The sequence below is a fragment of the Leptonychotes weddellii genome, chromosome 6 (genome assembly GCF_054177405.1).
Source record: "Leptonychotes weddellii isolate Sample4059 chromosome 6, ASM5417740v2, whole genome shotgun sequence".
NCBI lineage: Eukaryota > Metazoa > Chordata > Mammalia > Carnivora > Phocidae > Leptonychotes > Leptonychotes weddellii.
In genome coordinates, this window is record NC_138374.1 from 133,201,278 (window position 1) to 133,255,254 (window position 53,977).

General features: G+C 53.1%; 1 protein-coding gene across 4 annotated transcripts; it reads left to right on the forward strand.

Annotated features, from left to right (window-relative positions):
• The first annotated feature begins 16,608 nt into the window (after window positions 1-16,608).
• OLFML2B (olfactomedin like 2B) lies at window positions 16,609-53,106 on the forward strand. 4 transcript variants are annotated; one of them, XM_081825264.1, is made up of 8 exons: window positions 16,609-17,066; window positions 19,679-19,942; window positions 21,944-22,051; window positions 33,884-34,060; window positions 39,547-39,778; window positions 41,403-41,912; window positions 51,374-51,550; window positions 52,049-53,106. In XM_081825264.1, the coding sequence occupies exons 1-8, from the start codon at window positions 16,890-16,892 to the stop codon at window positions 52,648-52,650; spliced, it is 2,247 nt and encodes a 748-aa protein (XP_081681390.1). In that variant the 5' UTR covers window positions 16,609-16,889; the 3' UTR covers window positions 52,651-53,106. The 4 variants fall into 4 exon arrangements, with proteins under 4 accessions (XP_081681390.1, XP_081681388.1, XP_081681389.1 ...); XM_081825262.1 differs by having other exon boundaries at window positions 16,611-17,066; window positions 41,400-41,912; XM_081825263.1 differs by having other exon boundaries at window positions 16,611-17,066; window positions 39,550-39,778; window positions 41,400-41,912.
• The last annotated feature ends 871 nt before the right edge of the window (window positions 53,107-53,977 follow it).

The following is a 53,977-nucleotide window of genomic DNA, read 5'->3' on the forward strand; positions in this document are numbered from 1 at the left end:
ATGCGGGACTCGATCCCGGGACTCCAGGATCATGACCTGAGCCGAAGGCAGTCGCTTAACCAACTGAGCCACCCAGGCGCCCTCATTTTTCTTCTTATATTCGTATTTTACATTAAACTTTTTTTTTTAAGATTTTACTTTTAAATAATCTCTATACCCAACATGGGACTCTAATTCACAACCCCGAGATCAAGAGTCACATGCTTTAAGACTGAGCCAGCCAGGTGCTCCCATATTAAACCTTCTTAAGGCTTGCTTCATTTGTTTGTTTGTTGTTTGGGATAATCTATGTATTTTTCCATTAAATCTTAAACATATACATATATATATGTATTTTTAAAAAGATTTTATTTATTTATTTGACAGAGAGAGAGAAGACGAGCAGGGGGAACTGCAGAGCGACAAGGAGAAGCAGCCTCCCTGCTGAGCAGGGAGCCCAATGTGGGGCTCGATCCCAGGACCCTGGGATCATGACCTGAGCCGAAGGCAGACACTTAACCAACTGAGCCACCCAGGTGCCCCTGAACATACATTTTTTTTAAAGATTTATTTTTAAGCAATCTCTTCACCCAATGTGGGCTTGAAACTCATGATCCCGAGATCAAGAGTGGCACGCTCTACCACCTGAGCCAGCCAGGTGACCCATGCCTTTTTTTTTTTAAGAAAGTTTAATTTTATGTTCAGGTGCAGTTATTTTCAGACCACCTTGAATCTTTTGAGAACTATTTTTAAGCTTTTTTAGGGTAGACTTTGAATAGGTTTTACTCGGGTATTGAGAGGTTTTTTTCCTCTGACACCAACCAATTCTGTGGTCAACTTGACGTCCGACAATGCTATTCAATTCTGTCACTAACTAGCTGGAGATGGTGTCAGACTCCACAGGTTTCAAGGCTCAGTCCCACCAGAATGTCCTTGCTCCTGATGCCAGCAGTAAGGATTGGGTCCTGAGGGTACCCACCCTTCTGTTCAACTTGGCTCCAAAGTCAGAGGTTCCCACACCTCCCCCCTTCAGATTCCATAATTTGCTAGAATAGACACAAAACTCTGGAAAGCACCTTACTCACCATTACTGGTTTATTATAAAGATATAAGTCAGGAACAGCCAGATGGTAGAGATGTAGAGGGAGAGGTACAGGGCCCAGTGGGGGAGGGAGGCGCACCACCCTCCCAGCACACTGATATGTTCACCAACCCCGAAGCTCTTGAAACCCCATTGTTTAGGGGTTTTTATGGAAGTTTCATTATGTAGGCACAGCTGATTAAATCACTGGTCATTGGTGACTTACTTAATAATCTCCAGTCCATTTCCCTTCCCCAGAGGTTGGGCAGTAGGACTAAAAGTCCTAAGCTTCCAATCAAGGCTTGATCTTTCTGGCAACCAGCCCTCATCCTGAAGCTGTCTAGGGGCCTGTCAATAGGCACCTCATTAGAACAAAAGGCGCTCTATTACCCTTATCACTCAGGAAATTCCAATGGTTTTAGGAGCTCTGGGCTAGGAACCAGGGACAAAGACCAAGTATTTTTCTATGATACCACAAGTATGCTGGTAACTGTTTACCAATGCTCTAAGGGAAAATAAAAGCCTGATTTGTAGTGTATGTCATGTACGCTGATTTCCTTGGTGTAAATATTCCATAATGGCGGATGTCCAGCCACCCATACAATGTCCCTGAAGGTGTAGCGGGGAAGAGATGTGCACAATTGGCTCTCAAAAACGATGTGAGCCCGCTGCAACATGCCACTGCCTTTACTCTGGTCCCATGTAGCCCTAAAACAAAAGCATAACAATCTTGGGATCTCTACTGAACGCATGGGTGTTGGAAGAGGTCCTCCACTCTGAATGGTGAGAAATTGAACATCTGCCCATCCTATGGGAGCTCTGAGAATTGCTCATCATATCTCTCCAGTCACTGCTCCTTCTCTCAGAATTTTATTTGCATAGGCTCCATGGAGTTTTATTCTATACACGTACAGCTCAGTGTTCAGCCGCGGTTTCCAGAGGAAATCTTAAGATTTCTGAATCATTCTCTTTTTATCTCCCTTCTCTCTGGTACTCTGTTTTGCATATCCGTACCACCTTCACCTGCTTGAACTCTGTCTCCTCAGCTCGGTGAGACTGCGGGGATCTTCTTGGGTTTCCCACCTCTGCACCACGTTCTAGAAAGTGCCTCCAGGCAGGGAACTGTGTTAATAATTGTAGGACTCACCTTGCTTGCTTCCTTTCTCTCAGGGATCACAGTTCCATGCTGCCTGGTGCGCCATGACCTCAGCAGTTGCTTCTTAAACTTCGTCCAATTTTTGGGGTTCTCTACATTGGGAATGCAAGTCTGCTGTCCGTTACCCCGTTCCTGCCAGGAGAGGGAATCATCCTCCTGTTGCCACTTAAGTAGGGCAGGTTCCTACATTTTGGATTTCATGTTTTCCTTTTAGAGAAAAGGAGCTTCCCTTAGTTCTGCTTTGATGGAAACCATCAGCCTCCCACTCTTGCTTTACCAACTGGATTGCCCGCCCACCCCGAAACGAGAGTCTTGTGAAGCCAGTATTCTGGAAGAGGCACTGTTCCTCCAGGCTGTCCAACCAGAGCACAACCACCTCAGCGACAGACCTAAATTGGATCCTCAGGTACCACCGGGACCAGCATTATCCATAACAATATTGGGAGGAGGGCTTTACCTCAGGAGATTACGAAACCAGCACGAGGACTAATTCCAAGTAACTGAACTCAGTTCAGCAAATGAGGGTGAAGGACGACTTGTTACAATTAGTTAGGTATAAAATAACAATCGCTTAACATTTGCCTTTTTATGTATTAACTTCAACATTTTCTTTATAAAGAAAGTGGAAAAATCGTTAGCCAAGCATGCCTAAGAGGCTTGGGTCTATTCCGGAACAATCTCAATTTCCTTTATTTATTTATTTGTTTTAATTAATTAATTAATTTATTTATTTTTGAGAGAGAGAGAGCGCGAGAGAGCGAGCACAAGCAGGGGGAGGGGCAGAGAGAGAGGGAGAGGGAGAGAATCTTCAGCGGGCTAAGTTCAGCGCAGAGCCTAACGGGGGGCTTGATCTCAGAATCCTGAGATCATGACCTGAGCTGAAATCAGGAGCCAGACACTTAACCGACTGAGTCACCCGGGCGCCCCTCGATTTCCCTTTTTTAGCAGCACTGTCTAGCCTGGCTGATCCTCTTCTGGGTGTCCCATGCTGTTCTTGCTCTACATGAGTCTGGGCAGGACACCTCTTTATCAGCGCCTTTCCTGCCAGAGGCACAACTATCATTTAGCCTCTGTCTAAAGTTGCTCATTTCTACTTTGAATGTCAGGGTCGTTAACAACCAGAACAGTAATGATACATTTCTTTCTTCCAACGGGCTCTGCCAAATGCCCCCCTGTGGTTACCTGTCATCATGGAATGGCCTGTCTTCTTACTGGTGTGGTGTATTACTTTCCTGTGGCTTCTGTAACAAATCACCCCAAACTTGGTGGCTTAGCACAACAGGAATTTAGCCTCTCACAGCTCTGGAGACCAGATGTCCGAAATCAGTTTCGCTGGACCCACATCAAGGTGTTGAGAAGGCTGCACCCCCTCCAGAGGCTCGAGGGGAGAATCTGTTCCCTGTCTCTTTCAACTTTTAGTGGATGCTGGTATTCCTTGCCTTGCTCCGATTTTCAAAGTCGGCAACTTTAAATCTCTCTCTGCTCCTCCTCTCTTTCTCCTCTGTGTGTATCAATTCTTCCTCTGCGTCTCTCCCACAAGGACATTTGAGATGGTGTTTGGGGCCCACTTGGATAATCCAGGATAATCTCCTCATCCCAAGATCCTTGAAAACATCTCAAAAGCTCTTTTTCCAAATAAGGTAACACTTACAGTTTCCAGGGATGAAGATGTAAAGGGGGAGGGACATCTTCATCTACCACCTGGGGAGTTCATGTCTTTGTATAGTCCTTTGTTACTGCTGAATTTTGTGAGCCTAGTCTTCTGGCTGTGGCACTTTGGGGACAACATCTAGATAAAGAGAATCCTAGAAAAAAATGAACTGAGGAGGAATATGGCTGCTATGGGCCCCTGTGTAACATTATTAAATTAAATACCCTTTCTGTCTGTAGTAATTAAAGATCTTTCTTTCATCCACTTTGGACGCACTCTAGTCAAGGTTACCCTATGTCTATAAGAAGTCCAGTGACATAGCCCAGAGAGTGTTTAGGGGACACTACTATCTCCATTTGTTACATGATCTTCATATATTCTAGAATAGCACAGTCTCTTAGCCTCAAGAGAGCCTAGACCTGAAACGCAATACTCACAGCCACACTTAGTTACCTGAGAGTTTAAGTGGGGAGGAAAAAATAGAAAATGCAAAAAGAAACATTCTGGGTCACAGCCAGATCGAAAGAGAGGAAAAAATAATAAAGAAGTGAAAATAAAGGGGGGAAATAGCCTCATTTTGAGAGAAAAAGTCAACCAACAAATTAGCAAGCATTTAATGAGCAACCAAAATACACAGAATGTACTAGACCCCTGTTGAGGGAAAAAAAACAAGTATAACATCATCCGTGCCATCAGAGGGTCTCCCATCTAAGAAAACAGAGATGAACTTATGAGCCCCAAAGAGGCAGTGACAAGAAGGGGCAAGATACATAAAATCAGCCCAAGTCAAACCGATAGACCTTGGCGACAGATGGGTTATGGGAGCAGAGAGAGAAGAAAGCATTGTCGAGGACCCATGACCTTGTCAGTGACCAATGGCCATGATGTTTGCAGCCTGGTCCCAGGGGAGCCGGGGGAGGAGGAGCAGCTGGTTTGGGGATGGAGACTGGAAATTGCTGGGTTTGAAGAGGGACACCAGACAGCAGGTGTCACTCTACTCCCAGGCTGAACATCACAAAGCTGCCACTGAGCTACTAGAGGACCATAAAAAGCTGTGACCTTCTGTGGCCACCCCCTGGCCTGGGTTCCTGTCCCGACTTGGTCTCCTGCAGGGCTGGTACAGAACCCAGCAAGCATCAGAGACTCACTGTGCCACAGACATCCAAGCTGCTGGTGGCTCCTGGGGGCTCTACGCCCTGAAACCCACCCCTGAGGATTTTGATCTTGGGGAAGGTAAGGCCTTAAACCTGAGGTCACAGGCTCATATGCCTTGGAGTTACCAAGGATGATATCAGGTGGAGAAGTGAGGTCTGTGCAAACTAGATTGTGTGCCCTCCCTAAAGACATTCAAATTCAGAAATTAACAAGCAATCACTGTGCGGGCCTAACTAAATACATCTTTGGCCAATCACCTTGCAACCTATGACTTAGGCCCTTCTCTCAAGGGGTATGTTGACGGATACCTGACAGCAAAGTCTTGGATGCGCAGGAGATAAGGCTTCTGTATAAACAATTTGTTTCTTTTCCCCATTCAAAGGGCTCCAAATGCCCAAGAGTTGGAGACACAGTGCCAGATGCTCAGGAAGGCCATGGTCCCGCTCTGTCTGCATGGAACCAGTGAACATGGGAGCATATTATCTGATTCAGGGCTCTCAGACATTCGTGAAGGTCCCCACCTTCATGGTTTTTGTCATATCACCTAGACTGACTTAACCCTTTTCTTTAAATAGATCTTAAATTAATTCACTTTTTTATTTAGACTCTTCCTTTCAACTTGCCTACGAAAGCCTGAATGCAGTTTGGTGTTTCAGAGTCCTGGCTTTGAATCAATAAGCCCCGAGTTCCAATCTAGACTCTGTGACCTTGCTCTAGTCACTTCCACTGTCTGAGTTTCTGTGTTCTCATCTCTACAATAGAGAGAACCACACCAGCCTCCCAGCAATGCCTTGAGAATTCGTGACAGTACATCTAAATCACCCGAGAAGTGGTGTTGCTGTGAACACTGCCCTCCCTGCTTGGCTTGTCCCCATCCCAGAGTGAGATGGTGGGAGATCTAGGGCCAGGACCTGCTGCCCGGGGCCAGGATGCATGCTCACAGTGAGTGACCCACTGCCGCCCAGACCAGCCAGCAAGCCCTGGGGCGGCCCTGAGGCTCATCACCCGTCTCCCACCTACCTTCAAGGTGCATGTGATGGTTATGCAACCACCATGTTATAATTTGAGGAAACCCTGGATGCACAGGTGTTGAGGACTGTGCCATGCAATGCACCGAATGTCTACCCTGCTCACCTCCTAAATATTGAACACTTTCTAGAGTGACGCACGGCCTTGCAGAGACACACAAAATGACTATTTTCTCTGGGCGGTGACATTCAAGCCAGCTGCATTTCAGAACACACTAGAGAAGGATCAATAAATCAAGCTGCTTGGACTGAGGAATCCAGAATGTTTGGGCTGCAAGAGACCAACCTGGAAACCACTCAGTCCAACCACTTCTCCTGGCAGATGGGCAAACTGAGGCCCAGGATTCTCTCGAGAGGTCATTGACTTCCAGCGTTCACACCCACCATAGGAGCGCTGGGACTGGGTGCCACGTCTCCTGATGGGACTTCTCACAGCCACAGCCAGTTGCTTTCCCATAGATGTGCCACTTGGCCGGCACGTGGTCGGGAAGCCTTGCATACGGAATTCCAGAAGGAGAGGTTGCGTGTGGGTGAGAAGCTGAAGTTGAGTTTTAAAGGTTAAATGTTGGAGCATGTGTGTTGGTTATGACGAACAGCATGAGCTTGGAGACAGACAGACATGAGATCAAAGCTACCTTGCTGCTAACTAGTCGTGCACTTTTGTCCTTGGGCAGGTCAGGGAATCTCCCTATCTCCAATTCCTCACCTGCAGCCCGGGATTAACACCACGTACAGCACAGGATGGTTGTGAGGACAACATGAGATTTTTGCACCAGGCCATAGTCGGTGCTCAAACCATCCTGAACCTCAGGGGCACACACATTTACACAGTATGGTCCCCCTGGAGTTATGCAAAGGCAGCCTGTCGCTGGACACACAATTCTAGGTCAGAAGGAAGTGAAGCTCAGACACTGAAAAATCTCCTGTGAAGGAATGAAAAACATGAACAGCGCACTTGTTCAGGAGCCACACTTACCACCGAGATAACAGCTCTGAGTGGCTTTCTCCTTGCAAGAATGGGAGGTGAGGCGCCTGGGTGGCTCAGTCGGTTAAGCGCCTGCCTTTGGCTCAGGTCATGATCCCGGATTCGCGGGATCAAGTCCCTCATCGGGCTCCCTGCTCAGCAGGGGGTCTACTTCTTCTTCCACTCCCCTGCTTGTGCTCTCTCTCTCTCTCTCTGACAAATAAATAAATAAATCTTAAAAAAAAAAATAGAGGAAGAAGAAGAATGGGAGGAAAGCTGCGTGCTATCAATGGGATGAAGGATGGTCAGGAATGATGGATGGATGGAGGAGGGGGTGGGGGAGCTCCCAGGTTAATTGGAACAAGCTTGAATTGGGTTTTCTTTCTTCCTTCTTCCTCTTCTTCTTCTTCTTCTTTCCTCTTCTTCTTCTTCTTCTTCTTCTTCTTCTTCTTCTTCTTCTTTCTTCCTCCTCTTCTTCTTCTTCTTCTTCTTCCTTCTTCTTCCTCTTCTTTTTTTAAGAGATGGGGGAGGGTGGCGGGGGCAGAGGGATAAGGAGAAAGAATTTCAAGCAGGCTCCACACTCAGCATGGAGCCTAACGCGGGGCTCGACCCCACGACCCTGAGATTATGACCTGAGCTGAAACCAAGAGTCAGATGCTTAACCGACTAAGGCACCCAGGTGCCCCGAATTGGGTTTTCAAACGGACGAAAGTAATTATTTAGAGGAAGCGGGAGAAAGTCATGGGAGTTGGAACTCTGCGGCAATGCTGCTCTGTCCCAATCGCGTTGCTACTACTTCAGGTGTCTCTCTCCTTGGATGGGACGGTTGGCTCTCAGAGCACAGAGCTGGGTTTCCTCCTGTCTGGAGGGAGGGGTCTCTTGGGTTTTCCCGGGGACTCCGCATCAGGCCAGGGATGCCTGTGGCAACCTCGCTCTGCTCACTGCCTAGCTCCGGGCTCTGCTGTCGGTCCTTCGCGAGAAGCCCTCCCTGACCCATCTGCACCCTCACCCCCAGCCCTATTCAAGGGTAGCTGCAGCCTCCAGCTGAGCCTGGGCTGGCCTGCCAACAACAGCAAGGGGCCCGACAGCCGCCTCCAGAGCCCCGTGTCTGAGGACACACCGCAGGAGCTGCTCAAGCTTTAGAAAGTTACCTGTTCAGACGTCAGTCCCTGGAGCAAAGCAAACCCCCCAAAAAGGGAAAAATTGCTTACCTAAATCACTATCGCCGGGTAGAAGGAACAGAGATTAAAAAATGATAGTTTTCTTTCTCAGGTAAGGAAATTGAGGCACAGAGTTTCTACTAAATTCCCATGGTGAATCAGAATCGGGAATAATAATATCCCAACATTCAATCCATGATGACCATGTTATCAGTCATTCAACATTTAATTTGCTCCTATTTGTGAGCATGGCAAGCAATGGGTCAGGCCTTTTTTTTTTTTTTTAATTTTATTTATTTGACAGAGACAGAGACAGCAAGAGAGGGAACACAAGCAGGGGGAGTGCGAGAAGGAGAAGCAGGCTTCCCGCAGAGCAAGGAGCCTGATGCAGGGCTCGAACCCAGGACCCTGGGATCATGACCCGAGCCGAAGGCAGACGCTTAATGCCTGAGCCACCCTGGCGCCCCTTTTTATGTATCTCTGATCTCCACAACAACCTAGTGATATTAGAAAAGTAAGGTTTCGGGGCGCCTGGGTGGCTCAGTTGGTTAAGCGACTGCCTTCGGCTCAGGTCATGATCCTGGAGTCCCTGGATCGAGTCCCGCATCGGGCTCCCTGCTCGGCAGGGAGCCTGCTTCTCCCTCTGACCCTCCCCCCTCTCATGTGCTCTCTCTCTCTCTCATTCTGTCTCAGATAAATAAATAAAATCTTTAAAAAAAGAAAAAAGAAAAGTAAGGTTTCGAAGAGAAAAACTTGCCCCGGATCACCCACCAGATAGGTAGCAGAATTAGTATTAACCCAGGTCAGTGCTTCTGAAGGCCCCTACAAAGCTCAGGCTAGAATCACCTTTCCTGCTCCCAAGTAAACCTTCACCTTTGGATCCGTGTCTGGGTTTCCTCTTGATGCTAAAACGAAGACCTTTAATAAGCCACCTGTGATCTTTATATTCCTCATTATTTTTAGCTTTGGAATTGGGGGTGCGTTCATTCCTGTAAGGGTAAGGAAAGGAACATTGCTGAGCACATAGTAAGCAAAGGATGGTATTTATATGATCCCCATGTTAGAATGAAGAGACCAAGGCTCACAGATGGGAAGTGACTTGCCCTAGGTCACTCGTAAGTATGAAAAGGCCAGATTTCATAGCCCATCTGTCTGACCCCAAAGCCCAGGCTCCCCATGGCTCCAGGCTGCCTGATGAGGCTAGAATTAAATGCTGTTCATGTGCCCCAGTGAAGGGAAAAAAGCATCCTAAAGAGAGCATGTATGGATTGAACATTTTCAGTGGCTATCCGACCACGTGAAGTATCTACAACGAGCTCAGAGCTACAGGCTACCATTTAACCTGTTGCCCCGGATGGTGAGAAGTCACATCTGGACTAGTTTCATGCCAAGCTGGAAAAGATATCTATCTCCTAGGGATGTGGACACACAGAAGAGTTGCCTATGATATTCCTAGATACTAATTTGGATTCTCTCTCTCTCTCTCTTTTATGCAGGATAATTTGGATTGTCTCTTATAAGGAGATATTTTTGCTTTTCTATAAGATGATGAATTTATGTTAAGTAAGTTTCTACAAAGTGACCTACCCCCCTCCACACTCACCTTCTGTGACTAGTTCAGGATTGGGCACCTGATCTATGTTGGATGGGATCCCCTTCCCTGGGCGTTTGGAGTTGACCCGAGAAGGAGAAAGCCTTACTTTCTTCAAGTACCTGGGGCCTGGGCACCTTCTGTCTATTGTATGGACCCCAGTGACACCAAAGCCTTGGGTTCTGTGAGATACCCCTAGATCCTTATAATCAGTCTCCTTCCCCACCCCTTTCCTTTGCTTTGTTACTTACAACTAAAGATTCTTACTAATATCCCCTCCTTCTGTCACCCCCATATCCAGAGAGTCTCCAAGCCCCATTGTTCTCGCACCCGCCCCTTCTCTCTGCTTCACTACCTGGATCAGAGCCTTCCCATCTCATACTGTATTTCCACATCAGCCTCCCAATGGTTCTCCCTGCTTCAGTCGGACCCTCCAGTCCATTCTCAACACTGCGGCGGCTGTGATCATCTACTGGAACTCGAGGGTAATTATTCCACTCCCTTGCTTTCGACAGTCCTGGTGTCTCCCTGTCTCCCCACAGCCTTCGACTTCAAATCCAGACTCCCAGCATAGTGTAGAGGCCTCTTGTGGTCTGACCTCTAGTCCCCCCTCTCATACTTCTCCTCCTCTTCCTTCCCTGTAACCCCCGTGCTCCTTGCTCTGCTTGCATTCCCCAAGTTGGCATACTCCTCTCCGGGTCTCTATTGAACCAGCTTCTATTCATTCCTAATGATCAGGAACAAATTTGAGTCCTTAGACCTCATTTCTTTTTTTTTTTAAATTTATTTAAATTCAATTAATTAACATCTAGTGTATTACTAGTTTCAGAGGTAGAGTTCAGTAATTCATCAGTTTTATACAACACCCAGTGCTCATTACATCACGTGCTCCCCTTAATGCCCATCCCCACTTACCCCAGCCCTCCACCCACCTCCAGCAACCCTCAATTTGTTTCTTTTTTTTTTTTAAAGATTTTTATTTATTTATTCGACAGATAGATAGAGAGAGAGCACAAGTAGGCAGAGTGGCAGGCAGAAGGAGAGGGAGAAGCAGGCTCTTTGCTGAGCAGGGAGCCGGACGTGGGGCTCGATCCCAGGACCCCAGGATCATGACCTGAGTTGAAGGCAGCTGCTTAACAGACTGAGCAACCCAGGCGCCCCCCTCAGTTTGTTTCTTATGATTAAGAGTCTCTTATGGTTTGTCTCCCTCTCTGATTTCATCTTGCCTTAGACCTCATTTCTAGTATAACAGGTGGTAAAGCATGGACCAGGCCTTCCCTTTCTCCATGTCCCCCTCTCCAGGGTTGTCCCATAACAAGTCTTTTTAACTTCCCAGTGTCTTCCCTGTTACTTCCCTAGCAAAATCTGTTACCAGTTATTTATTTCCTATTATAGACTGAAAGCAATGAGTTACTCTATGGGGAATATTTGCCTGTAAAAGCTCCCCACTGAAGCTGAATTATTATTATTATTATTGTTATTGTTATTATTTTAAGTAGGCTCCATACCCAGTGTGGAGACCAACGCAGGGCTTGAACTCACAACTCTGAGATCAAGACCTGAGCTGAGATCATGAGTCAGACAGTTAACTGCCTGAGCCCCCAGGCGCCCCGAAGCAGAACTACTACAGTGACATCAGGTATCTGTGAGAGGCAGGGGAGGCGTGTGAATGCTCGGAGAAGGCACCCTGCACCACAGCACATAATCTGTGTCAGAACCGCTCTATTTGTGAGCCTGGAGGACTCAAAACTAGGGAGGAGAGGGAGGGAGGAGGAGAGAGGGGGAGGACGGGGGAGTGAGAGAAGGCAGGGGAGATCATGGTGGGTAGGAAGCCGGGGGCTGTCTGTCTGCAGTGTTTCTGACTTGTCCTGGTTGGGGGGGGTGCCTGCATGATTCTCGGGGGTGGGGGTCCATTCACAGGGACTCTGATGGGAGTGGTATCCCCTGGAGTTGGGCCATGGAGCAGCGCTGGGAAATCCCGTGGGGAGGCAAAAGGCCCGTGTCACCCATCCCTCTCCCTGGGTCACCACAAGTCACACAAGGCAGGGGTGCTCCCCTCTGAGTCAGAACAGTGACCCATCCAGCACAGGACGTGGGGTCAGGCAGGGCCACCCTGGGAGACCAGGTGGTCTGCAAACGGAGACCAGTGCCTACTGCCGTCCTCTCTGCCTTCTACTCTTCACATCTCATCTCCACAGCTGACTACGGCATCTCATCTCATCTACGGCTGTTCATCTCATCTCCACAGCTGACTACGGCACTCTCCTCCTGGCCCGAACCCTCTCGTGGCTCCTCACTGCCTACAAGACACGCTCCCATCTTTCCCGCAGTGAAGAAAACCATTTTTCTTTACTAAAATGTCTTGAGGGGGAAAAAAGCTCCCTTGTGTGCTTCCTCAGGATCGCACATTTATAATCTTTAGAATAGGAGCCCCCAAAGGCAGAGGTCTTGTCTTCTTGGTCTTCGTGTGTCCCTCGGGACACAGAGCACCTGACTCCTAACACATGTGCCATAATGAGTTAAACGGAATTAAAGAAGAGAGAAACCATCGAAGATCAAAGACAAAATCAGAAGCCAAGAAAGCAGCAAAGCAGGGTGAACGGGGGGAAAAGACTTCATTTTCAGCCGGGCTTTCCATCATCTCTTTCCAGCATTTTATGGCAGCTCCCTGGCAGGGCTCCCACACCGCAGTGAGCCAGGGCAGGGGGATGGCAGAATGATGTTGCCCGTGGGATTTTGCGCTGCCCTTTGATGATGCTGCTGTGCGGGGCAGGTGCATTTGCTAAATTACCCACTAAGGTGGCAGGTCACTTATAGCCACCCCAGCCCCACCTGGCAAATGAAGCCTTGGTCTTCTACAGGCAGACATTTCAGAGCAAAGCCAAGAGCCTCCCAGATAAACTGGAAAACAGATGCTCTTGCCAGAAGTGAAGTTGGCTGGGGAGGCCTGGTGGGTGCAGCAGCTGAGGGATCCCCAGCACCCGGCAACCTGCTGGCTGGTAAAGGCCCTGGGTCTCAGGGGGCTGAAGTGGCACGTTCGGGGCTTTCTAAGACCCTGTTCTCTGAACATTTGTACGAGAAGCATGTCCATTTTCGAGCCTGCTTTCTCATTTGCAGGCGACACTACCTGCCTAAGGGGTATTTTGAACATCAAATCATGCCTGGTGCAGGGTAAACACTCTGTACAGAGTAGCCATCATACATCTCTTTGTCTCAATGCCTCAATGATTTCACCTGTTAAATGGGGAGAGCAACACCTATTTTGCACCAATATGCTAAGGATCAAGTGAAGTAGAATCTAGGTGCTGAGCAAAGGATGCGAGGAATTTATAGTACATCAGCTTGGATGTTCTAAAGCCAAACCGAGCTCTCTGTAGGATCTTCAGATCAGGCGATCAGACCGGCAGGTGGGAGGAAGCCACGGGCAGTGTATCTTGGTTTCGGAAAGGTAGGTGATAAAAGTCTCTCGAGAAATGCTTGTAGGCATGCTGAAGACGTGGAGGGTAGACACAAACGCCTCTGACTACTTGAACAAGCACACACCAAAAGGGTTAATAGCAATAAGGAAATACTTTTCCCATTCTGGGCCTAGCACTCTAGAATCTGGCCCTATTCGAATGAATATGACTTACTAAAATTAATGATTTGAATTAAGACAGAAACCATGCTTATTTAATTTGGAAAACTTGGACAAGGGCAAAAGCAGCAATATTTCAACAGGATGAAAAGATGGGCCAAAAGCATCATAATAATCAGTGGGGAAAAAAATGTAAAGGCCTGTACTCGGATTAAAAAAAAAAGGAAGAAAAAGAATATAGCTGGAAAGCACAGGATGGAGGAAACCAGTATAAAATTCATGTTAAAAAAAAAAGGAAAAAACTACATTAAAAAAATTAATTAATGTGAATCATTGGTGCAATGTAAATGCCAAAAAAGCAAAGTCAATCTTGGGCTACGTTAATAAAATAACAGTGGTTGGAAAAAGAGAAAAAATGGTTTCAATATGCCCTAACATCTACTCAAAACTGGGGCCTCTCTAGAGAAAAAATAACCAGAATAATGGTAAGTCTGAAAGACCTTGTGGTCTGAGAAACAGGTGAATAAAATGGAGATAGAAGGTGACAGTGGGTGTAGTTAGCTCGAGAAAGAGGAGATTTAGAAGGTACTTGATTTCTATCTTTAAGTGAAAGAAAAACTCTCTTTCTGGAAAGGTCTTAGACACATTCTGTGTAGGACCATAGGACTGAACTTTAAAACAAAGTTTTAAAAGGAGACCTATTTCTTTCCTTTTTTTTTTTTTAAAGATTTCATTCAATTAGAGAGAGAGTGAGAGAGAGAGAGCACAAACAGGGGAGGGGCAGAGGGAGAGAGAGAAGCAGGTTCCTGGCTGAGCAGGGAGCCCAACTTGGGGCTCGATCCTGGGATCATGACCTGGGCTGAAGGCAGATGCTTAACTGACTGAGCCACCCATGCGCCCCAGAGATCTATTTCAGTTCAATAGGAGAAAGGCCTCATGGTCGTGAGAGGGCTGCCACTGCTCCAGGCACCATGACCACAATCAAACACAGGAAATGGGGGCACCAGAAAGCTCCTCTCTCTTATTTGTTTCCTTTATCAGGAGGCAAAATATCTTTTCTAGACTCTGCAGATTTATTTTATTCTATTGGCCAGAACTGAATCACGTGGCTGCCCCTAGCTGCAAGAGAGACTGGGGACTTGGAAGGTCTGGTAGAAGAGAATGGCAAAGGGGTAAGCTAGGACTGGCTTCAACCACTTATGATGAAGTAAAAAAGCCAATACCCTAAGAATAATAGATGGGAAAATGCAAAGAGCTTGGGTCCTTGATGACATCACTGAGCTGCTGAACTAAATGTAAAATGGCCAACTTCCAGTCTTCTTAGAGTGAGAGAAAAATAAATTCATATTTGATTAAGCCATTGTTGAGTTTCTGTTCCTTGCAGTCAGATACCCACTAGTGGATACAAAGATGGTCTTTATGAAAGTAGATGGGATATATCCAACGGGACTACTTGTGGTTCCCATTCACCCAACCAGTTTGCCGGAACGTCTCCTTGGTTCCAGGCACTGGAAATGTAACGGTGAACAGAACCAGACAAAAGCCCTGCCCTTGCGGACGTTACATTCCAGTGGAGAAGACAGGCATTGCTGAAGCCACCCAGAAAGGAGAAGAAAGATGGAATTCCCATAATTCCGTGAGGAAAGGGTTCAAGGTACCATGAGAGCATACTGCAGGGGAATCGCCCTGGTGCTGGAGTCAGAAAAGGCTTCCCTGAAAAGTGTGCGCAGGTCTGAGATCTAAACATCCACTCTCAGGCTGCTGTCTCTGCCCACAGTGACGTCTCTTTATTGCCTACCTCCTGTTGACCTACCATCTGCTCTGTTGAAGCCTTCCCGTCATCCCATGAAGTCCTGCTCTTCCCACTAGAAGGGACCTCTACCTCCTCTAATGCCCTTGGGAAATGCTCTCACCCCGACTTAAAATTTGAGCCCTGGTTCTGCTTAGCTCCTCACTCCCACCCACTCCTGGAAAACTCGGATATGCTTATCTTCCCATTAAATACCTAGCAACCTAGCTTGTTGTCTTGCACTTAGCCAACATTCGACACTTATTTTAATTGAATTTAAAAACGATATTTTATAGATGTTTACTCCCATCTGGTTTCAGAAATTTTTTGATAGCTCCCATAGAGTACTTTGCGTGTGTACGTGTGTGTGTGAGAGAGACATTTCCACAAGCCCAGACATCCAGAACCTTGGATTTTTGTTCAAGAACTGGATTAAAAAATAAATAAATAAAGCATATTAACAAAGACTATCATTATACGTGTGTCCATGATCATCATTTACATGAGCTGAAGTCTGCTTAGTTTATCACTGATTATTACAACGCTCATCCCTTAGTGTGAGAGGCAAGATGTTCGTATCTTCCCAGATTCATAATAACACCTTTCCCATCTTTGAAGGGGTCTGGCTCTGCTCAATATTTTCTGGGTGACAGTTGTCCCGGAAGGCACAGTGTCTTTCCTCGGATTCACACATTATTAATCTTTACAGTAGGTTCATAAAAGGGGCACTAATTAAGGGACCCTGTAACATAATTGCACACCGTTCAAAGTGGACGCCCTCTTGGGGATTATCTAGCGACAGAGACTCTGAGACCCGTCCCAAAGCAGGAAGATAGTAAGAGCTGGTTCCTGGGACAGTCACTGGATTCTCGGGCAGTAGCTTCGCCCACGAGGACACGCAGAGCGTCGGAGATTCACAGCCACGGTCTTCGTACTTAATATTTACACAGTCAGGACACACTCCGGCAGGGAGTTCAACAGCCGTCCTCTGGGTGGAGGTATTGCAAGGTTGTGCAGCTGCGGCCGGCCGGCAAGCTCCCAGTGGCGCTAAGTTCAAAGCTGCCAGAGCTCTCGCCGCGAGCCGAGTCCGGGAACAGAGGCGCCGAGAGCAAAGCTCCTTCTCTCCCGGGTGCAATAAAAGGAGCACGCCGAGGAGAGGGGCTCGGGCCCGGAGCGAGCGCCCGGTGCCTGCCTCCAGCTCAGGGGGCGCGCGGCTCTCGGTCAGAACGGCACAGGGACCCCAATCTTCGGGGACGCCGCGCGGGGGCCGCAGCGGGTGGCGAGCGGGACCGGGCGGGGCGGGCCGGTCCGCGCGCCTCCGAGCCGCACTCCGGCCGCCCGCACAATGGAGGCCCCGCCCCTGCCCCTCCCCTCCCCTCCCCCTTCCTCGCTCCCTCCCTCCCTCCCTCCCTCCGCGCCGCCCCGCCCCCGCCCCCCAGCGCCCCGCGCGCTCGGCCCCCCGCCTGCCACCTGAGCCCTCGCGCCGACGCCGCGCTCGCTCCCGGTGCCGCCGCCTCCCCGCCCCCCCTACCCTGCGCCCCGCTCTCGGCCGGGGCCGCACAGTCGCGGCCGCTCGCGCCGGGGAGGACATGAGCCGGGGCTCGGGGGCGCACCCTCCCGCCGCGCTCAGCCGCGCCCAGCGTCAGCAGGCGCTCTGAGCGGCCACTCCCGGGCCGCGCCGCCCTCGCGCCTCAGTGCCAGCCCGCAGCCCCAGCCCGCAGCTCCCCCCCGGGCGCAGCCCCTCTGCCCGCGTCCGTCATGGCCAAGCCTCTGCTGCTGGTCGTCTGCGGCGCTCTGGTTGTGGCCGGGGTCCAGTGGGGGCCCAGCGTGCCCCCCGCCGGGACGAGCGAGCCCCCGGACGCGCCGACGGAGGCGCCCACGGAGGACGAGACGCTGCAGAACGAGGCGGACAACCAGGAGAACGTGTTGTCGCAGGTAGGCTGCGGGCCCCGGCCACCCCCGGCCCCGGGCGGGAGCGGGACGTGGCCCTCGCTGGAGCCTCGGCGGCCGCTGCACCCCACTACCCGAGGCGTTTCTTCAGCGAAGGGACCGTGCCCTCCTCCCGGCGTCAGGGGGTCTTTCAAGGTTACCGAATCAGGAGAAAGGAGAGAAGGCAGGCAAGACTCCACACAGCTCCCTGAAAAGAGGGGTTTAAAAAAAAATCATCACCCAAACCTCTAGTCCCAGGGTTGTGAAAACCTGGCGGTCTCTTGCCTGTGTGGCTGTTCGTGGGAACTGGAACGTGACAACAGGCCGGCGTGTGGGACAGGAGGCTGATGGCTCTCCCCGGGGGTGGCACTTGACGACCCAGAGTGAGATGCACACCAGGGAGGAGTGGGGTGAAGACAGAACAGCAGCAGGTGTGATGCCTGCCAGGTGGCCCCGCCCAGGGGGACCGGGACGAGACCCCGGTGTACTGGGGAGGCAGGGTGCAAATGCAGATCCGCTCACCTCTGGTGGATGGTTGGTGGGGGTGAGTGACAGCTGATGGTGATGGGCTTTGTGAAGTGTCCCTTTACAAAGGACTCCGCTTGACTCAACTTCGCACACCCTCGTTCCCGTTCTATTAGCAAAGGACCCGTGGAACAGTAAGACTTGGAACAGTAGGAGTGCTCCGAGTGGGCAGGGCCAGGTCGGCTGACTGCTGCAGCCCAGGTACCTGCAGGGGACAGCTGTCTGGAGTGTTCCGTGCAAGCGCCCTGGAGCCGGCCTGGTGATGTGTGGTGGGGGTTGCCATCAGCCTAAAGATGAGGGCTGGCTGAGGGAGGGTCCCTGTCATGCTGCCTGCATCTCGCTAAGTCCTTGCACTGGCTCTTGTCTCCCTCCCGGAGGAAGAACAATCAGCTCCATTGTGGCGTTTATCAAACACTAGTCTCCTCACCCTTTTCCTTTGGAAGTTACGCTGATAGATGCCCTAGAGCCCGAAAACCTCGCACTCTCCCCTACATCGAAAGGACATAAAAATCCTTCACAGTGGGGCTCTGGAGGGCCATGCACAAAAGTGTTCCTGAAACCCGAGTCTCGGAAAGGAAGGAATCCACCCAGGGTCCCAGTGCGGGCTTTGCAGGAATCTAGGCAGAGTTTCAGCGAGCAGACAGCCATGGTTTACTGTCTGTCAGCCCATAAAGACCAGCCGCTTCGGTCACCTTGTGCTGTAACTCCTGCATCCACTGATCCATTCTGTAGTTGACAACAGCTCTAAAACAAATATTAGTGTTAGAAGAAACCCAACCTTTGCAAGAAAAACATTACTAGCCTTCTTCCCCCCGGACGGCATCCCAGGAACATTCCCACTCCGGGAATGTCCTGTGCCTGCCTGCCAGGGTCATTAGTTGAAGGAAGGGAGCCCTTCTCCATGCCTAGAAAGGGAGAGCTCCGTGGCCCTGGGGCTGCAGGGTGTGTGGCTGGGGAGCTGGGGAGGAGCCTTTTCCCCCAGCAAGTGCCCAGCACCGTGGCTCCAGGAAGCCTGTCCCTGTGTGCTTTCCCGCCTGGGGAGGCTGGCCGGGGAGAGCTCAGAAGGAAATATTTAGTGCTGTAGAAGCACCAAGTACTGCCAGTGTGCTCTCCTGGCTTTGGCCTAGGGTTTGGGTTCAGCAGCCGTTTTAGGAGCCAAAGGAATCCTGAGGCTGAGGAAACCTTACTGAGTTCTGGGTCTGTCTCTTTTCTCCCAGTTCCCTTTTTCCAAATCGAAACCATCCTTCGGGGACGCCTGGGTGGCTCAGTCGGTGAAGCGTCTGCCTTCGGCTCAGGTCATGATCCCAGGGTCCTGGGATCGAGTTCCGCATCGGGCTCCCTGCTCCGCGGGGAGCCTGCTTCCTCCCTCTGCCTGCAGCTCGCCCTGCTTGTGCACAGTCTCTCTCTGCCTCTGACAAATAAATAAAATAAAATCTTAAAAAGTAAAGAAAGCATCCTTCGAGGGTCAGATCAAGTACCACGTCCTCCAGGAAGTCTTCTTGGCTGGAGCCACTCTGGCCAGTTTGAGCCCCGCTGCACTACATCACATCGGGGTACTCGGCACTCTCCGCTTGGCATGGCTGTGATCTGTGTGGGTACTGCACCCTGCGCTCCTGCGAGTGGGCTCTCTGGCCCGTCTGCCTCCCCCCCTTAGCCCCTAGCACCGTCCCGAGTAGGCACCCCATGAGTGGTCCGTGAGGGGATGAGGCTAGAAGCAAGCAGCCTTCAAATTGGAATCTCAGTTTTGCCATCCTCCCTTCAGCCCTTGTCCTTTCCTTTTTAAATCTCAACCTGGGTTCTTGCAAAGGCAAGGGCTCATTTGTTTTTCCCTTGAAATGATGAAAGCCTCAGGCCCCCTGAGAAACACACAGCCTTCCAAGACAAATGAAGAGAACCGAACTCCTAAGCGCCTTCAAGGAGATTTCAGAGTCAGCAAACTGTGTTCCGATGACCTCTTCTCCCCGCTGTTCAGAGTGGTCTGAGGTCTCTGGCTAGTGCAGGACATCTGACATGGGGAAGGGAGAGCCTTTTTGGAGCCGGCCCAATACATATGTTTGCACACCAACCCCTTCTCTCTCTGTCTCCGTGTCTAGTTGCTGGGAGACTATGACAAGGTCAAGGCTGTGTCTGAGGGCTCCGACTGTCAGTGCAAGTGTGTGGTGAGACCCCTGGGCCGAGATGCCTGCCAGAGGGTCAATGAGGGCACCTCCAGGAAGGAGGACTTCTACACCCTGGAAACCATCACCTCGGGCTCGTCGTGCAAGTGTGCGTGTGTGGCGCCCCCGTCGGCCCTCAATCCCTGTGAGGGTGACTTCAGGCTCCAGAAGCTGAGGGCGGCGGACAGCCGGGACTTGAAGGTAGGACCTGGGGTAGAGCGATGCCACGAGTGGGAGGGTGCCTTCGGGCCCTGGGGGTCCAGCAGAGCTGTTGCAGGGATTACAATCCCTGCCTTTGGGTAACTGGGACCTGGCTTAGCCCATAAAGGTCAGGCCCTGGCCCCTAGTGTGCTGAGCAAGTGTCCGAGGCTGATCATCTGGCAAGCTGGTCATCTGCAGTCCCCATGTCTGAAAGGGACGCCGAGAGCAGAGTGTGCCTGCCTCTCTCCCTGTGGAGCCAGGGAGGCTGGGCCTGGGAGCAGCTGCTGGGCCCAGGGGCCAAAAGAACTCAGTGTTCTTCTCTGCAAGACTTATTGTCACGATTTACTGTCAGCCCAGCACGCACCCCAGAGGTAAGAGACACAGGAGCGAGCCTGGCGGTCCTCAGCACAAGGCCCGGGGCCTGTTGTAGGTCGGTATCGAACGGGGATCCCGGTCCCACAGGGTGGGGAAGCTCAGGCCTGCCCGAGGCCACTGCCCGGCTTGGCCGAGGGCTTCATCCGATCTCGGCAGCATGGGGTAGTGGCCTGGGCCTGGTCTTGCAGTCAGACCGCCTTGGGTTCAGATCTGCCGCCCCTTGTCGTCTGATCCGACTCAAGGCACCTAACTAACTTGCCTGACCTCAGTCTCCTTGCATAGGAAGTGGGGAGTATAGCATCTACCTTGTGGGGGAGCTGAGGTGGCAGCTAGGGGGCGCTTAGCACAACGCCTGACAGAGTCGGGGTCAGGAGCCACTGGTCTCGCTCATGGATGGCCATGCAAAGTGCCGCCACGGGGCCTGGCACCTGCCACACACCTGGTAGCTGGTGGTCATTGAGTGGGGTTCCACAGTACAACGCTTTAACATCCTGTCCCAGGATTCAGCCCGCCTCACAGAACTGCAGCCCTGACGCGGAACTAGTTTCGGGGCCGCCCCGTTATGGGATTGTCTGGGTTCTGGGGGGCTTCTGGAACAATCTTCTATTAGGAGTCAGAAAATCTTCACAGTGCATGCTAACCAGATGCCATCCTGTGGCTCTCACCCACGATCGAGCTGCCTTCCTCCGGTGGGGAGGAAGGAGGTCTCCGAAACACGAGGAGCTCATGCATGGACTTCCTCCTCATCCCGTAGCAAGGCCAGGGGATTCGTGTGGCCAGCAGACTCTTCGGGGACCGGTCCTCGGCAGGGAGGCTCGGGTCAAGCATCTCTCGTCGGCCCCTTTGCTGCACCCGGTGGGACCACCGTCTTCCCAGGCTACTGGCAGAAAGGCTGGGGCCCTGTGACAGCTTCTGTCACCTCAGAGAAGGGTCACTGGGCCTCCTTTGCCCCAGGGTCAGTTTAACTTTTAGTGCTGAGGGAAGACCGTTGGTATGTTCCAGGCCTTCAGTAGACAATGAAGGTGAGTGTTTCAGAAGCACGTCCTCAGGGCATCGAGGTTCCGAAGCCATGTCGTTGAGTATGTACAGATCACCTGCTGTGGGCCAGGTGCTGTGCTAGATATCTTGGGGAAACAAAGATGAGGCACTACTTTCTTTCTTTTTTTTTTTTATTTGCGAGAGAGAGAATGAGAGAGAGCACGAGAGGGAGGAGGGTCAGAGGGAGAAGCAGACTCCCTGCCGAGCAGGGAGCCCGATGCGGGACTCGATCCCGGGACTCCAGGATCATGACCTGAGCAGAAGGCAGTCACTTAACCAACTGAGCCACCCAGGCGCCCGAGGCACTACTTTCAACTGACGAATACAAGTTCTGAACAGTTTGGTGAAGATTTTGGTGAAGAACAGTTTTACTTGTTCCTACAGGATTCTTCTGTTTCTCATCTGAGTATTCTAGTGGGCAGACTACCTTCCACCATTGTGCTGGCTTATGTGCCCCCACACACACAAACGCCAATTTCTAAGGCCACTTCCCTGTTGAGCCTCTGGCATGGGGGTCTGACAGGAAACATCTCGTCCTGGGTCTGTCACACCCCAGCCCTTGACTAACCCCCTACTCCTGTTTCCTAGCTTTCCACCATCATAGACATGCTGGAAGGAGCTTTCTATGGCCTGGATCTCCTGAAGCTGCATTCTGTCACTACCAAACTGGTGGGGCGGATGGATAAACTGGAGGAGGTAAGGAAGATTCTGGGTTTCCGTATCCTTTTTTTTTTTTTTTTTTAGGTTTTATTTATTTATTTCAGAGAGAGAGAGTGAGTGAGTGGGGGGAGGGGCAGAGGGAGAGGGAGAGACAGAATCCTTAAGCAGACTCCACGCTGAGCCCAGAGCCAGATGCAGGACTCGATCCCAGGACCCTAAGATCATGACCTGAGCCGAAACCAAGAGTTGGATGCTTAACCGACTGAGCCACCCAGGCCCCCTCTGTATCTTTTTCTTGATCAGGTCCCAAAATGTATCAAACTTCCCACAATATTTCCAGAGAGCATGTATCCTGACTAGACTTAACCTGTCTTGTTCTTTGGAGAGACAAAATATACGTAAAACACTCATCCGAAATCATGCCAAATTTTTGGTGACAAAGAGAATCAGTGAAATATAAATGTAAATATACCTTCTTTTCTTCATAGACGAGAACCATATAACCAACATATTTCTATTTTTACCTTGACTTCCACGGAACTCAGAGCTAAATGAAATATAAAAGTGCAATAAGCATCTTACTTCTGGTTTTAAGGTGGTGGCATCTCCCTTCTGGGAATAGGGTTGTTAATTTTTTCTTCTGGTTTTGTTTTGTTTCGTTATTTTAACTGTTCTGCCGTCCGTCTCTGTATGTGTATGTGTGTTTGTGTGGTGATCAATCTCAAATCCACTTTAGAGAAAAAAGACCTAAAAATGATTCCTAATAAATAACATTCCCCATTGGAAAGCATTCCAGCTCCTCACCCCCTGGAAGGAGGGACTGTAGTGTAATTTTCCCAGACGGACATCCCACAGTTCTGACAGGGCTCCTGGGAGATGCTTGGCTGGCACCATGATTTTCAAGGGGGGCGGTGTGTGGGGTGGGGGTGCGAGATAGGAGCCGTTACACACGATGACAATGTTGACGCTGTTTTGTCGCTGTCATCCTTTATAACAGAGATGAGTCATTGGGTCACCTGGAAGGGAACGATGACCACTCAGCCTCATTGGTAGGGAGCGTATGGTATGTGTCATCGACTGGCACCCAGTTCTTGAACTGATACTTGAAACAGTGACTCCAAAAATTAAGTCTATTTAATTTTTAGACTGTGACTGTAAATGGTAGGTTTAATAGCAGAATGATTAGTTATACGAATATTCCTCATGAAAATATCGGGGGTCTCTCATGGAGGAGCTGGGCTTCCCTCATGGGCGGTTAGAAGCTGTAGGATGGGGCAAAGATAAGGCCCTTTAGTGTGGCAGAAAGAGCCCTCGCTGGACGAGGAGTCAGGACAGAGTGACCCACTTTCTGTTTGCTGTTGCTGAGCAACTGTCCCCCAGCTTCTCCATCTGTAAAGTAGGAAAGGTGCCCTGTCTACTTTGTATGATTGCCGAGGGGATAAAAAGTGGGCTAATCACTTTACAAACGCTTTGAAATGGTTAAATAAACAAGGCACTCTTGTTGTGACCAAGGAGTGGAAGGGGGCTGCGTCTCCGGGTCGCTTTGCCGGGGGAGCTGGGACGCAGATGACGAGACGTTGCCGTTGCGAAGATTGGTGTCAGCACCCTCCTTACGCTCCAGAAAATGTTCCCAGAAAGTGAACACCGCTTCCTTGTCCACCCGTCCTTAGGCCCGGCTCCCCCAGGGCTGTGATGAGTGTTTTCTGAACACGGCCATCAGCTCTGGGAGGGTGGTGGGTCCACAGTCACAGTCACTTCAGTTCCCGGGGCTGGTGAGAAGGGTCAAGGCCCTGGAACCTGAGCTTTCTAGACAGTTTGAGGTGCCAACAGAACCACGTCAGCCCGCTCTTCCTGAGGGGGCTTCGCAAGAGAATTAGGCCTAATCTTCACTCTCTTTCCCCAACACTGATGGCTATGAAGAGGTTGGGAATGGTCAACACCATCCTACCACCAACGGACTTCATCCAGGCTTGGGATTCGTTCTCCCATTTAAAACTACTTTCCGGGGCACCTGGGTGGCTCAGATGGTTAAGCGTCTGCCTTCGGCTCAGGTCATGATCCCAGAGTCCTGGGATCGAGTCCTGCATTGGGCTCCCCCTCTGCCTCTGTCTCTCATGAATGAATAAATAAAGAAAATCTTTTAAAAAATAATAAATAAATAAATAAATAAATAAATAAATAAATAAATAAAACTACTTTCCGATTCTTTCAGATGGGTTCGAAAGGAATTAAACCAGGATCCAAGTCGACCTTGGAAATTGGAAAGTTCTTTTTCCCTTGGCTCCCAGAGCCATGCAAATGTGCGACGCCCTCTTTAAAAAAGGGTTTGCATTTGTATAGGAACAGGGCTGATAGCCACCTCTGCTGCCTTCACCTGACCTTGGTGGCCACTTGGTTTTCATTCTGTCTCAAGAACACAGACCGGGAAAGATAGCTCCGGGGGTAGAGCACAGTGCTTGGGAGGCCAAGGTCAGGTGCTCAGCCTCCCAGGGGTCTGCTCAAGGGGCATAGCCTGTTTCCAGCCTTGTCAGGCAGCAGGCCCTTCCTGCTGGCAGAGGATAGGCATGCAGTTAGTGGGAGAATCTGGTGCGGTGGCGATGTCCCAGCAGGATGGTGTCCTCTGTGTAGGCACGCAGTCACTGGGTTTTTGCCAAAACCCATCTTAGTTCTATCAATGAGAGTGATCTCTTTTTCAAAACTATGGTATGTTGAGTAGCAAAAACTGGCCCTTTATATTAATAATAACCATCCCCTCTGCTTACATGGCAGTTATTGGTTTTAAACCACCCCGTAGACATTGAGCACTTCTGTTTCCGTGAGCTGGACGGGACGTGAGACCTGCAGTAGGTTCTAGGGAAGTGTAGGCAGGAGCTCAGGCCTTCTGGTTCCTGGGCCAAGGCTCTTTCTAATCAACCCTGTAAGTTGCTTTGAGTCATTGCTGTCTGCCCCGGAAGCATCAGTTTTTCCTAAGCAGAGCTTCAAACAACAGCTCTTCCAAGGGAATTTCTAGGCAGAGCCGTGGCTGTATCCCATAAGTCCTGTTAAATAAGATTAAAGTGGAGTGAGAGGTTCCCCCCAGCAGGCCGTCCAAGGCTACGGGGCGCAGTGGTGTGGCCGATGGCACAGATGGGTCGGGGCCCCGGGCCCGTAGAGCAGAGCATTGTCTCCCGGTGTGACATTCAGCCTCTGTCTCCTGGCTCAGGCTGGCTGACTCGGTCTGCAGTCTGCAGTCACTGAAAAGGCCCAATGTTGGGTAAATGGAAAAAACAGTCCTCCAGCCGGGCTCTGCAGGAGGAATGGAAGTGAAATTCTGCTCTTGGTCTTTGGATATTCCGGAATCCCAAGGGGAGTGCTTTGGAGGTCAGACCAGACAAAGGGGTCAGATTGGAGGGGCATTTTGCCCAGAGTAGGATCAGTGCTTGGCAATAGAAGCGGGCGCACGTGTGAACACGCACGCCCTTTATGTATGTAGAAATGGAAACTCCATTTGTAGATGAAAGAGGAAGGAAGGAGCGAGAAATAGAATCTAAACTGTTAGAGTCTCACCTTTTGGTAAAATCAGCTCTCAGAGCTCTGCTTAGTGGGGTGATTTTGGTTAAGCTTTTGTTTTAATTTAGGGAAAATAACACATGCGTAGAAAAGTACATAAGCAACAAGTGTACAGCTTAATTATTACAAAGCAGACCACCACCCAGCTCAGGAAAGCTCAGCACCCCCACGTGCCCTCTCCTCACCAACCCCCCAAGGAACCTCTATCCTGACTTTTATGTTAATCATCTTGTTTGTTTTTTAAAAACATTCTCATTATCTAAGGATGTACCCTAAATATAATAGTTTTGTCTATTTTTGAACTCTAAGTATATAGAGTCCTGCAGAATATGTGTGTACCTGTGTATGTGTGTTGGGCTTTTTTCACTCAGTTTTGGTTTTTTGTTTTTTTAAGATTTTATTTTTTTTAAGTAATCTCTCCACCCACTGTGGGACTTGAACTCACAACACTGAGATCAAGAGTTGCATGCTCCACTGACTCAGCCAGCCGGGTGCCCCTCAATTTTGTTTTTCTTTCTTTCTTTTTTCTTTTTCTTTCTTTCTTTCTTTTTAAAGATTTAATTATTTGAGAGAGAGAGAGAATGAGAGGGGCTAAGGGCAGAGGGAGAGGGAGAAGCAGACTCCCTGCTGAGCAGGGAGCCTAACGTGGGGCTCGATCCCAGGATCTCGAAATCATGACCTGAGCCAAAGGCAGCTGCTTACCCCACCGAGCCACCCAGGTGCCCCTCTTCAATTTTGTTTTTAGTAGTTACCTATGTTGTTTTGTATCCTGTGGTTCATTTATTTTTATCACTGTGCAGTATTCTCTTGTTTGAATATGGCACAGTTTATCCATCTGTTCTACTGAGGAGGGATATGGGGTGTGTTTTTAGTTTTGTAATTCGTAATAGCCCTGGGAGCTTCCTTGTACGTGCACAGCCCTGTGTGTACTCCCTGGCCCAGGCCTGCAGGCACTTCTCTGTGGTATTTAAGTGGGAATGGGGCTACCGGGCCGTGAGTTAGGCTTACCTTCAGTCGTAGGGGAGATTGCAGAGCTGTTTTCCCAAGTGCTAGTACGAGTTTACGTTCCCTCCAGCAGGGTATGGAAGTGGCACACACATCCTCACCAACACTTGGTATTGTCAGACTTTCTAGTTTTTGTCAGCTTGGAGAGTGTAGCAGAGGAGGGCCATGTCACTGTATTCCAGAAACCTAACCCCCAGAACATCTTTTCTGTTCACCTGGTCGAGGCCTGAAACCCCATGGGCATTTCTGTAGAACTGGTCCCAGTAGAAGTAACATCCAACGTGGTCAGCAGGCCAAAAACTTTTTTTTTTTTTTAAGAATTTCTTTATTTATTTGACAGAGAGCACAAGCAGGGGGAGTGGCAGGCAGAGGAAGAGGGAGAAGTAGACTTCCTGCTGAGCAGGGAGCCCGATGTGGGGCTGGATCCCAGGGCCCCTGGATTATGACCTGAGCTGACGGCAGACGCCCAACCGACTGAGCCACGCAGGCGCCCCCAGGCCAGGAACCTCTAATGTGGTGGCCTGAGGCTGACCGTTGAGAGAGGCTGTATACACACGTGCCTTTGTATCCGTGTGCGTGCATATCCCACGCTCTTAATATGGTGCCTGTCTGCAGGCTCCGCAAAGTATGATTTCTGTTGCTGAAGCCCAGCCCCATCTGGTGTGTGTGACTCTTCTCTTTTTCTCACTCTTATCTGCTGGGCTTTGTGAAACTAGTCCATGAGCACAGATGGTCAGCATGGAACCTTGTGTGTCTCCTGATAGGGTTGTGTCCAAGTAAGATTTCATATCTGTGATGGGCTTTGTAAAAAGACACACCGGACTCCTGTAGGAGTCTGTTTTTGTCAGAACTGGCCTACTCCCCAAAATGTGCTGGCATGGACATCGCTGAGGCTTCTCCTTCAAACCTAACGATTTGGTGGCCTTTATATTTCTGGTCTGAAAGGCAAGATCAAAGGAGCATTCCTGACTCTGGGGGGATATATCTTTTCACCAACTAATAGGAAAATGTCATTTGCATCTGTGCAGGCCTGGCTGCGAGTTAGGGGAAGGAAGGATCTCTTTCCAGGCCTCCCCTCTCTGCCCGCCCTCCATGCCCATCAAGACACCCCAAGTGTTCACTCTCCTTCCTGAGCAAATCTGCTTTTGTGGTCAGTCACTTCATGCCTCTCCTACTCAAGTGCAGCCTTAGAGAAAAGTGTCGCCCACCCTGTCCGACCACGGTGTTGTCACCTTGGAAAGGGAAAGGCTTGGAGATAATATTTCTAAGATACATTTCAGCTTTACTGTTATTTAATTCAATTACATCTGAATGTGAGTTCAAGTGAATATCTTCCCTCTCCTGGGGTTGTATATACTTCAAATCTAACTTGTCACTGTGGAGTGAAAGGTTTTCTTTTTGGCTAAGCAGACTGCATGTGTGAGAGGCAGCCCTCCATCTGCTGCCCTAGGAACAGCTTGTAACTGTCAGGATGTGAAGGGGTGCGGGGCTGTATGGAGGGATGAGGTGACCCCTGACCCAGAAATTCACCATCAGAGGCCTGGGACTTCTTGTTTTTTACTTGTCTGACTATCCTTCCAGGCTCTGGACTTCCAGAGGGCGACCTGAGCCTGAATCATCTTTGTTTCAGTGTCTTGGCCCCACACCCGGGGCAGACTAGATGCTCAGCAGCTGTTCGGTTGGGGGAGTGATTGAAGGGGCAGCTGGTGGCCCCTGCACCCAGGCCAGCCTGCCCAGCTCCATCAGCTGTGGTCCGGGATTGTGCCAAGTCCTGCCTGTCCGCTCAGCTGGGGCACCAGCTGTTTCTAGCTGCTCTCCCCCTCCAGCACTCTCACCAGGGGCTGGAGACAGCTGTCGGCTGGGGTGGCCGTCTCAGGCCGCCTGGTCCTAGCTGTGTCCTGGAGGGCTCAGAGGGGGAAGGGCAGGTGAGCTGCTGGGAGCTCGGAGACCCCAGGATCCGGTTACCCCCACACTCACTTCATCCCTCAAGGAAGGCTGTTCCCTCCGTCCTCAGGCTTGGCATCTGCATCGGGCCCTGGGCACATCCAGCCAGCGAGCGATAGGGGTCAGGTGGCCTCCTCGGATGTGGGGACACATGCTTGCTGCAGGACTTGGGGCCCAGGCGTGGCCCAGCTGCAGTCTGGCTTTGTCACCTCCTACAGGAGTCCGGTGTGTCTTTTTACAACCCAGCAGCCTCTCGGGCGGGGGGGGGGGCGGTTCTCACCTTCTTTCCTGCCTGACCCGCCAACCCTTAGCTCACTTTCCCTTTTCTGCCTGCATATCTGCTCTGAGACGGCAAGGGCCAGCCCTGCTCCTACTCTGCCTGGGGTCATCAAGTCCCGCTTTGTGCCTGGCTCTGCATGTGCAGTCCCTCGTTCCTTCTCCAGGCCGAGCCTGGTGAGGTGGGCATCCTTATTCCTTCTTCCTCCAGCTGGGGCCTGGAGGGGTCCCTTCACTTGCCTCGTGGTGGTGCTGATGGCGTGCACTGGTGCCCGGAGCCAGCCCCTTCCTCACCACGCCCCCCGTCCCTGGTTCTGGGGGGAGCAAGAGCACAGAAGCCTTCCAGAGCTCTGCACCATGGTCGCTCCCCCTCAAGTCCCAACGCTTCTGGCTTACGCTGTCGCAGCCTCACCCAGGCAGCCATGCACTTGTCCAACAGCCGGACAAGGTCAGGACACATTCTGTACCCACGGAACAGCTTCCCCCCAACCCTGCCCCCACACCCATTCCCCCGGCCTGCACGCCCTCCATGGTCTGACCACCCGCGTGCCGGCCGCGGCCCCAGCTCCAGCGACACCCAGTCCCCTGTGCCCAGGGACTTCCTCCCCTCTGCCGTGGGTGCATCTGGCTATATCAGCGTGAGATGCATGTCCCCTCGGCAGTGTGGGCTTGCTCCCGGCGGGTGTCCTCCCGGGCCCGTGCCCAACCGCGCGTCCCTCCAGCACGTGGCACGTGCTCTGCGAACTCCGCTCAGGCCCCTGGCTCTGCGCAGATCTTTAAATGCCGTGGCTGGCTGTGTCCGGCCTCCTGGGCCAGCCCCCTGTCTACCGGCTCTTCCTTCCTCCTCCGCCCTCCTCTTCATCACACCAGCACCCTTGGCAGGGGCCAGGTAGGCCCCGTGCCTGCCTCCTTCGCCACGTGGCCAGCACCGCCCATGGGCCGAGCTGCGCACACCCTCACCCTCACGGCTGCAGCTGGCCCGAGGGGAAGAGCCTGACGCCTGAGGTCACGGGGTTCACGGTTCGGCCAGGGCAGGTTCAAGAGTGCCCCGCGTCCCCCGTGCTTCCTGAGAAGTCTTGGTGTGAGGGCAGCAGGACTCTCAGGGGGCGGTGGGGAGCCCCACAAGGCCAGCACCCCGGGGTGGAGGTGGCTGAGTCTGGGGGTGGCCGAGGGGTGCAGCCACTGTCCCGGGGGTGCCACTGACTCAGCCTGGCAGGCCGATGGGGTGATGCCACCACCTGCCGGGTGTTTATTCCGGTGGCTGGCCGGTTTTGCCATTCCCATGAGGGGAAGGAACGATAGTGCTCCTCTGGGTTCTCCAGGCCAGACTGTATCAGACCCTCCTCTGTGGAAACCCCAAATAACGGCTCCTCACTCAAATCAGAAAGGGTATTGGGGATTTATAAATCAGGGAGAAGAAGGGCCCTCCAGGGAGATCCCGGGAGCAGGAGCTGAGTCCGTGGGGCTGCCCTCGGCCTCGCAGCAGGTGCACAGGCCAGGGCTGACTCTAGCAGGGTATTCAGGATCTTGTTTCGTAGTAAGGCTCTGCAGGCCCAGCCACTGGGCTCACCCAGTGGGGAGTCCTAGGGCCGCACGGCAGCCCCCACCGTAGAGACTGCGTCATTGACCTTGCTGACGCCTCAGGAGAGACAACTGTCACCCGCCCTGACCTTGATTTTCGTTAGTTGGTGCTTTCTTGGTTATTGCTTTCGTCCCCTCATGGAGGGTGGTCTTCATCAGAGCAGGATCCTGCTTGGTGTGGCTTACACTTGACCCCTTAGGGCCCAACACTGAGCACACAAATGCATTAATGAAGAAGTAACACAGGGAACCCCTGAGCCTGCTGGGCTGTGTCGGATGTCTCAGGACGTTGAGTGTTAACGGGGGAGCTGCCTGGACCCTGCTTTCAGTAGGTGCTTGGGGATGTACAGAAATGCGTGAATCCTGGGGCCCCTGGCTGGCTCCATCGGTGGAGCGGGCGACTCTTGATCTCAGGGTCGAGAGTTAGAGCCCCACGTTGGGTGTAGAGATGACTTAAAAATAAAATCTTTAAAAACAAAAAAGAAATGTGTGAATCCCACAAGGGCACCTGGCACCTTTCCTGTTGGCCCCCGAAAAATCTGGCTCCTGTAAATCATCCTCTTCCATACATTTGGGCCCCTCTTTGCCAGCAGGTGTACCCCAAGCTTCCTACATTTAAGGCAGCACTTCTCAAACTTGAATGTGTCTGCAAATTGCCTGGGGGTCTTGTTAAAATGCAGATTCTGATTTAGCAGGTCTTGGGGGGGCAGACTGCATTCCTAATAGTTCCTGAGGGTGCCCCCCCTCCCCGTCTGTCACCACACTTTGCATAACAAGGACTTATGGGAGTCCACCCTATCCAGATTTCTCTGCATATGCACATGCATATTCTCTGAGAGACCCTGAGACCACACTGCAATATTCACGGGCCCCTCTGATGGGCTCCCCGCTGCTCCAGAGCTGGCTGAGCACCAGGACCCTCCCCCAAGGGTCTTAGTGGTCCCACGAGTGAACCTCAGAGATAAGGGCCAGGAGTCTGGGTGCTGGGCTCAGCTCTGCCACTTTTGTTTTTATCATCTGGGCAAATCACATCATTCCTCTGGGCCTCGGTTTCCCCATCTGAGACATGCTTGAGTTCTGGGATCCTCCAGGGGCCTAGAAACCCCAACTGTAACATCCTATGAAAGATAATAACCACTTTGTATGTCCCATGCACTTCCACATGTATTAATTTATTTTCTCATAGGAAGTCATCGGGAAAGTCCTAGTATTACCCCATTTTACCCCTGCGGAAACTGAAGCACAGAGTTTGATTAGCCCAAGATCACAGAAGTAGCAATAACATTGACACGTGAGCCAGCCTGTTTCCTCCAGAATCCTTGCTCTTAACCATTGCACTTGACTGCCCCTGGTAACACCTGTCAGGAGTGACTGTTCACCCAGTAAGACTGCTCATTCTGGCTATTCCAGAAAGAAGACATCTTTCTCGGGGGCTTTATCTCTCACAGTTAACTCTGTGCAATTTAGAGAGGCCAGCTAGGCCTGAGCCCCACAGAACACAGCAAGCCCTTCCAGGGCTCAAAATCTGCTATGAAAGGAAATGCCAGAAGAACCGTATGGCCAGTAGCTCTGGGTTCTGGTTAGTTTTAACAAGCACCTAGTGGATTCTTCGGGGCAGCCCCTCTAGGAGCTACCGGACCCACAGTCCGGGGGTTACTGTCTGCCTGGGTACTTAGACACCCCCCTCTGAGCCACCGTGGCTTTCCTCTGGGACTTAGCATTATCTTGCCAGGTGGCAGGGGTCTGAGTGTTTACACTCCCCATATCTGTCTGTTAAATACGGAAAGCAAATGCATCCTCTGTTTTACATGTTTGCTTCCTTTACCCCCCATAAACAGGGCTCAAGGAGAACATCCCATCTAAAAACTCAGATGCAGGGGCGCCTGGGTGGCTGAGTCGGTTGAGCGACTGCCTTCGGCTCAGGTCATGATCCCGGAGTCCTGGGATCGAGCCCCACATCGGGCTCCCGGCTCGGCGGGGAGCCTGTTTCTCCCTCTGACCTTCCCCCCTCTCATGCTGTTTCTCTCTCGCTCGCTCTCTAATAAATAAATAAATAAAATATTTAAAAAAATAAAAAAAATAAAAACTCAGATGCAGGGCGCCTGGGTGGCTCAGTTGGTCAAGCGTCTGCCCTTGGCTCTGGTCATGATCTCAGGGTCCTGCTCAGCGGGAAGCCTGCTTCTCCCTCTCCCTCTGCCCTCCCCTGCTCATGTCCTTTCTCTCTCGAATAAATAAATCTTTTTAAAAAATAAATCAATAAAAAATAAAACAAAAACTCAGACGCTTATGCAAACCTTAGAATGCCGGCCAGAGTTGGACAATGTTGGATCTCAGTGCAGTAAACTTCTCTCAAAGTAACCCGAGGAGAAAGGGCACCTCTGAGCCTGCCCATAACTGTCCCCGGCTCAGATCCCGTGCAGCCTCACCTCCTCTAGGACGCTGCCTCTCCCCTGTCTCCTCCCTCCTCTGAAATCCATAAGTTCACACTTGCCACTTGCAGAATCCAGCGTGCTTGGTCATCTTCTGCTATGTGGGCCTTTTCTCCCAGTTATAGTTGGCATCTCCCCAGCACCCCAGGGCAAGAACCCCAGGGGTATCATGAGCCTTTTTGTACCGCACCGTACCTTAGACACACAGGAGGTGGTCACCAGTGTTGGTTGGCTGAAATATACCTTTGGTCCCTTCCAGTATGAACCAGATCTAGAACACAGGTAATTTGCCAAGTGGGGGTCATTTAGGGAAACTTTTTTTTTTTTTAAGATTTTATTTATTTATTTGACAGAGACAGCGAGAGCAGGAACACAAGCAGGGGGAGTGGGAGAGGGAGAGCAGGCTTCCCGCCGAGCAGGGGGCCCGATGCGGGACTCGATCCCAGGACCCTGGGATCATGACCTGAGCCGAAGGCAGACGCTTAACGACTGAGCCACCCAGGCGCCCCATTTAGGGAAACTTTTTATAAGTAAATAGGAAAGTGTGAAACCCGCGCATGGGTTTTCTATGTAAACGATGCTTTTAATGTGCCGGGGAAATAGTTTTTGTTCACTAGAAAAGCAGACTAAGTAGATGTCTTTGGCTACCTCTTCTAAAATTGCTTTAAAAAACCCTTCTTTCATTAATCGAGCTCCTGGTTCACAGTAGGGGGTCCAAGTGAGTGGAATTTTTTGTCGTGTTCGTCATCACTGGATAAGGGTGCATGCACCATGTACCAATGACAGAGAAGAAGCCAGGTGTCCTGGTGACCCAGAGACACGGCAGTGTGAGGGTTAGGAAAGCCATGGCGTTTGGGGTATCTCCAGCAGCGGGGCATGCTGGAGCCATGCTGTCCCGGAAGGACTGCCCGGGGTCTGGCCCTCAGCGTAGGGCTGGGCGCTCTCTAGGACCCCAGTCGCTCCTTGGCCGATTTCTTGGTCCGTTTCTGTGCATCTAGCTCTGAGCCCAAGAGAGGGACCAGCTGCCTCCTCGGCGTCAGAGCACTTTCGTGGATCTTCGTGTGACACTTTTTTCTCTTCTCAGGAAGTTTCTAAAAACCTCACCAAGGAAAATGAGCAAATCAAAGAAGACATGGAAGAAATTCGAATGGAGATGAGCAAGCAAGGGAGAGAGAACTGCTCCGGCAGCGTCCTAGACAGCATGCCCGACGTGCGCTTGGCTCTGCAGAGGGACGCAGCTGCAGCCTACGCCCACCCAGAGGTACGGCCCTGGCCCCGAGGCAGCCGAGGGGTGGGGTGGGGGGTGGGCAAAGTCCCGGGAAGCACCCGGCCATGGTCTCATTTCTTCTAGATGGCCCTTCTGCAGGTGTGTTGGGGCAGGGGACTGAGTCCGTGGTACCTAATGGTGAAGCCCAGAGGGGCTCAGTGAGGAAGTGGTGAGGCCAGGACTCCGGAGTCCCAGGCCCCACCCTGCCTCTGTGAGCGCCCCTGAGTGATGATTAAGGAGCAGTGTGCATGCTGCCTCGTCTGGGACCCTCGTGGTTCACTCCTGCCGTCCTGGCATCATTATTGACAGAACCATCTTGCAGTCTCAAAAGTGCCCCGGTTTAGAAACAGTAAGTTGGGGGACCTTCCTGTTCATACAGGACTTGTGGTGCATTCGGACTTCTTTCGCTATCCCGGGTGGTTTTCCTCATGGCTCCAGGAGGCAGGCAGGGCGGAGATCAGGATCCTCTTTCCAGATGAGGGGACACATTCAGGAACGCTCGTGGGATGCCTTACTCAGCAGGAAGCGGTGGCAGGGGGTCTCAGACCTCTGTTTCCTCCCACCCGGTGGCATCCCGGCACGAGGTCCCCCGTGCGAGAAATGGGACGCTGTCTGACGGTGTCTGGAGCAGTCCCACAGGACCTGCTTCTCAAAAATGCCCCCGCCCGATGCCAGCTTCTTTTGGCCCCAGTTACTAAGTTAGCTGGTGTGTATTACTGTGGCTCTGAGTACTGCCATTTAATGTGGTGGTTGTGTCCTAAGCTGATGCCCAAGAAATAGTATCCATTTGGGAGCTAACCCCGAAGAGTGGAAGAGCAAACAGGTAACTTTGGTGGCAGGACTTGAAGAGTGTGAGATGCAGTGAGTCTCACTGGATCTGGATCAAGTGTCATAAAAGAGGGTCCTTGGCAACCAGGGGACAACAGCAGTTAAGAGAGGCCTTGCTTGCTTTAACCGGGCCAAGGGTCGGTGGTGGACGGCAGAGCCTGGATTCCAGATGGACCAGCCTGGGGCAGCAGGCAGGGTGTGGGGGAGCAGGGCCTGGGACAGTCAGAGCCGCTGAGCTGTTGCCGTGCACCGGGGCACGGAGAAGGGCTAAGCATTGCTACATAGGACTTTTTTGCCTGGGGCAGCAGGAACTGGGGCAAGAGAGGAAGTCAGCCTGGGCTTGGAACTCATGGAAACTCATCAACGTGGTGCCAAGCAGAGCAGCTGTGGGTTAAGGGGATCCTGGGCACATGTGTTCCCAAAGTAGGAAGGCAGGCAGATTAGGACTTTGGAGGCAAGAAGCCCCAAAGACAGAATGGTGCTTGCATCCTGCCCAATGTGTAACTCAAAATAAAACCACTTCCAAACCAGAAAATAAGGATAAGGAAGGCCAATAGTTTTCTGGCTTTGCCCATGATGACTACTTTGATGCTTTTTTGGATGTTATATTTTTTCAACGATTATTTTTATTCTCATTTTTAGTTGTCTCCCAATAGGCTAGCTACTAAGCTTGTGTTTAGTCTGCTTGGTGGGTCATCCTTGAACAGATCCGAGTTTATAAACCAAAAAGCCGAGGACATTCGGGCTGGAAGGGACCTTGGAGGCACCCTCTCCCCCCACCTGGGGCCCAGCGGCTCCTATCTCAGCCCATCTGGTATGTCCTGCTGGCCCGGTGCCCAGTGGAGTCCAGCATTCCCTGTCGTCTCTGGCCTCCAGCTTCCCAGTCGGCTGAGCTGGAGAATTCGGCTGTTGTCTTGATGATACATTATGTGGTATGTTCAGCAACCCAGCTCATATTTCCTGAGGGCAAACAGTAAACCAAATCAAACACACCAAGCTCTTTTTCTCTTTGCTCAGCAAAGCCCTTTCCCCTCCTGAAATCCTCATTCATCACACTGCTGAAGTTAGCACAATCCACCCAAACCAGGGTGGCGGTAGGTAGAGCCAGGGCCAGGGAGGGGCAGGAAAGGGGAAGTCGGGAAGGAGGCCCAAGGCTAGGATCTTCCTCCCCTCCTTCGTCTTTCTGTGTCTTTGGCAAACCCCATGCTAGAAAGGAGGCAAGTGGGGGCTAGGTTTGGTGGTTATTTTCAGGGTTCTTAGATGATATTGGGGTTTCTCGGAGTGGTGAGTGGCAATTTGTTGGAGGCTGCTCTCCAAGAAGGTCCTTGACTGGAGGGTTGGCAAGGGGCTTGGGGGGCTGGGTTGGGAGTGGAGAGGGCAGGGTGGGAGCGGGGATAGAGGGACGCCAGGAGTTGAAGTCATTCAACAGGCTCTTGGATTAGCAGAGAGGGGAAAGCAAAGCGTGGTGGGGACAGCTGCCGCCCAGCTCAGCCTGTCGCCAGTGAATCCAAGGAAATTATATGTTCTCTGGCAGAGGCTGCCATGGTCTTGCTCCATCTCCTTGGCTGGGAGAAGGAACTGCAGTTCCCGCCTGTCCCGGAGGGCCTGGAATTAAAGACAGTTCCTGGGGTTTACCATGGAGAAATGACAACCTGCTTTTGCAATGCACAGGGAGACCAGGGTCCAGCAATTAGCTGGCCCACAGCGTCTGAGTCAAGCGCAGGGGCCCTCGTCAGCCTCCCAACCTCCTTCCCCAGTGGGAAATGAGGGATCCCCACGTCTGCTGGGTACTGGCCAGACCAGGGCCCTGTGGACCTGGGGATGTAGATGAGTTTTTGGATGGCAGACAAGTTAGTCCCGTGGTCAGTGCTCTGGGCAGCGTGGCTTCATGGCAGGAAGGGGGCAGGCTCTGAAGACAGTGGCTGGCCCTGGACCTGCTTCGTAGGTGCCCGCCTCCGCCCTTCACCCACTGACCTGCAGCCACCTCGCTAAATGACCCTGAGCCCCTCTTTCCTTGCTTGTAAAGTGTGGATTGTGCTGTCTACCTTGCCCCATTGTTGTAAGGGCCAAAAATACCAGGAAGGGACGTGTCTGGTCGGAGTGGGTGCTCCCTAAACTCCCAGCTCTGCAGGCCACGCGTCCCTGCATCTCTCGTCGAGATCACCTCCCCAGCAGGAAATGGGAATTGAGGAGGGGCTGGTGGCAGGCGTGGGGGCTCCCAGGGTGTGTGCCTGCGCCTCTTTGGGTGGCTCTCCGCCCCCCCCCCAGGGGAGACTGGCTTGCGGGAGCCGGTCTCCACAGACAGAGGAACTGCCGCGTCTGCTCTGTCACCTGGGTCGGCTCTTCTGTCACAGGAAGGCTAGTACGGGTGGGGGGGCGTGGTCGGGAATGACTCTGGGTTTTCCCCAGGCCAGATTTGTAAGGTCAAAACAAGAGCCTGATTCGCTTCTTCTGGGGCAGTGAGAAAGTTCGCCATTCCGGCTGGGCTTCGGCCGGCTCGTATTCTGTGACCCTGAAGGTCCGGCTCTGCCTATCAGGACCTGGGGCATCATCTGGGACAGAGGTTTTGTTTCCAAGTGGGCTCTGCTCTCTGGGTGGGTTTCACTGAGAGTCACAGGGTTTAGGGGAGCTTATCCACCTCCTCGTGGTGAGAAGGGGGCTTCTGCGGCTTAGGTGGCAATAGGAAGCTGCCTCTTCATTATTAGGCCCCGGGAGTCCTCCTGAGAGCAGGGCTGGGCCTGCTCTTGGGTCCCTTCACACTTCCCTGATGGAGCCACCACCCCGGGAGCTGGACCCTTCTTTGGTGGCCCTGCTTTGAACACAGCTCACGGGACCTGTGCCCAGAGTCTGTTGTTTTCCGTGGTGGTGATTGTGATCCTGGATTGGGGGCAGGTCCATGACCTGATGGACCAGAGACCTTGCCACACTGTGCACACAGGAGGGCCGATCCTGGGCTGGGCAGCAGCTCCAAGAAGGACTGGGTGGCTCTTCTGTTTGACCCGAACACTCCCAGCCGTGTTGGCCTGGTGCCATCAAGATGCTCAGGTCACGGCAGCCTACTATAAAGCATCATTTGACAAAACCCCAGGGCCGGGCAGAAATGTAGCCCATTCCTTGGGATTTGTTATGATTGACAAACTCATTGTAATAGGGGCGCCTGGCTGGCTCAGTCAGCAGAACATGCGACTCCTGATTTCAGGGTTGTGTTATAGAGCCCCACGTTAGGCATAGAGATTACTTTAAAAAAATTCAATGTAACTAGTGTGAAGGAATCAAAGATGAGCAAGAGGTGGTTGCTATTCTTCCAGTTCCTTAGAGTCTACAGAGACAGAATCCTTAAATAATGCCCATAGAAGGCAGGCCGGGAGAGGTGCCGTGACAGAGGTGTAGACTTACGTCCATTAGAAGTTGTGTTTAGCGTTGAGGAGAAGCCCCAAACAGTAGAGGGGCCGCTGTTCTCTCGTGTGGAAGGAGCCCCGAAGGCAGGCCGGCCTCGGCCGGTGTGATTAACTGCATGGAGCCATTAGCGATGTCCATCCTCAGAATCCCCTCATGGTCACAAGATGGCTGCTCAGCTGCAGCCACCCGGTCCACATTTCGGGCCAGACAAATTAGGAAGAGTGCGAAAGATGCCTTCCAGCTGACTCAGCCTCCCTCTTAAGGAACTTTTCCAAAAGCTCTTTCCACCAACGTCTACTTATACCCCACTGGCCAGAACTTTGTCCTGCGGCCGCTCCCACAAAGCCGGTTTCCCATTAGAAAGGAACAGGAGCTAGGATTTGCGTAAGTCAGTCAGAAGTCTCTGCCACAACGTGCAAAGTGAGGATTGGGAAAGAAAGATTAATTATGGATGAGAAGGTCTGGGAGTATTTTCTTGAGGACCTGAGATGGTAGCCAGGCCTTGAGAAATGGGTAGATTATGGTAAGCAGCTCTGGGAGCGGGGAGGGCATGGCCTTCCCGACGGAGAAAACATTCCCAGCAAAGACCCCGCAGCTCAGGAGAGCCAAGAGGGTGAGTAGTCAGCCAAGTGACTGAAATACCAAGGGTTGGGGCTGGGGGCGGAACCAGAGAGAAGAATGCTGAGCTGGGTCAAGGTCTGTTTTTAAGAGGGGTGTAAATGCCAGGCCAGGGACCTTGGACTTTCTTCTGGATGCATCAGGGCGGGTTTGGGGCCGTTTCTTCTGATCGTGGAAGTAAAAGCTTCTTCCTGAGGTGTGCATCTTGGGCCTCAGGCCTCATGTCCCAGCCCGGGCACCGTCACCCACGCAGGGACCTCACTGGAAACACCTGGTACCAGGTGGAAATCAGGCAGCAGCCCTCGGCCAGAGCTGAGAGGAGAGCCGCACTCTCTGGGAAGAGCAGTGTGGAGGTTAGAGACACATGCTGGAGCCAGGCTGCCGGGGTTCACATCCTACCTCTACCACTTACCTGCTGTGGGACCTGGGGCAATGTGCATAACCTCTCTGTGCCTCAGGTTCCTAAGGTGTAAATGGGAATGATAAAGAGCTCCTACCTCGGAGGACTCGTGGGAAGATTCCATTAGTGGGAATAAGTAAAGCACCCAGAACAGTGCCTTGGCTTGCAGCATTGCCTCCTCCTCACCACTGCCTGTCTGACCAGTGACCTGGCCTCCCCTTGTGTCCCCTCTGAGGAGCAGTATGAGGAGCGGTTTCTGCAGGAAGAAACCGTGTCCCAGCAGATCAACGCCATCGAGCTCCTGCAGACGCGGCCCCTGGCTGCGCCCGAGGTGGTGAGGCCCCAGCGACCCCTGCAGAGGCAGGTGCACTTGCGGGGCCGGCCGGCCTCCAAGCCCACCGTCATCCGGGGCATCACCTACTACAAAGCCAAGGACCCCGAGGAGGAGAATGACATCGAAGAGCAGCGTGAGTTGGGGTCAGCAGGCCACTGTGGAGGTAGGGTGGGGAGGGGGTCACCATTTGGACCCCTCTGCAGTCTGAGGACTGCTGTGGCCCCACAGAGCCAACGGGGTCATGGGGGGACTCGCCCGCAGTGACAAGTGATCCAGAGTTCCTGCTGCATTTCCTTATGATTCGCTGAGCAGCCTTGGGCAGGTCACTTGAGGTCTCTGGGCTTGCGGAAAATCACAGAGCACAGCTGTAAGGGACTTTGGTGCCCTCCAGTCCTGTTTGGGGGACACTGAGGGCTTGCGGGGGGCAGTGATGTGCTCAGAGCCCCACCTGGTGTCCCTGCCTCCAGGGGACCTGGGCTTCCCCCCTGTCCCAGTTGTGCTCTCCTAGCTGTTGGCATAATCAGTTTGTCCACTTTTAACCTTGTTTGTTGTCTTTTTAAATTATTGATTTGTGGGATTTTTTTTTTTAAATTCTGGAACTAGTCCTTTGTCAGTGGTACATACTGCACATGTTTCTGCCCTGCCCGTGGCTTGCAGTTTCAGTTCCTTAATGGTGGTTTTGACAAACAGATGAAACGCAATTTAGCCTGTATTTCATTTGTGGTTAGACCCTCGTTGTGTCCTAAGAGAGTTTGCTTCCTCATATTCCTTCTCTGCTCAAAACCCTGCCCCCTCCCCCACTTCACTCAGAAGAAGAACTGAAGTCCGAACCCAGCGCCCAAAGCTCACGTGGTCTGGCTCCTGAGCCTTCCCTGCCATCACCGGTTACTCTCCCCGCACACCCCCGCCTCGTCCACACTGGCTGCGCTGCTGCCCCTCGGCCTCCACAGGCACGTTCTGGCCTCAGGGCCTTTGCACTGCTGCTATTCACCCTGGAAATCTCTTCCGCAGATGGCTGCTTGGCCAGCTCCCTCACCTCCTTCAGGTCTCTCTCATCTCCATCCTGAGCACTTGATCCATTACTGCAAGTCTTCCCCCGCCGCCCACCAGCTCTCTGGACACGCCTCACCTACTCGACTTTTTTCCCCAGCACCATCAAGCATGTTGTCTACTTATCATTTAGTGTCTGCGCCCCAGACAGAAGCTTCACGAGGGCAAGATGTTTGTTTTGCCCATGGTTGTTGAGCATGCACCATAAATATGTGCTGGATAAATGGACGGGGTGACTGGCTTCCCCCGGGCTCCATGGCCATGGGTGTGTGTCCTCCTGGTGTCCCTGAGCCTGGGTGGAGCTCAGAGGCAGTCTATTCAGAGACCCTCCAGGAGAGGCAGTGCCCTCCCATCTCTGCGACTTCTCACCCTCCTCTTCTGAAATCCCAGCCAGGCCCCATCTCTGAACCAATGTTGAGGAAAGGAACCCTCTTATTTTTTTTTTTCCTAAAGATTTTAGGTATTTATTTGAGAGAGAGATAGTGAGGGAGAGCACGAGTGGGAAGGAGAGGGAGAAGCAGGCTCCTCCGCAGAGCTGGGAGCCTCACGTGGGGCTGGATCCCAGGACCCTGAGATCATGACCTGAGCCGGAGGCAGACGCTTCACCGCCTGAGCCCCCCAGGCGCCCCAGGAACCCTCTTCTTAATCTGCCAAGGACCACAAGCTCTCCCTGAGTCACAGACAACCTTGTGTTTGTTTCCTAGAAGACGAGTTTTTCAGTGGTGACAATGGAGTGGATTTGCTGGTTGAAGATCAGCTTCTGAGACACAACGACCTGCTGAGCAGTGCCACCCGGAGGCCAGTGGTCACCCATCAGGGCACCACTGGGATGAGTGACACGCAGACCTCAGCCCTGGCCGTACCCTCCGATCCCAGCACGCCGGACCCCACCCTGTCTGCCTCAGTGGAACCGTTCTCAGCACCGCTCCAGACCTCCTCGGTGTTTCCAGGTCCCACAACGGAGGCAAGCCTGGAACCTTCCACTCAGGTACCAGCCACCACCGTGGCCCACACAGCCACCCAGCAGCCTCCGGCCTCGGCTTCCCTGCCAGGTGCCTCTGGGGACGCATTTACGGAGGCTCCGCACACGGGCCTAGTGCCTCCCACCACAGTCCGGACAGACTCGCTGGGGAGAGATGCTACCACAGGGCAGAGCACAGCTCCTGCCAACCCCACCCTGAGCCCAGAAGAGGAGGATGACATCCGGAATGTCATAGGTGAGTTCCTTCTGCCTGGACTCCGTGTCCTGCTCAGCTCTGGTAACAGGCTCAGCCTGGGGTTAGATTGAAAGCAGAGAGAGGAGCCAGACCTTCAGACTTCTCTGGAAGGACAAGTAAGTGGAGTTATGCCTTTGGCCAGTGATCAGTGCTAATAACATCTAGGGGTGTTGTTGTTTTGAGAGAGAGAGAGAGAGAGCATGTGCATACACATAGAAGCGGGGCGGGGGGGCAGAGGGAGAGAGAATCTCAAGCAGACTCCTTGCTGAGCACGAAGCCTGACAGGATGTTCGATCTCATGACCCTGATCATGACCTGAGCTAAAATCAAGAGTCAGATGCTTGACTGACTGAACCACCCAGGCGCCCCAACATCTAGGGTTTATGTATTTGAAGCATGCCAGTGACACTAATGGGAAGCTCCTTTCTAAGCATATATAAGTCAGTGGAGACAGGGCCCTTCCTCACTGGTCAGATTTGTAAACATTGGTTGAGTGCTTTCTGTGTCCTAGGCTTTGCGATGGGGATTGGGTATTTGGCAATGACTAAGTTTTCTGCAGTAGGTTTACCAGGCCATGAAATACCAAGGGACTCTTACTCGTGGGGTCGGGGTGAGAGGTGGTCCTAGAATAATAGAGAAGAGGGAGCAGGAGAATTACTGGTACAGTGGGCCCCAGGGCCCGATCCTATGAGTGGCAGCCTTGGAGGGCATGGGAGCCACCGTGGCTTCATGTGATAAACACCAGGGCAGCGGAGGAGTGGAGCAAGAGAGGGAGCGTGGCCTGGATGCTAAGAAGGCTGGGGAGGCCGTTCTAAGGAGGTGTCGTTTGAGCTGGGTTTTGGAGGATGAACAGGACTTTTCTAAACAGAAGGGAAGCTTTCTGACTGTTAGGTCTAAAGGAGCAAAGCATGTTCCAGAAGCGTGAAGAGTGCAGCCCTGTTCTGTGCCCTGTTCTGGGAGCTCCAGAGCCACACGATGACTCTGGGAACTGTGGATGGAACATGCGTTGGGGAAAGACAGAGAAGGAAATGGAAGCTGGCTACAGGTGTCTCTCCCAAAGAGAACGCAACCAAACTTCCATTGAGGCACCGCTGAGACTGACTGAAAAATAACACTGTTGAATAATAGTTTCATCAACGTGCTTGTTGAAAAAAGTACGTGCTTTGACAGAGGACATGGTTTGCTGTCTCTTCTTTTCCTTCTTCCCATTTCCCGCTCCCTTGGCCGCCTTGTCCCCATTCCCTCCTCAGAACAAGACGCTGGCTACTGTCAGACAGGTGGTGGGAGGAGCTCCTGCCCTGAGCAGACACCTGAGTTACAGCCTGGTCTCAGCCGCTAACAGCTGTGTGACCTTGGGTGGATTCCTGCCCTTCTGTGGGTCTCCAATGTAATTAGATATTTGCTAAAAGACTGTTTCTTCCACGAAATCCTGTGGTTTCTTGCAATAGTTTTATCAGGCCAGGATACAGCAAGGGATTCTTATTGGGGGAAAATCCCAGAATAATGGCAGTGGGAGCAGGGAAATAACCAGTAAAAATAGTCCCCAGGGCAAAATCTCTTGAACCTCCAGAAGAAGGCAGTGCGTGGGCCACAGAGGTTGGGTGGGAGCAGGAGAAGATGGTTTTTTTCATTTTCTTTCTCTTCCATGGTGGGAGCAAGCTGACCATGGCATAGAAGACAGTTCCTCTGCATGGACAGTGAATTCCGAAGCTGTAGGTCCTGCTCGATTTTCGCAGAATGCCCTGGGGCCTGAGCCCGAGGTTCCCACTTCCTCACTGGCTCTGGGCAGCCTCGACCGTGCTCCTGGGACCACAGGCCCTGAGCCCCGGACCGTACCCCCCACTCTGCCACCGCTTCATCCGTGAGTGGGACAGTTCCCCCAGAAACATAGCTGCGCCCCCCACGGGTGGCTCGGACATGGACAGTGAAGACAGGTAGGCCTGCACACCTGTGTGCCCTCAGTGATGGTGTCGATCAGCCTCGGAGCCTCCTCCCCGGGTGACTTCCTCACCAGGAGTGGAGTTCTCGGCTGTGCCTGCCTCCCCTGGGGCCTGCCAGCAGGGTAACTGCCAACAGGCACCTTTCTGGGGCTCTCAGGAGCCTGCCTCCTCCAGAAGCCTGCCTGAGTTGCTGATCCCAGAGGGAGACACCTCACGTCCTGGTGGCCATTCACCTGGTGGGAGCCGGAGCGGGGAAAACGTTTCCTCTTGCTGTTCAGTATTCTGTTTAACCAGAACAACAGCAGCGTGTGCAGGGTGTAAGGTTCTGCTTCCAGACTGGCCTGTAGGGTTTTGCCTCTGGGGTCCTCCACCGAGAAAACACAGGGACGTGAATGTGGTTGCGGGGTTTTCTTCAAACACACAGGGGTGAAAAGACAGGGTGGCTCAGAGAGGGGACCAGGCCGCATGGACTCTTGACTGGCTTGTTTTGGGGAATCCTTTTTTTTTTTTTAAAGATTTATTTATTTATTTTTGAGAGAGAGAGAGAGAGAGCATGCGAGCATGTGAGCACATGAGCAGAGGGGAGGGGCAGAGGGAGAGGCAGACTCCCCACTGAATAGGGACCGCGATGGATGTGGGACTCGATCCCAGGACTCCAGGATCATGACCTAAGCCGAAGGGAGATACTTAACCCAGAGCCACCCAGGCGCTCTGGGAATCTCTTTTTTTTTTTTTTTAAGATTTAGTTATTTGAGAGAGAGCACACATGAGCATGAACAGGAGGGGCAGAGGGAGAGGGAGACAGGATCTCAAGCAGACACCCCCCTGCCCTGCTGAGCACAGAGCCCAACTCAGGGCTTAATCTCATGACCCTGAGATCATGACCTGAACTGAAACCGAGTCGAATGCTCTACGGACTGCATCACCCAGGTGCCCTTGGGGAATCATTTTTAATTGCTTATCGCTGTCAGCTGCCTCCCTGGGGCTGCTGTGCGTGTGTGTGGGATTTCCTTTCTGGATCCTTCTCTGTGGACCCCTGATTATCTGTGCCTGGTGAGTAAGACCAGGTTGCGCTTGGTGTCCTAGTTGCAGGTAAATAAAAACCATTTGGCTGAAACCAGCCCAGGCCACGCATTTGCTGCCCATGAAGGGTGTTTGCTGTTTAACGAGCCTGGCTATTTGAGATGTGGTCTTAAATGGGGCTGTTTTTAAGAGGAACATCCTATCCCACACTTTCCAAGTCTGATCTTGTGATGTCCTGAAATGCCTAACCATGGTCCTCAGGAGAACTGTAAACCTTTCAGAAAAACCCTAAAAACAAGTAAATGAGAATTAAGTTTTGGTTATGGAAACAAGCATTTGGCTGAAGGGTAGTCACTGTAGGACCGGGAAAGAAAAAATGCCGTCAGTGATGGCAGCTGGCTCTCCAAATAAGGGGTCAGCCACCATCCCAGGGCCTGGGGAGGGCTGCTCAGTTCCTGCAGAGGAAGGACAGGCTGTGTTACATGGGCCAGGCTCCGCAGAGCCCCAGACTTTAAGGGCTGCGGCTCCTGATGCGAGTTTTTCCATGGGGCTGGTTTGGGGTGGGGAGGGAGAGGGGAGGGGTGGGCAAGAGGACTGTGAGGATGATGACAGTACCAGCGAGAGCCTGTCTCCTGTTGAATCCGATATAGGAAACCTGATCTGGGAAGACCAGGCTCCCGGATTAGCCTGAGACCTCAACAGTCCCTGAGGTTCGCTGGCCCTCCAGCTGTGGTCGGGGGAGGGGAGGGGAGGGGAGGGGAGGTGGCCAGGCCTGCCTGCCACGAGTCAGGGGTGCCTGAGAAAGGTGGTGCTGGCGGGGCAGGAGGGCAGGAGCCGTGGGGGCCAGGCCTCAGCCAGACCAGACACCAGACGCAGACAAGACGGGTCCCCGTGCCCGACTCCACGGGCACTCTGCTCCAGCTGCTCAGTCCCCAGCCCCCTAACCAGCCCCCTAACCAGCCCCCTGCAGCCACAGGGAACTTCAGTCCTAACCAGGGGCTCTGGCCCTGGAAACAAGAACGGGAAGTGGAGACCTTGCTTGTAGGCGGGTGAGGAATGAAGTCTTCCCCTGTGCCAGGAAAAGGTTTCTAGAGCACCACTGTGCCGCCTTGAAAGGGAGTGAGAGGGGCTCCCTTCCCAAGGGGACTACTTGTGGAGGGCGACGAGTGACTGGCGTGGTGCAAGGATGAGCCTGGCAGACAGAACGTTCTTGGTCCAGCTGGGGCCAATGTGGGTCCTGACAGTGGGCCCCCATCTCCTGGCATGGTCGCCAGCATGCGCACCCCCAGGGGAGAGGGCTGAGCACGGGGTGGGGGGGCGGGGAGTGAAGGGAGCCCCGCGCGGGGGCACAGGCTGGGGGACAGGGTTCTGGGCTAGGGAGCCAGGGGCCCGATGATGAAGGGGAGCACGGCCTTAACTCTGAACGTGGTAGAGAGGGTTTGAGGCAGCAGCTGTCCTCAGTCAGGGCTGCCGGCGGGTCTCAGGCAGGTCAGTGTCGTGCCGCTGTTGGAGCCTCGAAGGCAGGCGGGGCAGCGACCTCGCTTGTGTTTCAGGCAGGAGAACATCCTTCCAGCTGTGGGGACGGGATGCATCGGGCGCTTGGGGTCTGAGGGACTCTGTTCTGGAAAGAGATGCGGACCTGGCTGTCTTGAAGGATGAGGAAGAACTAGCCAGGCCGAGAACGGAGGTGGGCCCCTAGTGAGGAGGAGCAGGGCTGTGGGAGCAGCGAGCTCGGGGCGGCTGCGGGCCTGTGGAGCCCCGGCCCTAGTGAGCGCGTGGGCCCGTGCCGTTAAAGGTCGTGAATAGAAAGCTTTTCCCTTTGTTCTGTGCTCTCTGTCTCTCTCTCGTCCATTTTTTTCTTTGCTAGTGAAGAAATATTAAAAATCCATAGTATTAGCGTGAGCTTTACCATTCATCTTTATATGGTGAATGTCAGTTTTAAATGCAAATATAAGGTCACTTGATTCCGATGTGGAAGTCACCAAAACGACACAATGCCCGTGGTCACAGCTCCTTCATACGTAAGTGTTTTGTTAGCGGAACAGAGGAAATGCTGCACAAAGCCAACTCAGCCGTTTTGTTTTACTTCTTGATATGTGCACATGTTAGCAACACTCCCTCCTCCAGCCCACTGAGTAAGGAAAGACTGAAAAGAAAAAGACTGAGTCACCCAATCTTCCCGTCTTCTGTGTCATTTTTAGCCTAAGTTGTTGGCTCATACAAGCAAGTAACACAAGTAAGAAATAATACAGGGATATTTACTTGGTTTTTCGTGTTTCTTAAAGCACCACCGTCTTCTACACTCAGAGCCGGCTCTGGCCCGATGGCAGGTGTGGCACTGGGGCTGCTGGGCCCCCCTTACTCAGTTGTGGGGGCAACGCGCTCCCCCCGAGTCTGGCTGAACTCCCACATGCAGTGGGTCTCCCCAGAACTCTGTTCATCAGGCGTAGCAAATGCTGCGTGCAAATGGGTGACAGGAGGGCAGACACACACGGGGGGCACACTCCCGTGCACACGCGCACACACGCTCCACTGTCCCGTTAGACTTCGCTTCTAGAACACAAGGTCACAGGTAGAATGATGAAGAATGTCAGGATGGGGACAGCGGGGCATCACACCCAGGGCTCCCCCTTCCGAGAGAGGCATAGACGACATGGCAGGAGGGCACCCCGGGAAGACCAGCAGTGAGGGGCTGGCCAGGGAGGTCAGGCTGGCAGCCCCAGGGCTGCATTCATCCTGGGCTGGTCTGAGTCCGGAGTTCGCCTTCAGGGCAGCCGCTCTCCGGACCCTCCGCAGCCTCTGTGGCTGCCTGTTGTCCCGCGCTCCCCGCTCTGCCCGGTTCAGTCCCTGCCTGGCCCCGGGCTCCTGGGTGGTTCGTGGCTGGTGCGCTGGGCCTGTCTCGAGGACACCAGCAGGCTGTCCGGTGAAGCACACGGATTCCGGTTCTCATCCAGTAAGTTTGAGGAACCAGAAGGACCCACGGGAGAAACATGTCTAGACGGCAGTTGGAGGTGCTTGGGAAGGGCGGAGTCGGCCCAGGGGAAGCCGGAGGAACGAGAAGAGGCTCCAAGGGCGGCTCTGAGGGTGAAGGGGAAAGGCGGGCAGAGGGAAGGCGGCCCAGGAGCTGGGGAAGCAGGACCAGGGCAGTAAGGTCAGGAGAGAGCAGAGTGAATGCCGGCAGGGAGGGGACTGGCCCCTGGGTGGGCGGATGGGCATCGGGGTGCTGGGGGTGACGGGATGATGCCCTGTGTCCCTGTGTCAAGGCCCGCCCCACGAGCACCACAGCTGTGGGCCCGGGATGGCAGGGGAGCCTCTCGAGCAGATTTCCTTTTTAGGATGGCGAGGTGTGGGCAGGTTTATGTGCTGACGGGAAGAGCACCTTCTTTTCAGACCCTGGGACTCTGTGCAGAGAGCCCCTGGCTCCCAGGAATACCAGTGATGAAAGGGGCCGATGCCTAGAAAGTGCTTCATACTCAGTCACTGTCACTGAGTGTGGGGACATTTCTAGGGTGAGTCACAGGTAGCACTGTCTTCTCTGTGGCTTCTGTGAACTGCCCCCTGCCTTCTCCCCCTTGAAGAGCCTTACCACGCGGTGTCTTCTCTCCAAGGCTGACGACTGCTGCCAAGGGCAGGCGCGTCTGAATGGCCCCGATCATCAGACCGTGGTGATGGGTCCGGGCCTCATGGTTTACTGACCTTGAACGTGTCTTCAAGGGCTGTGAAACCACACGTGTCTGCCCACCTTCCTGCCCGCGTGCGGGCCAGCGTCCCACTGAGGGCCTATAGAGACGTGCCCCGAGGTCTTGGGTGCCCGCCAGCGGGGACATCCCCCCCGCCCCCCAACCCGAGAAATAAGGACGCCTGACTCCAGAGCTGACTCCATCTGTCCCAGTGTCCTAGGCCTCCTGTAACAAATTACCACAAACTTTGTGGCTTAAATAACAGAAATGGATTCTCTGACGGGTCTAGAGGTGAGAAGTCTGAAATGAGTCTTAGAGGGGCTAAAATCAAGGTGTCAGAGGGCCAATTCCTCCCGAGGCTCCAAGGCAGCATCCTTATCTTGCCTTTCCTGGCTTTGGGCGGCTGCTAGTATTCCTTGGCTTGCAGCCACATCCCTCTTGCTTCCTCTTGTCACATCTCCCTCTGCCTCCCTGGTAGAAGGATAGTTGCTAGTGCATTGAGGACTCACTAGATAATCCAGGATATCCCCCCATTTCCAGGTCTCGGACTTAAATCACATCAGCACCGTCCCTTTTGCGATATTAGGTCACACTTACAGGTTCCAAGGGTTAGGACATGGATATCTTTGGGGCCATGATTCGGCCTGCCGTGCCATCCTCAGGGTGGATTCTCCAAGCCCTTTTGTGAAGTAGGTGGGGCATATGATGTGCTCGTTTTCCCACAGAAGAAACTAAAGGTCTGACATTTTGGAGGCAATACAGACTTTGGAGTTGGCAGCAGGGCCAAGACCAAGGCCAGGCCTCGGACTCCAAACCTGGGACAGATTCTGTAGCCCCCCCAACCAGGACCCTGCTGCTGCAGAGCCCCAGGGCTGAGACAGAACCGTGTAGGGATTTAGGGGCTGCCCAGGGCATCCCAGTACTTCAAAACTCAGATGAGTCCTGGCTTCTGGGAGCTCATCTGCAGTTTCTGAGTCTGGTCCGGGAGGTGGCGTAGCCATGACAGCCCCCTGACGGAAACCCCTTGCCCCCCATCTGTGGGGCTCTGGGGCGTGGGTGAGGGGCCGCCCTGTCTCTGAGACAGGGAGTCCGTGTCCTCGCTGGGCCTTGCCAGGGGAAGGCAGCACACAGAAATGCTCCTCCCTGGGGACGGCCCACTAGGGCTTACCTCAGTGCAGAGGAAGCACGAAGCCCCGCTCAGCGCCAGGGAATGAGCGATTTTCCACCAGACCACTGCTGCCTGGGCTCAGCTAGAGCCTTCTCTTTTATTGTCTTGAACAGATGAGCTCAGTTGTGGGGGAATGAGGCTTTGGCGGCTCGGTTCTGTTTGTCTTGCGGAGACTGAATCCCTCCCTCCCCACTCTGTCAGATCAGGACCTAATGAACCCCACACAGAGCTGCCTGGACCCTGCCAATTGCATCCCGCTGTGGGGCCTGCCTGGGAAACAGTGTGCACCCCACCTCCAGCCGCCTGCTGCCCCAGGCACGAAGCCAAGGGCACGGTGCCTGCCCTCTCCTGCCAGCTTGAGCTTCTTCCTCAGGCCACGAATGGGGGAGCAGGGTGGAGGGAACGGACTGGAACAGTTCAGAAATGAGGGTGGCCTGGAATTGAGAGAGCCCTCAATCCAAACTGGAGGCCTGTGTGTTTTTGTTCAGGTGAACACTTGTCACTGTTACCCATCTGTCTGCCAGTTTGATGGCAGATGGAGGGGTGATCTGCTGGTGAGAGCACCCTGCTGGGGGCAGGGTGAGGGCGGGGGCACCTTCCCACCTCCTCTGTAACCCACCAGCACGGGGATAGAAAGAGCGCGTGTCCTCAGTGGTCACACACAATTTTAGTATCTCTGAGGGCTGTGCTCAATAAAAACACTACATATTAAGCATTCTAGGCTTTCTACTTGGTCTAGAACTCAGCAGAGTGCTGGTGGCCTTTGAGGGCCCCTCCTGGACACTAGGTCACCCCAAAGAGCCCCTGAGAAGTATAGCTCCTGGGCACTCGGTCACCCCCTGCTCCTGAGGCAGACTTGACTTAGAAGGGGCTCCTGCAAGCCAGAGCAAGCTGCTTACGTGGAGCTTGGTCTCCTTTCCTCCAGGTCCCCAGAAGGGGACTCTGGCATCTTGCCTACGGTAGCATCGGGGCAGAGGCTGAGGACAGCTCTCTAGGACCCAGCAGGTGGGCCTCGGGGGCACGAACATCCAGTGTTCAGTCTAGACTAGCGTGGCCCCAAATACCCTGGGCCACACCCTCGGGGCAGCTCAGCCGCTGGTGGAGCTCCATGTCCCTGGCTCACGTGTGGCAGAGTCCTCAGCTCTGCTCACGCATCCCCTGCTGCTGTGTATTTGTCCAGACGCTGTATCTTGAGGACTGAGAACGAGAAGGAAAGCCCCAAACCCACTCCCTCCGTGCTTGGGTAGGGGCGGTCAGGGAGTGCAGAGGGGGAGGCACAGGCATCCTGGAGAGGAAAGGGGACATCCTGTGAGAGGCTCATTCACAGCACTGTGGGGACAGATGGAATCCAGTCGAAGCAGGATGGTTTTTCAGAGGAGGATGTGGTGTCAGAAAAGAACACTGGAGATTAGATCCTTGAGGGGGATGAGTTTGTAGGATTGAGAAGTCAGAGGACGGTGGCAGCAGGTGGCTTTGTAGGAGTGGAGTGTAGGACTGACGGGGGGGTGGTGGCGAGCGGATGGTGCTAAGGTGTCCAGGCTCGGGTCAGAAGCCCCCCAGAGGCCATAGACCGGAGTGGGGGGGGGCACAGGTTTCAGGAGCTTCAGGTCTTCCTTCATCCCAACCCCGCCAACCCCTCTCCTCCGTCAGGAAGGTGCAAAGACACCCTGTCCACGATCACGGGGCCGACCACCCAGAACACCTATGGGCGGAACGAGGGGGCTTGGATGAAGGACCCCCTGGCCAAGGATGAGCGGATCTACGTCACCAACTATTACTACGGCAACACCCTGGTAGAGTTCCGGAACCTGGAGAACTTCAAACAAGGTACGCGCCGTGGGCCCGCTAGGGGCTTGCAGGGGGGTGTTCCTGACGTCCCCGCGCCCCCTGTTCCCATCAAGGCCAGATCGCTCTGGGAGGTGCCCGCGAACCAGAAAGGGGTCTGCCCATGGTGAAAGGACCTTCCTGTTCGCGGAGGTTCCCCTTCCGCATGCCCCACGTTCTCTGTGCTCCGCTCCTGGGGTTCCGGGCGTGGGGGTGGGGGAGGGGTAGCAGTGAGCTCGCCCCCTTCCTAGAGCGGGGCCCCTGGGGGGAGCAGCGCCTGGGAATGGGAACTGTTCCTCGGGGTGAGGGATGAGCGTGCGGAGGCTCACCAGCGTGAAGCCGTTTGCTGCACAAAACTAGAAAGTGGCGGAGCTGAGACACAGCCCCAGGGCTGCGGACCCGGGGCCGCCGGCTGCCCCTGCGCGCCGCGCCCCCGCCCCCCCGCCCGCCGCGGCTGCCCCCGCCCCCCCCCCCGTCCTGAAGCCCCGCCCTCGCGCGCAGGTCGCTGGAGCAACTCCTACAAGCTCCCGTACAGCTGGATCGGCACGGGCCACGTGGTGTACAACGGCGCCTTCTACTACAACCGCGCCTTCACCCGCAACATCATCAAGTACGACCTGAAGCAGCGCTTCGTGGCCGCCTGGGCCATGCTCCACGACGTCGCCTACGAGGAGGCCACGCCCTGGCGGTGGCAGGGTCACTCGGACGTGGACTTCGCCGTGGACGAGAACGGCCTGTGGCTCATCTACCCGGCCCTGGACGACGAGGGCTTCAGCCAGGAGGTGATCGTGCTGAGCAAGCTCAACGCCGTGGACCTGAGCACGCAGAAGGAGACCACGTGGCGCACGGGGCTGCGGCGCAACTTCTACGGCAACTGCTTCGTCATCTGCGGGGTGCTGTACGCCGTGGACAGCTACAACCAGCGCAACGCCAACATCTCCTACGCCTTCGACACCCACACCAACACGCAGATCGTCCCCCGGCTACTGTTCGAGAACGAGTACTCCTACACCACCCAGATAGACTACAACCCCAAGGACCGCCTGCTCTACGCCTGGGACAATGGTCACCAGGTCACCTACCACGTCATCTTCGCCTACTGACACCCTGGCCCCACGTGTGGAAGTGCAGAGGGGCTCCCGGCACCTTGTGTGCGTGCGTGCGTGTGTGGATGCGTATGTGTTGTTTAAAAAATATATATTATTTTGTATAATATTGCAACTGTAAAATGACAGTTTGGGTCTATTTTTTTTAAGTGGATTGTAGATCAATCCATACACGTATGTGCTGGTCTCATCCTCCACGGTTTATATTTTTGTGCAAATGGACTTCTCCTTTTGACCAGGAACCACCTTCCTTCGAACCCTTAACCCCTCCAGCTCCCAGATTTTAGACGACGAAAAGGGTTCTCCAGCCGGGTCTTGTAGGCACCAGGAGCAGGAGTGAAGGAGGCAAGAAAGAAATGTTAAGGGGCAGGAAAATTTTTATGTATTGGAGGAGTTTTAAAAACCCAGAAAAATGCTTTTTTTTTTTTTTAATAAAGAAAAAATGTAAAACCAGCCCAGCCCCGAATGTGTTTTTGTTCAGCACGGTTTTGCCGGGCACGGTCGATCCTATCCCCCGAGGAGCCTCAGTTGGCGCGGAGCCCCCTCCCCTGCTGAGGGGGCTGCCTGGGGGGCCCTGCACCGCCCCCCCCCCGACTCTGGGTGTGCTTCAATTTCCAGGCACGGAGCACTCCTCTTCCACCCGCACACCAGCTTCCTTGCTCTGTTCTTTTTTCTGGTCATTTTGCGTAAGAGGTGGGAAGCTGTTCATTCCTTAGTCCTTACATGGGGGGTGGTAGACACTGTTGAAAGCAGGAGGCTTGGGGCACCGGGGTGGCTCAGTCGGTTAGGCATCTGCCTTTGGCTCACTCAGGTCATGATTCCCGGGTCCTTGGAGGCTCCATGCTCAGCGGGGAGTCTGCTTCTCCCTCTGCCCCTGCCCCTCTTCCCTACTCCTGCTCTCATTCTCTGGTGCTCTCTCTCTCAAATAAACAAAATCTTAAACAACAAAACAGAATGGGAGGCTGAGTGAGGGTGACCCAGTCTCTGCATTGCTGAAGAAACTGTCAGTCCGTCTTTCCCTCCTCATCCTTGTCATGAACGTTCACCAGGCTTCCCTGCCCACCTTCCCTTCCAGGAGAGGGGCCAGGGAGGTGTGTGCAGGGGCGGCGGGGGGTGGGGAGGCCTGTGCCCCTCCCCAAGCCTGGCTGAGCCCACAGGCCTGCCCTTCCCTCCACAGGACACAGAACAGGAGACAGAAAATCGGGAAAAGCTCAACAAGGGACTCCTGAGTTGGTGGGATGAAGTGGGAAGGCGGGCGCATCATGTCACCGCGCTGTCCCCCCCCCCCCCCCGTTTAAGGAGCAGCTGGCGGGCGAGTCCTTCT

Coding starts and splice junctions, on each gene's coding strand:
- OLFML2B (XM_081825262.1), top strand. CDS start 16,890: ATGGCCAAGCCTCTGCTGCTGGTCGTCTGCGGCGCTCTGGTTGTGGCC. Junction 34,061..39,546: donor CAGCCTACGCCCACCCAGAG/GTACGGCCCTGG, acceptor GTCCCCTCTGAG/GAGCAGTATGAGGAGCGGTT. Junction 39,779..41,399: donor GAATGACATCGAAGAGCAGC/GTGAGTTGGGGT, acceptor TTTGTTTCCTAG/AAGACGAGTTTTTCAGTGGT.